Source organism: Lathyrus oleraceus, chromosome 5 (genome assembly GCF_024323335.1).
Source record: "Lathyrus oleraceus cultivar Zhongwan6 chromosome 5, CAAS_Psat_ZW6_1.0, whole genome shotgun sequence".
Classification (NCBI taxonomy): Eukaryota; Viridiplantae; Streptophyta; class Magnoliopsida; order Fabales; family Fabaceae; genus Lathyrus; species Lathyrus oleraceus.
In genome coordinates, this window is record NC_066583.1 from 293871134 (window position 1) to 293943222 (window position 72089).

Consider the following 72089-nt stretch of genomic DNA (forward strand, 5'->3'; position numbering starts at 1 on the left):
TACCATGAAAGTGTTAACCGGTTACATGCTAACAAAATCTGCCCAGAAATTGAATTTTGTTTCGGGTTAACCGGTTACCCCAAAAGTGTTAACCGGTTACCACTATTGAAAAAAAGGAAAAATTGAGAACTTTTAAAAGCTGTAACCATTTTGAAATAAATTCTAAGTGTCCATATCATATTATGCATGCAACAATCAATTGAACACTTTATATATAAACATTAACTAAGATTAAATTCCAATACCTTTGTGATCAATTTCTCGAGCGACTTTGAGCTATGTATGATTGAAACTTTGTGTGAATTTGCTCTATTGAAGTCTTGATCCATTCTTTGATGATTGACCCTGTACGTGCATCGTTGTCTTCATCAAAATACTCAAGAAGCCATGTCTTCACAGTTAATTCTCCATTATTTTCAGCTGAGTTGGTGTTTATTCCCCAACCGAGTTTATATTTATTCTCCAGCGGAATACGAACATTTCATTACAGCGGTTCGCATGGTTCCGGCAGGACTTTGGTTTCCCCGCTAGTCGCAATCAGATTCGCTCCCAGTCAAAGTTTCCTCCTGATTTCTGAGCAGCTATTTGTGTTTATCCCCTACAGGGCTGTCTCCCATTTGATATGGTGTTGACCTAAAATTCCCTGTAGAATTGGTAACATTTTCCTTAGCAGATCTCCTCCTTCCCCAGCTAGGGTTGAGCCTTTGAGATGTTTATCTCTCTTTTCTTCAGCAGTTGTTTCCATCTTTTGTGGATTGGTTGAGAATTATATCGATGATTCAAATCTACGACATCTTTGTATCCTCTGAGATTATTTTGTCAGCATAATCACCATATATACATATACATACACATATATGCATTCATATAACTTCATTTTTTACACTTGTTAATTCATTTTTGTAATTCTTATTCTCTGTTATGGTGGTACTTTATACCCGTACAGATATGGTGTGTCTGTCCTCCTTCAATTGTAGAGTGTCAGCCCCCTAAGTAGAAAGATTTTAACCTTTCTCCTTTCCCCACTGAGTTATTTCCTCATGGATGATTATTATTTCATCTTCCTCCCCAGTTGATTATCTGGATGAAACCACTCCCCTTGAGTTATACCCTCATTGGGCTGAGTCTTGTTTGAATGTTTCTTTCTAGATCTTACCTAGATAGATACTTTTGGTCCCCTAAGAGTTTATTACCCAGTAACTGGTAGTATTCTTCTTAGTTGGCAATTTTTTACTTCTTGCCCAATACCCGGCAAAATCAACTCCTTTTTTCCCCAACAAATTCATTTTCATGTTTCCCCAGGAAGTATATCCTTAATATGTTCATCATAACCGGTGACAAATATTTTCTTCCCCTGCTTTGAGTTTATCCTTGATATGTTCATCCTAACCGGTGACAAATATTTTCATCTTTGGTATTCTACCCAGTAAAAAGGTAGTTGTAATCCCTATTTTGTTTCCCAGAGAGTTAATCCTTGATATGTTCATCCTAACTGATGACGGGTTTTCTCCTTTTTGCGGTCTTCTTCCCAGTAACCGATGGTTGTAAATCCTGCTTTTCACCCCTCAGAGTCTATCCTTGATATGTTCATCCTAACCGGTGACGGATATTCTCTTTGATGGTATTCTATCCAGCATCCGATAGATGTAATTCCTACTTTTGTTGCTCAGGTGGTTTATCTTTGATATGTTCATCTTAACCGGTGACAGATATCTTCCTTAACATCCTCAAGCAAGTCTATCCTTGATATGTTCATCTTAACGGTGACGGATTTTCTTTCCTATGAGTCTATCCTTGATATGTTCACTTTAACCAGTGACGGATATTCTCTCCCTTTGGTCTTCTGCCCAGTAACCGGTAGTTGTAAATCCTATTTTCAGCTTTTCCCCAGCAAGTCTATTCTTACTCGGTAACCAGTAATGAATTCACCTCCTGGTGACCCCCAATGATTCATCCTTGATATGTTTACCCTAACCAGTAACGGATGTCCTCTCTGTCAGATTTTATTATCCCCTTACCCAGTAACAGGTAGTGGATAATAGATTTCTGCTCCTCCTGTGTTGAAGTTTATTCCTTCCCCATTTGAGTTGAGTGCGTATTTCCTTAGTGAAATCGTTTTTCCTGCATGGTTCGAGTATTTCAGTTTTATTCTGATTTACTTGTTCCCCTGCAGGAGTTCCTTTTGTTTCCCGGCTGAGTCTTTCCATTTTCATGGAATTCCACTAGTCCCCCAGCAGTTTTTAAGTCGTATCCTGGCATACGCATAACCCTTTATCCCCTCAGAGTCTTTGTCTCCCCAGTGAGTTTTTCCTTATGGAATGCATTACACTCCTTCGGACTTTCGGTCTCTCTTATTTCTTTTCCTTTGTGGCAATATTTCCCCACAAAGATTTATTTTTACATTCATATCATATGCATCATGAGGTCTCTTAGGGACCAAAGTTTGTTTCTATATGTTGTTATTTAATCCCATTCTGCTGAGTCGATATAAAGATTTTAACCTTCTCCTTCTTAGTTAGAATGTCCTTAAATAGGGGTAGTTGTAAGACCCCAGTTTTGACCCTAAGATCCCTCATGCTATTCACATCATATGCATTAGCATTGGGATCACACCTTGGCATCCTCCTCACCCTTCATTAATTGGGTTTGTTATGGGATAGATCACCAAGCACCATGTGATTGTATCATACTTTGTATTTTATCATTTACTAACCAAAATACCAAAAATATGTCTTTGCATTTAACTAACCTTTTTGTAGGTGACGCACATGATCACCTTTGATATATCAAGTTCACATTTAGGGTTTAAGATCCTCATTGTTAAGAGCTCAACCAAGGAATGATCCATAAAGGCTTTAGGCATCATATATGAGTCCCCATGATCTTTACATGTTATTTTTTATCAAGAATTCTTCAAGAGTTTGGAATTGATTTGCCTTGGAAACCCTAGTTCATCTGGGTATCTTGTGTAACTTCTTCAACAAGCTTCTTCACCAATTGATCAAATATTTCAAGGGGCATCTCAAATTTCATCATATTATGCATATATGATCTCCCAAGAAACCAAAAAGTCAAGGGAATTGCAAGTTAGCAAGGTGGTTGGTGGAGGTTGACCTGAGGATTTCATCTGATTAAAACTGGGTTCCCCTTGACCCTATCTCCTATAATTTTCATCATATGAAAATTATACCAAGAGAAAAGTTACTCTAAATAACATTCTAAACAACTTTCATGTTGAGGTCTAGAGCTAGTTTTGCTTGAAAAGTCATTTTTTTTATGTTGAAAGATTATAGGTCATTTTGTCTAAACCCTAATTTGAAAGTCAACTTCCCAAGGCCATAACTTGCTCATTTTTTATGATATTTAACGATTTCCAAATTTCAAAATCAAATTCAAGATGTCTACTTCAACTTTGATGTTTGGAGGAAGAGCTAATTCAACTTTTATGAGCATGTGATATGAAGATACAATATAGGTCATTTTGGACCAATACCATTGAACAAGTGATTTTCCTCAACTTCAAAAATGCATAACTCATTCATCCCAAATCCAAATGAGGTCACATTTGTGATCATTTTGAAGTTTTTTGAAATAGCTACAACTTTGATGAACACACGTTTCTCATTTGGAGCTCACATGAAAAGTTAGCCAAAGTGGAATAATTGAACATATGGTTTAACACTTAGAAAATTTTTTGACATGTTGAAATTTCCAAACTTCCACCTCAAAATTAATCATGATACAAGCTCCAAATGGAAACGTGTTCAACATAAGAGTTGTTCCTCTTGATCTAACCTTTCCAAAGAATCCAAATTCATTCATTTTGGACAAGGTTTGAGGGGTCTGCGCATGGTCTAAACATGGATGCATCAATTGGCAAGGATCAATCTTCAAACATCAATACACTTTTGCCTTGCATTACAATCCACATTCAGACCCAATTACACTTGCATATGGACTGCATTGAGTAGCTTCATGGGCCTGTACACGCCCATGCAAGCATGCACTTCACTTTGCCAAATTTGGAAATATTTTGAAAGGTGCAAATAACACTTGCTTGAGCTATAAATAAGAGGCCATAGACATCAGAAATTGGACCCTTGCGCGCCAGCTTTGCCTCCCACACTTGAAACCCTCACATTTGAAAGGAAAACCTAAGAAATTTCATTTAAAATTTGAGTTTGAATCTCACTGTTTGGAGATTCAAAAACTCTAGGATCCAAAGCCTTGTACCAATCCTAAGCTACTTATGCAAGCTTCTTGAGCAAGATCAAACACGAATTGAAGCAAGAGAGATCAAGTTTTGCACATCATTAAAGGTATTTTTCCATATTTTTCTTCTCTTCGATTCTCTCTCAATTCTCATCAATTCTCTTGGATCCTTGGTTGTCTGAAGTCCTACCAATGTAGGCAAGAAGATTGAGTTGCTTTAAGGTCAAATCGAAGCGACTCAATTCATACGCCTCAAAATTCAACTTCGTGTATCTCTCAATATACTTGGAGTTAGTTTGAATTGAGGTCATATTCGCGATCAGTGCCATTTTATCTTTAAGATCATGTCCTTCTTTTTCATTTTTGTGATGGTAATGAAAGAACCAGTCCGGCCAAGGTCATCAGAGAAGATGACCGGTGGTTTGCTCTAGCGATGTGCTAGACGTGTTCTGAGCCATATGATCAAGCCTTGGCGTTTTAATCTTGAGCGTTACTTTTGAATACCATTGGTGTGGCGCGTTGACTCGTGTGTTTGGTGGAACGCATGTTTTAGACCACTTGATCTGCCACCTCAACTAATGAGGGAGATCAAGTGATCCACGTTTTTCTGATTAATTGAATTTTCATTTTATTTGTCTTATTTTCATTAATTCCTATTAAATTTAATATTGATCCAAAAAATATGAGAGTTTCACCAAAAAAATTTAAATAAATTCCTTTTTCATTTTCTGAATTAAAATTATTTTTTGGATCATTATTCATATTTTTCATGATTTAATTGATTTTGTGAATATTTTTAATTGTTTAAAAATACTTTTAAGTTTCCAAAAATTTTGAAAAATTTTCTCCAAGGTCCTTTGACCTTGTTTGACCTATGATAAATCTCATGGCCATTTCTTTGGTGTTTTGATGAGGTTTTACGAAATTGACCAACCATAATTTAATTTAATGCATATTTTTATTATTTTTAATTGTTTAAATTCCAAATTAATTGTGTAGAGCCATTTTAATTGGTTTTGTGTGTTTGACTTGTGTTGTTGGGCCTTGGTCAAGGTTGATTTGACTTTGCTAGGTTAAGATCATTGGATTTAGGGGATTGATGGAATTTACATTTCATCTCCCAAAATGAATGAATGATCTTAATTTGGTAAAAGTCCTCCTTTGACCAATTTATGTTTGATCCAATTCCCCTCCCTCTTCATCTCATTCCCTTTCTTTATCCATTCATGTCATGGACCTATGATATCTCTATATCCTAAGGCTAGTCGATTGTAAAACCAACATAAGTATGGATGAGATTAGGTCCCCCACTTTGCATATTCTTTTTGTGTGTGGTATGTTTCATGAGCATAGTCCATTATACTATGTCTCTAACATGCATCAACACCAAAATTCTATTGCCCGACCTCAAATAGTTGTGACTTCTACATAAGTCCAATTACGATTGCTTAACATAGTGCTAAATTTTGACACAAAAGGCATAACATTCTAGTTAGTGAGATTGTAGGTCTCCCCTCTTTCATGTATTGTGTGGAAACTTGGCCTTTTTTCCTTTCTTTGGAAGATGTCTTGGTTCAAGGATCCATGCTTGTGATAAGTGGGTTGAGTGTTCTCCAAAGAATGACTTAAACAAAAGCAAAGAAAAAGCAATACTAACTTCTAATTCACTAACAACTAACAATTAATTTCAAGTCATTTACTTTTAATGCACCTTAATTTTTAAGCCTTATTCATTTGCTATTATTCATACCATTCAAGTTATTTACTTTTATGTCATTTTCACTTTGTCCATTTGGACCATATTTTGTGATATATTGTGTTTGTATATACTTGTTTGATTGTGTGGTCTTTTGACCTTAATGTACATAATAAGAACAAAAAACCCTAAAAAACAATTTGTGTGGACTGTTGGTTTGATCTGAGACTATTGGACTTAGAATTTAGGCAACACTCCCTATGCAACGGACTTGGCTAATGCCAACTTTCATGAAACCAAGTAATTGTGAAGTAAACATTCATCTGATACAATATTGAAGATCCATTTGAGTTCATCTGCAACATGATCATTGTGAAGCTGTTATTTTGAACCTGTGTCTCATGCCCTCTCTGAAGTCATCTAATACATGGGAAAATTTGAAGAAGATCATGGAGTTGCTAAGATAGGATGTGACTATCTTTATTTGATGCCTTTCTCTTCAACTTGCTATTTGTGTATTATTTGTTGCTTGATTCAAAAGTCCAAGGGAAATTTGGGTTTCTATATGACATTCTTGTCTATTGGGTTGTAGCCCATTGGTCAGATCTTTTTAACTCTCAACTTTTAAATTTATGCTTAGGATTAGTCTCTTCATCTCCTCCCCACTTCTTTAATTTCAAAATCTCTCCCCTTTTTTTAGAAAATCTTCTTTGCTTGTGCTAGTTTTTCTAAACTTAGACCATATTGCAAATTAGAAACTTTGGCCTTATGCCATTGCATTTTCAAACCTCTTTTCTTAAATAAACTTGTAAATAAACTTAACTATACTTGACTTAAAATTTTGAAAAGAAGATAAAAAGAACTAACACTAATTCAAACCATTTTTAGGCCCTTGTGCCTTTCTAAGACTTAAATATTTTGTTAAAAGCAATGCACCCACTTTGAAATTGATACCACGAACTACGAGATTTTGATCCCTCATTTTTATGTTGGTACGTAGGCACAAGTCCGAAGGTCTTGTCAAACACAAAAATATAATTAATGAATTCTTTTCTCATCCCCACACTCTTTTTTATTTGCAAACATCATTTGTACAAAAACACATATGCACACAAGAAAGGGCTCCCTAGGAGTACCTAGGACACTTTGGGTGCTAACACCTTCCCTCTGTGTAACCAACCCCCTTACCTGTAATCTATGGCATTTTATTAGTTTTGATTTGAAAACTTCTTATTTTTTGGGTTTTTTCGTACTTTTCCCTTTTCCTTTGGAAAAAATAAAAGCGCAGTGGCGACTCTGGTTTTATTGACGTCTAGCTTATCAATAGCTTGATGATCATGAATTTACCGCTACAACTCCATAGTGAAGTTCTTTCCGTCAACCCTTTGACGATGACAGTTACCTTCCCATCAACCCTTTGATGAGGACATAACTTGTTTTTCTTTTCCATCAACCATTTGATGATGCCACTCCATAGTGAAGTTTCTTCCCGTCAACCCTTTGACGATGATATTACATACATAATTCCTTTTCCACCAACCCGTTGGTGATGCCACTCCATAGTGAAGTTTATTTCCGTCAACCCTTTGACGATGACAGGTCTTTTCCATCAACCATCTAATGATGCCACTCCATAGTGAAGTTTCTTCCTGTCAACCCTTTGACGATGACAAATTTTCCTTCCGTCAACTCTTTGACGATGGCAAATTCTTTTCCACCAACTCTTTGGTGATGACATCCTTTAATTATTTCCGTCAACCCTTTGAGGATTAAAAATTATATTCCATCGACCCTTTGATGACGACATTCATTATCTTCCATCAACCCTTTGATGATGATATTCCCCAACAGTCCCTCAGTGGAAACAAAACAAAGCCCTACAAAATATACAAGTACCCAATTGCATTCCCACACGTATTAATTCATGCATAATTTTCCTGCCTAAACAGGAATTTCATCAAACACAGTCATATCAATCACCAACATCCCCATGCATAGCACTCCCACAAAATGGGAATTTCATCAAAAAATGAACAAAATAATTCGCATTCCTACATGCATATCCAAGAATCCCCAGCAATTTCATACTGCATACATCTCATGCATCATTCCACTCATGTCATACAAAACATCAAACATAAAATATCAGGATCCAGGGTCATTCATATGTATCCCGGACTTTCCTCATTTAATTCAATGGAGTTATTACCCTGCATGTGCTTGTGGAATCATTTCTCAGCAAGTCATTCTTCAACTTTATGGTTGATAGTGATATTCCCCAGCATCTTTTCTATCATTGCTCCCCAAGCAGAGGTTACCCTAAAAAGTCTCTTATGAGTTTCTCCCCTGTAGAGCTTTTCCAGCATATTTCCTCCAAAGGGAGTCTTTTCTAAAATATTTCCCCCAACAGACGAACATTTGAGCTATTGCTTTATTTATCTGAAGAATCTCATTTGTCTGCTTGAGATACTGCTTCATCAATTTGAAGAATCTCATTTATCTGTTTGAGATACTGCTTCATTTATCTGAAGAATCTCATTTATCTGTTTGAGATACTGCTTCATTTATCCGAAGAATCTCATTTATCTGTTTGAGATATTGCTTCATTTATCTGAAGAATCTCATTTATCTGTTTGAGATACTGCTTCATTTATCTGAAGAATCTCATTTATATGTTTGAGATACTACTTCATTTATCTGAAGAATCTCATTTATCTGTTTGAGATACTGCTTCATTTATCTGAAGAATCTCATATATCTGCTTGAGATATTGCTTCATCAATTTGAAGAGACTCATTTGTTTTTGAGATACTGCTCTAGTATCCTCGGAGAATCTTAGATATGAGTGAGGTATCATTCCCTTGTTGGAATATCTCGATTATATCATATGGGATACTGCTTCGTTGATCCTCAGAGAATCTCGTGTGTTCAATTCAAGACATTGTTGTAATAATTTTCTGAAAGTCTAAGGTACAATTGAGGTATCATTCCATTGTTGGAATATCTCGATCATGACATCCAAGATATTGTTCGGACTATTCCCAGAGAGTCTTGACTGTTTCATTTCACCTTCTAATAACTTTTCTTACAGTATTTCTCATTGCATTTTCTTTCTGCATCGCATCCTTGCATCTCAAAGGATAAAATTTGGGTCTTTTCGTATTTAATCATCTTCCACCACGAATGTACGAAGACTGTTGTCATTCTTACCTTCTGTTTCAAGATAATTAAATAGGGGCAGCTATCATACCCCAATTTTGTCTGGACCATTTTAAATTTTCATAAATTCGATTTTAATTTTGATTTGCATCAGTTGTACATCATAACATGCATTTCATCATGAATAATACCTAAAATATCAGTCGGAATAAATTCTTGAAAATACAGACAATTTGGTTAAAACATTCCTCAAGCATGTGCAAAATCAGCGGGTTAAAAGTTTCAAAATCAAACTTGAAAACGCCAGTATTATTAATCTACGGTTCGCGTAGTTTAACCTAGTGTGCTCGTTATATTTTTCGACGACTTTTTCAGTGGTATTTTGACCCGCCTGAGCCTTTTTACCGATCAAAATTTATTTCAAAATTAAAAGAAATGTTGTATTTTTCCAATAAGTATATTTCGTGCTGATCATTTTAGTGCCTCCGATTTAATTTTTCGAGCTAATTTTCGCCCGACATTTATTCATTTCCAGTCATTTTATTTTTATTCTTTCGCCAAAATATTCAGAAAATTTAAATAGGAATTTCCATGGCTTTATTTTATTTTTATCACATTTATTTCCAAGGTTGTGAATTTTATTTGATTTAATTGGTTTAAATTATTTTAAATCAATTAAAACATCTAGAAGGGGTAACTTTGCCATTTGTAATTGTTTGTGCTTCTTTGATTCAATCCAAAGCATCGATTCAAATTAATCAACGGTCAACATTTGCTATCCAAGCTCATTTCCATCATCCAATCAAAATCAAAATAATAATAATATTAATAAAAAAATGAATAGAAACAAACTTCCCAATGATGGAGTAACGCGTGGCCGCTAGAGGAAGAGGGTCTAAAACGTTACCCTTTCTACATTTGGATTTTAGGAGATTTGGCCAAAATACATTTTGTGGATTTTCTTTGGTCACTCCAACTACAATAGGCCACGTGTCCTCATTTAGAAGATAAGATTTCCAGCTACACCACTCCCAAGGGACGGAAAATGAATGCTCTCTCTTCTCTCACGAAAAAAGTTGGCCATCATCAAAACAAGCTCCACTAAAAAGGGGATATTTTCACCTACTCTTCACAAAAAAACTCCCTACTGACTGAAACAAAAAAAGAAAGATTATTCCTCTTCTTCACCCACACAAATTCCAATCAACCTTTTCTTCTTTCGTCTTCTCCCACAACAAGTCCGCCATCCACCTTCCACCGCCGTGTCCACTAACACCCTTCCACATCACTGCGCGCTACTCCCAAAAACACCGCCACACCAAACCCTCCTTCGAAACCCACGCCCCATTGCCGCGCCAACACCGTCACAACCATGACTCACCAGCTTTCACAACTTTCCAACCTCATCACCGTCTTCACCTTCTTCTCCCTACGTCGTGCACTATCAGTACAACTTGCGAAACCGCTGCCTCCACTATTTCACAGAAAAACGATCCAACACCATAAACAACCTTCTTCCAAACCCATCATCGACAACCCTCAACAATCTCCAGTCTCTTCTCACACCGCCGCGAGAGTCCTTCAACCTCCGAAAACCTTACACTACACCAAATAAACCATTTCATCCCCTTCTAATGTTGGCGGCAAATCCTCCAATCCGTCTCTTTATCCTCAAGCTTGTCCTTAGCATGTTTGCAAGCAAAGATGGTCTTGCTATAGGCTTCACTTGAAGTTGGTCTAGGCATTATTTTTGTTTTTAAGTGGCGTAAAAAGATGGTATTCACCAAGCGCGCAAACAAATGATGATGTGCAGTTAGCCAACAATGTTGATGTTGGATTTATTTGTGACCCTTAGCAAGATTCTGAAAGAGTTAAAACCTAGAATGGCTTTTAGGAAGGGACCCACACCATACAAGCTAGAGGTACCAACTTATTAATCAGTTGAAGACCTTGAGTCGCTCACGAGATACACATCCATTCAACTCAGCAACAACAACACACTCAGAACAGCAGCGACAAATTGACTGGTTTGGTAATATTTCGATTGATAAATCATATTTAAGTTTATGTTGTTTACGATGCGTTTACATTCGATTCCGGATAGTGATACACTTTGAATTGTCACTTTTATTTTCTTTACATTTCAAGTTTTCATATTTGGAAGTTAATTGAAATGTTGTGGTTCTTGTCAATCGATTTCCAACTCGGTTTGTTGGCTTGTTATTTTGATATTACAAATAAGTTAGTTTTGTTGACTGAGAATCTGTAGGTGATGAACGATTATGATTTATTTCTTTCCATCTTTTGATTTTAGCATTTGTTTTCTTTCTTCTGTGTATTGTATTAAAAGTGTGTTTTTTTTCTTCCACTTTGAATCTCGTTTAGCCATTATAATGGTATTATATAGTTGTCTGATGTATTGGTTTTATAGATGGTCTTGTGTTGAGTTAAAGGTTACTTCTTATTTGGATTAGTGTGTTGTGAATCAAAATGAAAATGTGTGTGTCAGTTAAACATTTTGTTTCACTATTCTATGTTAATTGGAGCGTTGAGACCTCATTGGACATAGTTTCTTTCTATTCTATTTTGTTTTCTTTAAAGTTATTAATTTACGTTTTTTCATGATTATTATAGGTTAATTATTTGAAATAAATATTGGGATTTAATGGTGTGTGTTAAGCCCATTTTATTCATTCATCATGTGTCCCTATTCTTATTAATGCAACTCCCATATATTAAAGAAATTATAGTCGTTGTAAATAAATATAATAGCAATGATCGTTTGGATTTCATTATGATAAATAGAGATTAAAATCTGCGGATCTGAGAATTTCATGCCATTTTTTCCGCCCAAAATTTCAATTCATCAATACGATATTTCACTGTGTTTGGATCCTTACATACGACACATCGATCCCGTTGTCGTTGTGAACAAACCGGTTTGGAACACATTGTGATTTATTCAATTCAATCTTTTTTAATTAAATTAAATTGACAATTAAAAATTTATTTAGATTAGTTAATTTTGATAATTAATTTTAATTACATTAAGTGTTTGATTTAATCAAATAGTTTTGATAATTAATTTTAATTGTATTAATTAAGTGGTTCATTTAATTTTTAATTAAATTTTTTGATTAATTAAATATTGATAACTATAGAAATTTCAAATCATTTTTATAAACAACTTAATTTCTAAAGAATATTATTTTATAATTTAAAATAGGAGTAAAAAGGAGTATACGAAGGTTTGTTTCACTATCTCTCGAGTATTCAAATGATTGGCGCTCGCCACATTGCTCGAATTCTTGTCGCCCGATTAAAACCTTACCAAATTCAAATTCAAATCATTTATTCTAAATTAATATAATTTCTAAAACTTTTTAATTCTAAAATTCGGATGAAAAAGAATGGGAAGCGTTTGTCTCACCATCTCTCGAATAATTGAATGATTAGCGCTCGCCATATTGCTCAAATTATCGACTTCCGATTAAAACACGCTAAATGAACTTGGATAAAGGAATAGGTGGCGCACGCCTCATTATTCCTTGAATAATCAAGTGGGAGGCGCACGCCTCACTACCGTGCATATTCGGTTTCCGCAAACAACTTTCGATAATAATTTGAACAAAAATGGAAATAGGAGGCGTTCGCCTTGTTATTCCTTGAATAATTGAACGATTGGTGTGCACCATATTGTTTAATATTTTGTCGTTCTTCTTCAAAAATACCAAACATATTAAACCTAATTCCTCGCCCCCGTGCGATCAACAACTCAATTCTTTTCGGAAAGAACATTGCTTAATCCTTTCTAGTGCGTACACAAACTAGCGCTTAAGTCTCCACCGCGAGCATGCAAGCCAATGTTTAACCGCTAGGATGCGATCTACGCACTTGTTCATTAAAACACATCTAACCTATCAAACCTCTTTCATCGCCCCCGTGCGATCGAAACTCTTTTTAAAAAGAACATTGTTTAATTCTTTCTAACGCGTATAACAAACTAGTGCTTAAGCCTCCGCCGAGAATAGACAAGTCAACGTTTAGCCTTTAGAAGGCGATCTAAATAGTCGTTCATTAAAAGACACCAATCAACCGTAGTTCCCCGAACTACGAATGCTCTAATTTCCTTATTGCACTATAAGGATACGTAGGCACGAGATTGCGAGGTCTTGGAGAGCACACTAATAAAAAAACCTCCATTTTCCCCTTCTGAGGTTTCCACCTATTGCTATTTTAATCCTTTATTCACTCGAAGAAAACAAACAACATAAGCTAACATTCAAATCGCAAGTTTAACTAAAAGGTTCCCGATGAGTACAATGCACGGGAGGGGTGCTAATACCTTCCCCTTGTGTAATCGACTCCCGAATCCGAATATGGTTACGACGACCATTATTCTATCTTTCAAAGGTTTTATCGATATTTTCCCATTCCTCCATTGGAATAAATAAAGTTCGGTGGCAACTCTATTCGAACAATTTTTTTCGCGACCATCGCGAGGAATCGTATTTTTCGAGATGCGACACCATTGCATTTTTTAAACTCTTTTCCTAATCAAATTTGTAAATGAACTTAACCATATTGACTTAAAATTTCAAAAGACAAAAAGAACTAACACTCATTCAAACTCTTTAAGGCTCCTTTGTGCCTCTTTTAAACTTAATTTTTTGATTAAAAGCAATCCACTCATTTTAAAATTGATACCATGAACTACGAGGTTTTGATCCCTCATTTTTATGTTGGTACGTAGGCACAAGTCCGAAGGTCTTGTCAAACACAAAAATATAATTAATGAATTCTTTTCCCATCCCCACACTTTATTTATTGCAAACATCTTTTATGCCAAAAACATGTACACACATAAAAAAGGGCTCCCTATGACACTTTGTGTGCTAACACCTTCCCTCTGTGGAATCAACCCCCTTACCTGTAATCTATGGCATTTTATTAGTTTTGATTTGAAAACTTATTATCTTTGGGTTTTGTTCGTACTTTTCCTTTTTCCTTGTGAAACAATAAAAGCGCGGTGGCGACTCTGGTTTTATTAGCGTTAAGTTTATTCATAGCTTAATGGTCATGAATGTACCGCTACAATATTAATCTCAAAGGGATATCTCTTGGTTATTCTACAAATAGTAGATCTTACATGTTATTTAACTCCATAACCAAGGGCATGATGGAATCCATTAATGTTGTGGTTGATGATTCAATTATTGTAAATAGATATGATGTCAATGAACATGTTGGAACATCATCTGAGTAGACTGATGTTGCATAAAATATGGAATACATTGAGTCAAACATTGAGCCAACAAGGAATGAATTAGATGCTTCTGTTGACATCTGAGTTGTTTGTTTTTCTGTTTGATTTTGTATGTTTTTTGTGGGCCTTTGCCCTGAATATTGCACCTCTGTGTGCCATGGTCTGTACCTCTAATTCATATGTTCTGCTACTGCTTTGCTCTATTTTTTTGTTGCCATTGATGAATGTCTGCTTGGTTTGTTATATTTTGGCTAAAAAGGGGAGAGTAGATAGTGTAGAGTTGTGCTAGTTATGCTCTTGATCTTTTTATATTCTCTATCTGAAGGTTGTTTCTTTGAGGGGGAGTATGTTTCCTGTGTGACAGTGGGGATTATTTATATGTTGCTGACAATGGAATTTAGGGGGAGTTTGATTTGTTTGTACCTAGGTTATTGTGTACTTGTTGTGATGTCAGACAGAATGTCTTGACATTTTGTTTCAAAGAATTTTGTTTGTGCTTAGGCTGTTGTGTACTTGCTGTGATGTCAGACAAAATGTCCTGGCATTTAGTTTTAGAGAATTTTGTTTGTGCTTATGTTGTTGGGTGCTTGTTGTGATGTCAGACAGAATATCTTGACATTTTGTTTATAAAGGAGGTTTGGAGTATGAGAGTTTATTTCTCTCTATGTCTTTTCTGTGAAGCTGGGTTTCTACTACTTATTTTTGCCGTGTGTGCCTCTGATATGTCTTGGTGTTATACCAAGTGTTTGGTTGTTTTGTTTTTGTGCTTGTGATTATTGTTGTTGTTTTATCTTTTCTCCAGCTATATGATGCAAAGGTTGTTTTATCCAAACTTTTCCAAAGGGGGAGATTGTTAGTTATGTGTTTTGTGATTGACAACATTTGTTAAAACAAGTGAAATAGCAAGATGTTGGACACGATGTCTTGACATGCTTGTACGACATCGCGGCCTGCTGTTGTTTCAGTTTCTTCGAAGATCTATTTTTCAAAGTGTGTTTAGTGAAGATTCTTTGATGATTTGGTTCATGCATTTTGTGATTCAAATTACATATTTTAGAAGCTCAAAGATAGGTTATAGCTGTGTAATGTTTCCTAAGAATGGTTGTCAAAAAATTTAAGGAAACACTTGATTTGATTCTACAGAAGATTGTGCAGACTAGATGTCGAAACATTTAAGGAAACATTAGATTTGATTCTGCAGAATGAATGTCAAAACATTTAAGGAGACATTAGATTTGATTCTATAGAATGGATGTCAAAACATTTAAGGAGACATCAGATTTGATTCTGCATAATGGATGTCAAAACAATTAAGGAGACATCAGATTTAATTTGATCAAACATTATGCAGAACAGATGTAAAAACATTTAAGGAGACATCAAATTTGATTTGATCAAATATTATGCATAACATATGTCAAAACATTTAAGGAGATATCATATTTGATTTGATTAGATTTGATTTGTTTTGGATCTGCTGATTTTTTAGATTGAAGCCCATGTTATTCTGGGGATATTTAAAGGGTGATTCTAAAACTAAGAAAAGTGAGAAGTTGCGCTGGAAATTGTTATTGTTAGGGTTTAGTTGTCGTTGTTATTTGTGAGTCATTCTAGTATCTCTTTGATACTTGAATTGGACTGAGTTTATTGAGTTGTAATTGTGAATCACTCATGAGATTTTAAGCTAGAGTGTATTATGTTTCATTGGAAGCGTGTCTTTTATTCTTTGATTGTTTTCAATTGTTATCACGGATGTGTGATTGAAGGGAAGTGAAAGGGGTCTCATATCTAGGAGAGTCTTAGATAGAAATTCCAAGGATAGTGATTAGGTGAGAAGTTTGTAAAAGTAGAGGTTGCTTAGAACTTCAAATTAATACTATTATAGTGGATTTCCTTCCTGACTTGGATGCCCCCAGATGCAGGTGACGTTGCACCAAACTGGGTTAACAATTGACCCGTGTTGTTTACTTCCTGATTTTTACACTGTAATTATTTATGGTGTGACATGTCATGAACCTGGTGTCGTGACATTGTATATGACATTTGTTCTCTACGTAATTTTTTATGGTGTGACATGTCATGATCCTGATGTCGTGACATCGTATACAACACTTGTTATCTGCTTACTATTATTGTTATGTGAAGTCCCGATATTAGTATCATGACATCGCATACGACATCTGATATCTGCGTACCAGAATTTTAGTTGTGTTCTTGTGGGGTAGGTTGTGAGAATGAATATTGGTTATAATGGGTGGTGAATGGTATGTGTTGTTGGGTGAGTGATGTTAAGGGGGTAAAATTTGGGTTTTGTTGTTGGGTGTTGTAGGGGTTGGGTTAAATGATTGATATGGTTCATCGTAGTGTTGGCTTGGGGTATAAGGTTGTTGTGTTGAGTTGAAAGGTTGTTTAGTTTTAAATGTTGGTTATTGGGTGTTAAATGTTGGTTGTTGGGTGTAAGTGTTGCTTGATGGTCTGGTGTGTTGGAAGTTTGAAGATGTGGGTTGGTTACGAGGGTCAAATAGGTATAAATTTTTTGATAGATACAAAATAGTCACAGATCTAAACCAATCCACGTGTTCGCTATTGGGTTTACATTCGTTTGGCATGATATCTCCTTGTAAGACAGTGTTGTGACGATTTTGCCATTCTTGACGCTCTTATCTGTAATGGTCTTTCCAATTTGGAAATTTTCATTGGTCTGACGTCTGACTTTTGCGGTACGCCTCCATGCTCCTGGGTGGACCCGGAATGTCTTGTTGAATCCCAAATTGGAGTTTACCCTATCTAAATGATGCATTTCAACATAAGTGAAAGAAATTTAATCCGTTATTGAACTCCACGTGTCACTTTCAGTTGGATCTTCATCTTCAAGTCCAATGTATGGCCTCCATAGAAACTGTAACGTAGTACTAAAAATGATTAGTTAAAAAATATATAAATGAACTTTAAATTTTAGTATTATAAGTCTTGAAGATAATACATCAGCCACCTTAAAATGATCGAAGAACGCCCGATATTCGAAAGCACAATGATTAGGGTTTTTTTTCGTAATTCATCCCATATGCGAACCACCTAAAAAAGAAATAGTTAGTAAAAAATACCTAGAAAAAACATATCTAAAAACATAAAGTAAAAATAACTTTTTCATACGTACTTGATCGCATATGGAAATTGGAATGGATTGGGATTTATTGGTGAGAATCTTGGCATTCTGGACCAACCCCAAGCTTGAAGTAAAACTCCACAACCATCAAAATTATTCACATTTTTTTAGCGCATCTACATAAATTTTTGTATAGATGTGCTAAAGTAGCAGCATCCCAAATATATCTACCTATTTTATTAATGTCTGATAATAATGGTAAAAACTGAAGATGTATAGTGTTACCACTAGTATCAGGAGATAATAAGCATGCAAAAAGCAATAAAATATACATTCTTATTTTCCAAAGTTTAACTTCCTCGGGGGAATTCTCGTCCAATGTCAAAGTATTGTAATGGTCCTTTACCCATGTAATTTTAATGTTTTTCCCTTTTCTATCACTGTCCTCCAAAGGCACCCCCAATAGTTGTAGAGTTGTCTTGTATGCCACATTTGTGCGGCCAACAACTGCTAAACCATTCACTCGCGCATCTAACAACATGTGTACATCCTCCATAGTGATTGTGCATTCACCGATTAGAAGATGAAATGTGTGGGTTTCCAATCTCCATCTTTCGCATAAGGCGAGAATAAATTTTCTATCAACGCCTTATGAAATTATATTGATAACATGACCAAATCCCGTTTGTATCAAATATGGACAGATCATATCGTCGACCTTGGTGTATGAATATGAATGTGGCCTGAAGTTTCGAATATTCTAAAAAGAAAAAGAAAATGGAAGACATATACATTAGAAACAAACAATATAAACAAATACATTAAACAAATACATATATAAAAGCAAATACATTAAACAAAAACTAGAAACAAATACATTATAAAAGCATATAGTATAAACAAATACTTACATATGCAACAATATTTGTTGGTGTCCCTCGATGGTCTTTTCTAGGGGTGTTCGCGGTGCGGTTTGGGCGGTTTTGACGATAAAAATCATTTGAACCGCAAGAGGAAAAATCACGCGGTTCGGTTTGGTTTGGTTTGGTTGGTTGTTAGAAATGAAACTAAACCAAACCAAACAAAATCAATGCGGTTTGGGTTGATTCGGTTGGTTCGGTTTTTTACAAGATTTTTATTAAGTCATACATTCATCTATAGAGAACAAAATATCTTTGTGTTTAGTCATTCATACATTACATAATAACATCAAAATTCATCATATTTAGAATAAATTTTCTCATTCAATATACAAAAATAAAATTAGACAAAAGTCGAATAAAAAACATAAAATAGTAGTATAAAATAATATCAAATACATTATAATAAAATATAAAAAAACCGATGAGATGAGAGATTAAAAAAGAAGAAAAAGACAGAACATAAGATATGCGATATTAGAGAAGAAATATGCGATAAAAACATAATTGGAAGAGAAAACAGTAACATAAAAATGAGAAGATAAAAAAGAAAGAACATAAGAGAGGAGAGATTAGAGTAGAATAGGTGATAATTACATGGCAAAGAAGATGAGAAGAATGTGTGATACTACTAGGAGAGACTTGAGAACGTTGAAACTGAAACCCTAAGTATGAGTAAGAGAAAATCGTTAGTAATTGTAAGGTTAAGGCATAATAGGTTTGAGTTTTGGAATGAATGTGAGATAAGTGAAGTTTGGATTGTAACATAATGCGGTTCGATTTGGTTTGGTTTAGTTCGGTTGGCAAAATACAAACCGCAAACCAAACCGAACAACACAATTTTGTTAAAAAATGACCCAAACACATCCGAACCAACTGCAGTTTTTTGCGGTTTCGATTTGGTTTAGTTTGGTTTGTGGTTTTCTATTGGGTTGATTCGGTTTTAAACACCCCTAGTCTTCTCCATACGTTAACAAAGACATATTTTATAGTAGAATTATTGTAATATGGTAAGTGTTAGAGATAAATTGTGTACTATAAATATTGATAGTATAATTGTGTGGGTTTAGATTGTAGTAGAAAAAGGTACTTAAAGAAGAATGGTAGAGATAAATATTGGTAGAAAATTAGTGCTGGTAGATATGTGATAAATGGTAGAGATATGCATGCTGGTGCGTGGGAATCTCTACATGCATACAGAAGATTCATGTTCGGTCTTTGAATGGGCAGAAGAGTTGAATTTCTTTGACACCCGCCCATTGAGTGGGCGACAGAGTTACTTTTTGGTATGTCACCCGACCATTGAATGGGTGGCATCATTAATGTATTATTTACAAGTTGGCCCTACAATGGGCGGCAACGTATTAATCGATTTTGCTGCATGTAGGTTGGTCGTCCATGCATTGGGCGACAACCTTAATTTTGTCTACCAATCGCTCTTTCAATGGGCGGCACCGCGTAATTGAATATCTTGACCATTTGACCAAGTTTTTAGAATTTGCATATGTGTGAAAAATGACAAAAAAAAACTATCCCTTTATAAATATCATTTGCTCATGAAATTTTACACCAACTCAAAACATTTTCATAACATTTGTGTGCATTAATTTCATCACAAATTGTTATATCATGTCTCACATTCAAAAATATATGATTAATGCCCATCACAAAGGAAATGTTATTGCATTTGATGAAATGGACCTGATCTTTGAAAATACTGAAATTTGTCGTTTCACTATTAGTAGAAGGTCATCATTCCAACATTTGAAAGAAAGGATAAAGATGAAGCTTTGAGAAGGATCTATTTCACAAATTACTTACAGAAATTCTATTCATTTTGGGAACAATCAATTTAAATTTGTTCTGTTGAAAGTTTGCGACAACGAAGATGTTAAAACGATGTTCATGAATCATGAATTTTCTGGGTTTTTGTAAATTGATTTATATATAAGATTTGAATAATGTCAATAAACCCATATGTCACAGATGATCAATGCATCAGAAGAAGATGCACCAACTATAATTCCAATTGAAGATGTTGAAGAATAAGATGTTAAAGAAGAAAATGAGGCACAAACTGATCAATACTTTCCTACTTTATTTGAAGAAGGCGACAATGTTGATCCAAAAGCAGTTGACGAAGGCGACATTGGTGAACAACATATTCCAGTTATGAGTATTTTCTGCCCATCTTCCCACATAACAAACCCGTGCTGAAGTGCAGATCAATCATCATTTGAATGGTCACGCATGCCTCGTCTTCCGATGGAGGGTGACGAAAGATATAATGATGAACTCCCCACATAGTTTTTCAACAAGTATGAATACAACTTCACTCCATCATACAGGAAAAAATGGATTGTAAGGAATAAAGAAATTGAACATGTATACAATAACTGGGATAACTCATACAAAGAACTTCCACATTACTTGTTAGCACTTAAAAAATGTGTTCCTGGTATGTTAGTGGAAATGGAAACACTACCCATATATATAAATGACGACACACTCGTTGAAGGGAAACACATCTTCCACCAGATATTTTGGGCATTCCAACCATGCATTAGAGGCTTTTCATATTGCAAACCTATACTTCAAATTGATGGAACTTGGTTATATGGTAAGTACAAAGGGACGCTACTTATGGCGGTACCACAGGATGGAAACAGTAACATTTTCAAAGTTTCTTTTGCCCCTGTGGAAGGTGAGTCAGTTGAAGGTCGGGGGTTCTTTCTATAAAACTTGAGAAGGCATGTTGCTCCTCAACCTGACCATTGTTTGATTTCAGACAAACATGCATCGATTGAAAGTGCATACAATAACCAAGATAATGGTTGGCGCTGTCAGTGCATTCTTCTGTTTAGATATGTTTTGCATGATGTCAAAACTAGGAAGTAGCATTTATGTACATTGGACGTTATCATTTGAGTCTAGCTGTGCATTTTAGTGTACTTGCATTAAGAAACATGTCAACATTGTTGGAAATGGTCTAGAAAACATTTATGTATCAAAATAGTGTGTTGTGCATGAGAAACTTGTTTTTAAGTGAAATTTTTGCATTATAGGTCGATACATACGACTACAGGTCGACCTATAGATGAATTTTTAAAACTTCAGGTCGACACATAGATGGTATAGGTCAACATATATGCTGCAGTATTAAAGTTTGCAGCTTCTGTCTCATGTGTCGAGTATTCAGGTTGACCTATGGGCAGCACATAACCTTACAAGTCGACACATGCTTCCAACAGGTTGACACATGATTCGTATAGGTCGACCTATTGGTTAATTTTTTTGAAAAATTGCATTTGTTTTCATTCCTTTTGCAATCCTTTTGCTTCTTATGAGTCTCACATATACAAATACATGATACATGCATCTTTCTCTAGTAAGGTTTCCAGAGTGAGTAAAACCTACATGAATCCAGGATTTCAAAGCATCTCATCATTTTCAAGTCAATCTATGCATACGCACAATTAAACTACGCATAATCATTTTTTGATTGGGTGCCATCTAGATAGGATTGATAACTTCCAATTAGGTTTGTTGTACCGAAAATATTGGGTTGCGATCTTTGAGGGATTCAAATAAGAAAGCCGGTTTGGGATTTTCCTTCAAGGTCTTTACAATTTGAAGGTTTTTGTCAATATTGTGTAATTCGGATCCGATCGAGTGAAAGCCTTAAGACTAGGTGTGTCAACAAGGAAGTAGCGTGAAACGGTGGATCGTATTGACAAATCTTGGGTTCAACGAGTGTGCGCTTGGGATTAATTCAGCCAGGTGAAAGCCTTGAGACAAGGATGTCGTGCAAGGAAGTAGCAACAACAGGTGAATTGAAGCGGCATTATTGGTAACTTGATCAATCTTTAAGGTTTTTGGAGGTGCTAGAGTCAAGAACAAACTCAAGGTTTGTGGGATTTGATTTCTCATCTCTTGTATTGATAATTTTGCAAAGTAAGATTTATTATATTAATATCTCAATTCTAATTCGAATTGAGGGCAGACGTACCCATAGTGAGGTAGATTTGGGAATTGCCTAAACAAATCCTTGCGTGCTCTCTCTCTATCTACCTATCTATTTATCTATCTATCTATCTATCTATCTATCTCTCTCTCTCTCTCATTTATTATTTTGTTCAAAAATTATTAATTACTTTGATCTCTTTATCGACATTGTTTGGATAATAACTTTTGAATTATTTGTTAAATTGTGTTGTTATAGTAATCACTTACCATTTGGTAGTGATTGGTTTTTTTAAGAACTACAAACACTATACTAATATCCAAACTTTGTTGATTGCACACAAAGTGTTTGACGAATTATGTCAACTAGTCTTTAGTGTATTATTGTCATTGGAGATAAATCGCTACTATAGTAGAGTATTCAATTTAGTGCTTGAAGTGTTGATAAATCAACTTTTGAATTATTATCATACCATTGGTACTCATACACATATCCGGGATTTTCAATAGAAGGTTCGGTTAGACGATTTAGGATCCGGGAAATATTTCAAACTTGCTTCCGCGCCATAAAATTTTCTAAATCAAAGTTTTGAATAAATTTTTAATTTGGGATCTATTCCCCCCCCCCCCCCTCTCTAGATCTAGGTCTATCGTCTAACAAGTGGTATCATGAGCTTTGATTGTTTCCGGTCTTAAGATTTGCTTATTAGGTAATGGCTATCGAACCTAAAGGGGCGTATAATAGAGCACATATTTTCACCGGCGAAAATTATGGCTATTGGAAAGCTTGTATGTGTATCCATATCAACTTCGTTGATAAGGGTGTATGGGACATCATCGCCAATGGTCCTAATCAAATTACAATGACCAATGGTGAAGGCGTCATCATACCAAAACCGGAAAATCAATGGAATGATAATGATAAAAAGTTGTGGTCTCATGATTGGAAAGAACAAACTATTCTCATATCCGCACTAGGTGTTGATGAGTATTATCGTGTCCTTCATTGTGAAACCACCAAATCTATGTGGGACGCATTATAAATTTCCCATGAGGGAACTAATGAATTCAAACAAGCTAGGACCAACACTTTGAACCAAGAGTTTGAACTCTTTCGTATGAAGCATGGTGAAACCATTGCCAACATACAAAAGAGATTCACACATCTTATTAATAGATTGAATGCTCTAGGTAATCATATATTCAATTCTATTGTTACTAACAAGGTTTTAAGATGTCTTAATAGGGAATGGCAACCCAAGGTCACCGCTATCAAAGAGGAGAATGATCTTAAAGCACTTGATCTTACTGCTTTGTTTGGTAAATTGGAAGAACATGAGGAAGAACTCACTTGCTTGGAAAAACATGAAAAATAATATGAAATGAAGATGAAGAAAGAGAAAGAGAAAGACAGGGTGGAAGAGAAGAAGTCCATTACCCTAAAGACTTCTAGTTTAAAGTCCTCAAATAGTGAGTCTAGTGATTGTGAAACTAAAGATGATGAAGAAGACATGGGGTTGTTCATCAAAAGGTACAATAGATATATGTGGGAGCAAGCAAATAAGTACTCCGAGAAGAAGGATCATGGCAAGTTCATAAGATTGTCAAATTCCTCAAAGGATGATGAGAAGAAGAAAATTAAGGGTATAAGTACATGATACCATTGTGGCAAAGAAGGTCACATTAGGTCCGAGTGTCCTCAAATCATGAAAGAAAATGAAAAAGGCCATCACAAAATATTAAATAAGCCTAGAAGGGCTTATGTTGCTTGGGAAAGTGAAAGTGGTTCTTCAAGTGGAGAAAGTTCTAGCTCAAGCGACGAATCGGCAAAGATGTGTTACATGGCCAACAAAGGAAAGAAAAATAATGCAAGTCACTTTAAGCCTAAATCTACTTATGGCTTATCTTATTTTAAATTGCAAGAGTCTTTTGAAAATCTACAAAGACAGGTCATAGAAGCTTTTGAAAAGCTTGCTTCAAATAAAAGAATTTTTTCTCATTTTCAAGCTAAAATGTTAGAAAATGAAAAGAATATGGAAGCTCTAAGGAAATCTATGATATAGATTTTAAAAGATAATTGTGATGATAATATAATCTCTTGGTTTAGGTGTGAGACTTGTAATATTTGTCAAAAAGAGTCAAAAGATCTTAAAGCCAAGTTGAACAAGGCTTTGCAACCCAAAGTGACTTTTCCTATTGACACTTTAAAATATGATATGCCTTATCATAATCCTTATAGAAGGTATAATTATGTTGAAAAGAGTTAAAATAGCAAAAGAGCATCGTCTCACAATGTTTATTGTCATTATTGTTGCATTAAGGGTCATACCATTGTAAAGTGTAACTTTAGGAGACTCTTGGTCCATAAAGGAATTCATCAATGGTTTCCTAAGTGAAACCAAGGTTTAACTAATCATCAAGTACCCAATGAATATTGGGTACCTAGCACTAGTTGTTAATCTTGTAGGATAAATGTCTTGACACAATGAAGAGAGTATGGGATCTTTTTCGTGGAAGCTCAAGACATAATATTTGTAACACTTCTCTATATCTTGACTTTGTGACAAGAAAGATAGAATGTGTTACTAAAGATGTTAATGTTTAGTATTCTTTTAATTGGTAAAAGTATGTTGATTATTACTAATATTTTCTATCCGAGAAGTGTCAAAAAAGGTATTGTTCTTAATGATGTAGGTTATCTTTGACAAGACATACTCAAGTTCATCAAATTAGGGATTAATCAACCTAAGATGAGAAAACGTGAGGAGGATCAAGATGAATATCATAATTGAACAAGATTGAAAGTCCAAGTATTAGGATGATCATCAAGTCAATGAGACTCTTGGGTACATTATTAATAACACTCTCAAATACTTGTACAAAGAGAAAAGTGGTAAGAGCGGTTTGGTTCTATTTGTGTTGTGGCACTTGTGGCATTCATTTCAACTTTCTTTCGAAAGTTTCTCATGGAATGCTTGTGCATCCTTTGTCTTCCGAACAATGAGGTTATATCATTTCAATACTTTTTCTTATTTCGGAAGTGAGTATTTCTTTTACTTGGTTATTTTCAAAGGTATATGATGTAGTATCTGTATGATATGTGTTATACTTGTTCACTTCCCAAAATCTCAATGCAACCATTATGTGTTCCATTTCATATGTTTATAGTGACTTCATACTGAATGTCATCATATGCGATCTATATTTGTTTTTCAACTCATGTTTACTCTTATGTTTGCACGTTAATTGCTTTCAAACCATGCATAGCCCGTTATTCATTAGTCATGCATAAGTCATCATGAGTCATCAAAAATCATTTTATAAGTCATAAATGTGAGTTTTGTCAAGCTTTGTCCATCATGCATTGACACATGGTCGCATAGGTCAACGCATAAATTTATTTTATTTGTATTTGTCAAATATGCTTCAGGATGTGTCAACACATCCGTGGATAGATCGACATGTGGAATTAATTTTTCTATTCTTGATTAAACGTTTCAGTATGTGTCGACACATAACCTTAACAGGTCGGCACATTAACTCATAGGTCGACTCATATTCCATTTTTGGTCCAAAAAAATTCATTTCACATTCATGCACTAAAATCTCTCAAGTCTCCAAGCTTCATCTCATCTCATAAAAGCCATTCATTTTCATCAAATCTTGTTTGTCTCTCTCAACCCATTTCATCTTCCTTCAAACTTTCATCAAATCTCCTACATTCTTCTTATTTTTCCTCTTACTCTTTCAAAACCCCTCTTTTCACCCTAAGTCACAAAAACTTCCAGATTTTCAGTTGTTTTGGGATTATTTTCTCATTATTGTGTGTTGCTGTGATTGTGTGTCCTGCTTGAGTGTGTGTGTATTCAAAAATATTTCATACTCATTCATTGTTCATTCAAACTTTTCATCAAACACCTGGTGTGCATACCTTTGCTTCATTTTTCTTTATGGCTTCGAAGATTTTTAAGTCCGATAGTGATGCTAAGGGTAAAAGCAAGGCTACTACCTCTACTACTGCAGCTGAAAATTCATTCACTTTAGTTTCCAATAAGTATGTCAAGGATTTTGAGTTAAAGCATCAAAGTCATCTTGTAGTGAAACAATTTATGTGGAAGCAGGTTCTTGTTGGCTATTGGGATATACCTGATGTTATTAAGCCCGTTGAGCAACAACAGATTGATTATTTCCTAAAACTTGCTCAGGATTACAATGAGGATCTTATTCTTGTATTCTACTCAGGTTTACATGAAGAACAAGGTTCTTGCTTCAAGTTTTCTATTGCTAACAAAGTTTATCAGTTTACTAATGATTTGTGGAAGACTTTGTTTGAAATTACTATGGGTGATGCTGATGTGGCTGGCAAGGTTGATATGTTGGTAACGGATCTTTACAATCACGTAGATTTTAATTGGAATGTTCATTTGAATGAGATACTCAAGGCTCCTCGTGCCAAGGACTGTTATGATCGCATTACCACCGGTCATTTGAAGGGTGGTGTCTCATATCTTGCGACCAAAGAATGAAGGATTTTCTAGAATTGGCTATGTTGAGATTCATTTCGTATACATTTTGTTGCACAAGGTCAAAATTAACCAGCCTCACTACTTTGTATCTTGTATGTTCTCTATTAGAAAATGTAACAATGTCACTTCTTTCTGCTATCCCTCTATGTTTGCTAAGATTCTAAACTACTTTGACATTGGTTTGCCGAATCTCGCCTACAAATCTCTTGGTTCTTCTCAAGAATTTTCTCACCACACACTAGTTAACATGAACTACTTTTGGGATGTAAATCATCGTGTGTACTATCTACGCTTAAGTAAGCATGGAAGAAAGGTGTAAAACTTTGATGATCCAATTGAGTATGATGATAACGCATTTGAAGCTCCCATGAATGATAAGCAGCCTATGGGGGTTCATCATAATGTTACGAAAGGAGATGTTATAATGCATGATCCTCATAGTGGTGATGATCATGGTGCAGGTTTTGGTACTAACTATCCTAATATTGCCTCTATTATGACTATGCTTCAGGATATGCAGTTGAAATAAGACGATAGATATGATGAGGAGTGCAAGTGGTGAGAGCCCTTTGAAGGTGAACAAATGGAGCAGTTATGTCTGATGCAGCAGCACACGTCTACTCAAGATTCCAACTTTGAGGCTTTTGCTTCATACGTGACTGAGGCATTGGTGTCCTTACGCACTGATATGAATGTAAATCATGAAGTCATTTTGGCTAAGATCAATCACATTATTTCTGCACATGAAGATGACTCTCATCGGTATGAGTGTTTCTACAAGGAGATATGTGAGCTTATAGATTCCTAATACCGTAATGAAGAACAGGGCTGGCAAAGGGGTGCACCAAGATGATGTGGCAGAAGATAGATTGGTGTTTTAATGATGGGTTATGAGATTGGTCTGGTGGTGTTCGTTTATGTTTGGTGTCTTTGTGATGTTATGCATTTTGTTAATCCATGTTTGGTTTCTTTATGCATGTGCCTTTTATATTATGGTTTGTTTGACTTTTGGTTTATGTATTAATAATGGCTCTTTAACTATTTGGATTTAGACAATGCTTGTTATATTAAGTACTTATGGTTGTTGTTATTGTTGTGTTGTTTATTTAGTTTGTGTGCTATCATATATGTTGTATACATGTGAGCATATTTCTTATCTTTGCAAATTGCCTATGTATTCTCTACTATGTATATGTGATTATTCTCATTATGTGCTTGGTCTCATTTTGATGTTGTCAAAGGGGGAGAAGTATGATCCGCACATTCAGGGGGAGCTTTCCATGAACAAGACCGCATTGTCTCAAGTTTTTCAATCATCAAAAAGGGGGAGTATGTGAGTGCATTCTTCCGTTTAGATATGTTTTGTATGATGTCAAAACTAGGAAGTAGAATTTATGTACATTGGATAGTATCATCCGAGTCTAGTGTGCATTTTAGCGTTCTTTCATTAGGAAACATGTCAACATTGTTGGAAATGGTCTAGAAAACATTTGTACATCAAAATAGTGTGTTGTGCATGAGAAACTTATTTTTAAATGAAAAATCCTCATTATAGGTCGACACATACGACAACAGGTCGACCTATAGATGAATTTTTAAAACTTCAGGTTAACACATAGATGGTATAGGTCGACACGTACATTGCAGTATTAAAGAATGCAGCTTTTGTCTCATGTGTCGAGTCTTCGGGTCGACCTATGGCCAGCACATAACCTTACAGGTCAACACATGCTTCCAACATGTTGACACATAACTTGAATATGTCGACACATGATTCGTATAGGTCGACCTATTGGTTAAATTTTTAAAAAAATTATATTTATTTTCATTCCTTTTGTTTCTTATGAGTCTCACATATATTAATACATGATACATACATCCTTCTCTAGAAAAGTTTCTAGAGTGAGTAAAACCTACATGAATCCAGGATTTTAAAGCATCTCATCATCTTCAATTCAATTTATGCATACACACAACCAAACTACACATAATCAATTTTGATTGGGTGACATCTAGTTTAGGATTGATAATGTTCAATTAGGTTTTTTGTACCGAGAACATTGGATTGTGATCTTTGAGGGATTCAAATAAGAAAACTGGTTTGGGATTTTCCTTCAAGATCTTTAGGATTTTAAGGTTTTTGTCAATATTATGCAATTCGGATCCGATTGAGTGAAAGCCTTGAGACTAGGTGTGTCGGCAAGGAAGTAGCGTGAAGCAGTGGATCTTATTGACAAATCTTGGGTTCAAAAAGTGTGTGATTGGGATTAATTCAGTCGGGTGAAAGCCTTGAGACAAGGAGGTCGTACAAGGAAGTAACAACAACAGGTGAATTGAAGCGGCATTATTGGTGACTTGATCAAGCTTTGATCAAGGTTTTCGGAGGTACTAGAGTCAAGAGTAAACCTAGGGTTTGTGGGATTTGATTTCTCATCTCTTGTATTGATACTTTTGAAAAGTAAGATTTATTATATTAATATCTCAATTCGAATTCGAATTGAGGGCAGACGTACCCATAGCAAGGTCGATTGGGGAACTACCTATAGCAAGGTCTAGAGGGACCCATAGCAAGGTCGATTGGGGAACTACGACCCATAGCAAGGTCTAACAGGCATAATCCGCCATTTGGGCATGTCTACTGTATGAGACATATTGTCCAAAATTTTATGAGAGAGATCAAGGATAGAAACCTCCGAAAAAATTTATTAGCATGGGTAAGTTTCTATCTATTTGCTAACATTATATCGTAGTCAATTATATATTATAACATTAACCCATTTTTGTAACATATATGGTATTTCTTTAAACCAGCCAACATTTAACTATTATCAGAATGAAATTGGCATGACTAATGGTGATGCTTTAAGGTGGATAAACAATATTCCAGTAGACAAATGGACAAAGGCATTTGACGGGGGTCGGCGTTGGGGTCACATGACAATGAACCTCATCGAGTCAATGAATTCAATCTTTAAAGGCATACGTAATTTGCCCATTATAGCATTGGTAAGTTCAAATACTATAGACTGGACTCACTATTTGCTGAAAGGGATGCAAAGTGGAGTGCAATTTTGAATTCTGGGCAAATATTTACTGACAATTGCATTAAGGTGGTGAAAGAAGAAACAACAAATTCCAACACGCACCAGGTAAGAATTTTTTACTACAATCAAAATACTTTCAGTGTGAAGGAGACAGTGGACCACGGTGAGGGGAAGCCTATGGGACATTACAAGGTCAATCTAATAAATTGTTGGTGTGACTGCAGAAAGTTTTAGGCATACTGTGTCCCTTGTTCACATAATATCGATGCATGTTCTACAGTGCGCCACGACGCCTACGCTCTTTTGTCCAACGTTTACAAGGTTGCAAACCTATTTGGGGTTTACAACACAAGCTTTCCAATGCTACCATACGATGAATATTGACCCATTTATGAAGGAGATCAAATTTGCCATAATCCAAGAATGCGGAGGAACAAGAAATATCGCCCAGTGAGCACACGTATTAGAACGGAAATGGACACGGCTGATAAGTTAGAGAGAAAGTGTTACATGTGTCGTCTTCCTGGTCACAACCAAACTCGGTGTCCCAATGTTAGAACTAGTAAAAAAAAATTGTTATCAAGTATCATTTTTAGATTGCCATCAAGCTTCTCAATTTTTTGAAACATTACTCATTAAGTACCAAATATAAATAACAAGAAATCGGATATCACAAAACGAACAACAACAGGTCTAAATACTTAACCACAACATTTGAACACACTATTTCTAACTGATTACAACAATCAAACTGATATCATTTGGTTCAAACATCATTTCCCTTGCATCCTTATCATTTTTAACTCGCATCCACTCACGCAGGGCATCATATCTCTTAATACTTCTAATTTTTTCGCTTTCAGTTATGTCTTCGACTAACTAACGAATCAACTCCATCTGTAGTTGCTCGAAACTAAAGATGTTCCAGAAGAGCATCCCCTTGAAGCAACGATACATGCTAGCACTATTATAAGAAAATGAGAGAATATGTAAAAAAAAATAGATCACAACACACCTCTATTTATTTCAAATCTGCCACATAGAATTGTACTTAAATAATAAAATAATCAAAGCATTCGTTCATTGCAGTGAATGAATTGTACTTAAATAATAAAATAATCAAAGCAATTGTTCATTGTAGTGACAGGACTGTATTTAAATGATAAAATAATCAAAGCATTTATCCATTGCATTTGACGGAGTTGTACTTAAATTATAAAATAATCAAAGCATTTGTCCTTTGTAGTGACAGAGTTGTACTTTTTTAATAAAATAATTATGTACATATAATTTAAATTATTTAAAATTAATTTGTAATACCTAAAATCTAATTAACAAATTTTATTAATAATTAAAATCTAATAAATAATTTAATTAAAATAATTATGTACATAAAAAAAATTTAAATGATTTTATGAATTTAATTGAAATACACTGACAGTGTAAAAGGATTTTAAACCGTCAGTTAATAATAGACGTTGGATATTGAAACAAGTTTGACTTTTATTTTAAAAATCTATAAAGTAACGCAAACGGGGATGGTGATGAATTGATAGTGTAAAAAAATTTATACTGACAGTGCATTATAATTAATCTCATACCGACTATAATGGACAATTGCACTTTTATTTTGAGTGGTACCATCTATTTATTGGATGGCATTTTTATTTGTTTTTAATAGTGTCTCAATGCTGTAAAAAATTCTTAATTTCACCTTGCACTTCCTCTCCATCGGCAACTGGGCTAGCTTGCTACATTTTGGTCCAGTAATCCTATTTGTTGGAAATTTTTACCTTGTACCCCTACAATTATACTCATACCCCTACAATATAGTTTTTTGGACCAAAATGCCCTCGTATAAATAGGGTATATTTTCCAAAAATTGAATTTTTTTTCATTTTCGCTTCAAGACTTCCGGATCAGTATTTTTGCCAGTGTAAACCGGAACACTAAGAGTAAGTCTTCTGATTCACAAAACATATATCAGAACACTTTCCAGAAGACTTCCCGTTTGCTGCAATTTTTTGGCGTTGAACTGGAACTATTTAAGAAAGACTTCCGGTTATGAAGAGTGTTTATCGGAACTCTTTGTAAAAGACTTCCGATTTTCATTCATTTAACCGGAAGTCTTATGGAAAGTGTTCCAGAAGTCAAATTGTGTTTTCATCACACCAGAACTCTTTTTAGAAGTGTTCCGGTGCATTTTTTTATTTTTTTTTATAATATTTTTTTATAGTGGTTCGAAGACGAGGTGTCGACGGTAGGATTCCAGACCGTAGTTTAGGACGGGGCGCATCTACATCTGCAGCAGATCCGGCTGACTATCCAGGAGGGTCGTACGATACGTCTCTTTTGGTAAAGTACGAGCATCATGTTGCTCGCAATTTATGGCTTGGTGAGGTAAATAAACGACGTATATTTGAAATTGAATAATATTTGAATATTTTATATTGTGTTTTATAATATGTGTTTTAATTGTTTTCAAGAAAGAGGTCCGAAGAAAGAGTTAAAGGTTGTTGGACACGGACTTAAGCTGACATCGAGGGTTCCACTAGCTCTTCCACAACAGGTGGAGAGTTGGGTTTCTAGGTCTGGATTATCTTCACTTCAAAGAACTAGTTTGAACAAGATAGACACAAATCTAGTATCCGCATTTGTGGAAAGATGACATCTAGAGACATTTTCATTTCACATGTTGTTTGGTGAGATGAGCATTACTTTGGATGACGTCTCATGTCTGCTTCACTTGCCCATCAGGGGTGTGTTCTGGAGTTCTCAAGATGTCACTAAAGAGGTTACTGTTGAACTTGTTGTTGACTACTTAGGAGTGTCACATAGTGAGGCATAATCACATGTTCATAGCTACAGGGGTTCTTATTATAAATTAGAGTGGTTATACGATTTATTCATACAGCATAAAGTTGCTTCTAGCTGGGCATATGCGACTAGAGCATATTTATTGATGTTGGTGGGTTCCATAATTTTTGCCGACAAGACCTTTACACTTGTCGAGGCATGATATCTCTTACTGTTTACGAACTTAGATAGATGTTCGGGATATAGTTGGGGAGCGGCTGCATTGGTTACCCTATACAGATACCTTGGAGATGCGTCCATGTTTAGTTGCAAGCAGCTCGGTGGATATCCTACTCTCCTACATGTATATAATTTAATTTTGTTTATTAAGTGTTGGATTCATTTTATAAAGTATGTTAATTTAATTTATTTTGTTTATTATGTTTTTATATTGTAACAGTGTTGGATTCGCGAGTACTTTCCACTTGTTGGAAAAAGAGGAGAGAATTGGAAACCAGCTGATAATTATGGTCTTCCTCGAGCGATGAGATGGTCTTATAGGCAAGGAGTCCTGAAGGTGGATGATCTGCGACCTATTTTGAACGAACTGACATCTGCCGACGTCATATGGTGTCCATTTGAGGATCATAGAGTATGGCGTCCATTTGAGGATCATAGAGGATGGCGTCAGTTTGATGAGTTATGTTTGTACAGGGGGTGTTTGAAGTGGGGTGACACATTTGTCCCATACTTGCTTGACAGATGTTTACGTCAGTTCGGGTACAAACAGTATGTTCCATCCCCACCTCTTGATAGTATGATGGCTAATGATATTGATGTTGATTGGATTGGTTACCATTAGAGCGTTCTTGCTGTGATCCGTCCAACAACCTTGGCCACCATTCCATCTGATATAGAAGATGGATATCTGGAGTGGTATTATTGTGTCTCACATCCACGTTTGGTCCTTCCCCATCGTGACGAACCAAGAGAGGTGACAGTTCATATTTACGATGCAGGACCATCTGATCCTAATCGGGCTCGTGTATCTACATTGATTCATCGTTATCTGAGACAGGTTAATGCCGAAGAGGAAGATCCGCAGTTTGCTGATTTATTTGAAGCTTTGCATATTTCTCGTTCACATTGATATATGTATTAACTTTTAGAACTGAATGTAATAAAATAGACATAATATAATATTCATTTTTTGATTACATATTCATGCTAAAATAGGCGTAAGTAATTGTCAATGTTGTAGACGTCCTGTAAATCCTAACATGCAAGACGTTGCTGTTTGACAACGAAACTTCTTCCAATCTAATGTGACCGGTGGCAACGGAAACCCCTCTTTCATGTTAACCTGATAACAATAATTAAAACATATATTTAATAAAGTGAAATAATTAAAACAGTAAGTCATATAAAATAAAATACGTACCTGAACCCAATGATTTTGGTTAACAAAACCAATGCAATAAATGGAGACATTTGGTGAATGTGAACTTGTCATAGGAAAGAAAGTCATGCACGGATTTCCTAAACAGACAAGTACAACATTATAGCGATTCGCTATCAAGTAACCTATATCTGGTAGAGTCAACCATTTTTCTGATGGTTGTGAACCAAAGGATTTTATCATCAAAGATTCTCTCACTTCTGCCAACCGATTACAAAATAACTTGTCATACAACGTTGACCTATCCTTGTCTATTATTTCCAACTCCAAGTCTCGGCGAACCATTGACCAACCATCCTCGCCATATCCATGCAATGATGCAATGACTCTAAATCCACAATTACCATCTGATATAACATTGACTACATCTTCAATGTATGTCCTAATATGATTAGGAAATTGAAGAGTGAAATGTTTCTTTGATTGTGGTTGCTTCTTTGACAATTTTAACTTCTTCGAAAATGGACTTATGTGCGCGTGCTCAACTTCGTAAAAACTTTTTTGAAAAAAAGCTATAATGTTGCCCAGTTGTAACCTCAAGTTGTTATTCATAGCTTTCCAACATTTGACCATGTCACCTATATTGTTTCCTAACATTTGTTTTAACTTCTAATGAGCAGATTCAATCCTAAAAATAACATATTGAAAATATTAAAAATATCACATATAAAAAAAATACATAGTAAAAATTATAACACGTACCGATTAGTCGTCGTGTTACCCAAATGTAGCACTCGATTAATTCATGCTCCAACAAATCTCTGTCTATGTGGAGTCAACCATGTATCTTTCACATAATTAATAAATCCACTATAATCAACACATGCCTGCTCAAGTTGATGCAACCGTTGGCCATACTCAATCTCATCACTAGCCCAAACAACTTCCATCCATAATGTGTCTATCGTCTTTTGCATGTCATTCACCACATATTGTTTGCATTTTGCACCAACATTTTTGTTAATGTGAAATCTACATAGCAAATTAATCGAACTGGGAAGCACAATTTCAATTGCTTTCATCAAAGAAAGATCTCTATCTGTCAAAATCACTTGTGGACACAAACATTTCTTCACAAACAATTCTTTAAGTTTCTCCAATACCCAGCAAAAATTCTCTGTCTGCTCAGACTCCATATACACAAATGCGACAGCAAAAGTCAACTCGGTTGATGTCATGCCAACAATTTCAAACAAAGGTTGTCTATATTTATTTGTCTTGTAGGTGTTATCCATAACTAACACAATAGGTGTTATCCACTATCAGTATCCTTGTGTTTCCCACCTTTATCACAACCAAATATTAATTTGTTACTTCTCTCTCTTTCTTGTTTCAGTATCTGAATGAGTGATAATAACGGTTACTTTATTATCGATTCCAACCTCTTTAATCCATATGATCACCTCTTTTCGTGTACCAAATATTTGAGTGGTTAAAAACGCATCAGAAGTATCTACACATATTTGGGAAAGATTTTTCATTCCTGCACAATAAAAAAAAATTAAAAATGCAAACCGAAAGTCTTCAACGAAGAGTTCCGGATTACAGAAATATAATACCGGAAGTCTTCAAGGAAGAGTTCTGGTATATGTCACTTTGTTAATCGGAACATATATGATAAGTGTTCCAAAAAAAATTTTTTCAAAAAGAACCGGAACTCTTTAGATAACTCTTCTAGTATACTGTTTGCAGTGTTCCGAATGTCTTTCACAAAGTCTTCTGGTTTGAAAAAAATACATATCAGATATCTTTTTCAAGGAATTCTGGTACGAGGCTGAAAAGTGTAATTTTTGAAACTCTCAATTGAATGGTTAAAAATGAAATGATAAACTGGTTCAAAACAATTAAGGATAAAATTGATATTTTTAAAAAATTGTAGGAATATTAATATAAGTGTAGGGATATGAAGTAAAATTTCCTATTCGTTGGAAACCGGCATCATCTTTTAAGTTTCATCATTATACGGCCTATTTGTTGGGAACTGCGTAAGTTTTGCCCATCCCATTCATTGTAACTTTTTAACTTTTTCTTTTTATGGAATGGAATAACTTAAAACAAACCCCACATTCAGTGTATAATTTCCTTTGTTAATTGTTTATTAAGGAACAGAGCCGTAGCTTGTTTGAGTACTTTACTTAACATAAAACTTAAAAGCTTCACGAATCAAAACTTGTAGCAAAAGTACAACAGCGTGATGGCGTGAAATAACCGCTATCTGTCCCAATCAGTTTTTTAACATTATAAACTGAAAAGCTAATGACATGCCTTGTTGGCTTCTCCCTAAAAGTACTTAATTACTTGAAGCACTTGCACATTACTATTTCCGTTTCATCAACCAACCATGTCATCTTCCAAAAGTCTGAAAATTGGCATTGTTGGGTTCGGTACATTTGGTCAATTTCTGGCAAATACAATGATCAAACAAGGCCATACTCTAACTGCAACTTCAAGAACAGATTACTCTCAACTTTGTCTCCAGATGGGTATCCATTTCTTCAGGTAAAAAAATCAACCTTGTATTGAAAACATAAAACCTATTTCATGATGCATGTGTCAAAAACTCTGCAGGGATGTGACAGCATTACTTGAGGCTGACATGGATGTCATACTGTTATGCACATCTATTTCGTCGCTGTCGGAGGTGGTCGGGTCAATGCCACTCACTTGTCTGAAACGTCCGACGCTATTTGTTGATGTTCTTTCGGTTAAAGAGCACCCAAGGAACCTTCTTTTGAGAGTAAGAAGTTACATCCATTTACGACAGTCATAGCAGTTTTGATTACTTGTATTCTTCGAATGATTGATCTAGTTTTTGTTTTGTGTGTTTAAGGTTCTGCCAGAGGAGTTAGACATACTCTGCACACACCCAATGTTTGGACCAGTGAGTGGGAAAAATGGATGGCAAAATCTTACTTTCATGTATGACAGAGTTCGAATAAACGATGAAGCTACCTGCTCTAAATTTCTCCAAATTTTTTCAAGTGAGGTAAGTTAATAGATTTTACATGTATATGAATTGTAATAAAGGTAGATCTATTTTGCAATATTGTGTGTTATTCAGGGTTGCAAGATGGTAGAAATGTCATGTGAGGAACATGATAGAGCAGCTGCAAAGAGCCAATTTATCACACACACAATCGGCAGGTATCAAGCTTCCTACATATCTTTCTAACCAACCAGAGACATTTATAGACTCACTCACTGTAATTTTTTGGTGTCTTCTTTACAAGGACATTGGCAGAAATGGATATTGAACCTACACCTATTGACACCAAGGGCTTTCAGGCACTTGTTCAGTTGGTAAACACTTTTTAACATAATCTTCTAAAGCTCCCTCCTTTCTGTTTTAACCTCAAAAAGATAAATTATATAGCATATGCTGCCGTGTATCGTAATTGCAGAAAGAACCTGTCATGGGATGCAGTTTTGATTTGTATAGTGGATTATTTGTGCACAACAGATTCGCCAGACAAGAGGTAAGAACTGTCAGCAAAAATGCTTATTTTCAAAAATATATTAGTGAAACAAAAATAAAAATCTTGAAGCCTTAAACCAAGTGACTCAAGACAGACTCATGAATTACAAAATATATGCAGCTGGAAAACCTTGAGCATGCCCTACATAAAGTCAAAGAGATGCTGGTCCAAAGGATGGATGAAGGACAAAACTCAAAAAGAACTGAAAGTTGATGCATTCTATGTTTTATGATGAAAACATGTGGACAAACTATTTATTTCAAATTTCTTCTTGTAATCCCTGCCATATAAATTACTTTCTCAGTTTTCTTGTCTTGTTTCCATATCTAAGTTTGGCCACAAAACAGAAAGGAATGGTATATCTTCAATTACATGTAATAATGATGTTCTGCATTCTCTTTCATTGAATATATAGTAACTTCAAGACTTCAAGTCAAATCTCAACTACTTCCGCCATAACCAATAATTTGACCAGTCCTTAAGATCTTTTGATGAAAAAATTGTAAATTTTTAAAGATTGTCTTTGCGTGACTTGACATAGAGATACAAGATTGAGCTTGATCCTCCTTAATGGAATTGGTTACAACTTAACATACAACTCTATTAAAAACCAAACCAAAATTTAGTAAATCGCAGAAAGCAAGTCAATTTAATGCTCCAACATGTCATCCTTCATTCTTTTAACATATTATCTTTTAACATATTATCTGACCCTCTTCTCGTATCATAATATTACCATATCACCTCTTAAGAGTCTCACATCGGATAATATATGGCATGAACATGTCTTTATAAGTGGGGACAATCTTCATCCTATAAGTCGGTTTTGTGGGGTTGAGTTAGGCTTAATCACATTTTTTAACAGGGTTGAGTCTGGTTTAAGATCCGGTGGGCCACCTACTATTAGGTTTCCGTTATCGGACCACCCACCATTTATGAACATGTGTTTATAAGTGGGGGCAATCCTCACTCTACCAACCGGTTTTGTAGGGTTGAGTTAGACCCAACCACATTTCTTAAGATCCGGTGGACCACCTACTATAGTTTCTGCTATCGGGCCACCTACTATAGTTTCTGCTATCGGGTCATCCACCATTTATTTCCACGTTCCAGTTGTCTAGTCTTGAGTATGTCTGATTTAAGATCTGGTGGACCACCTACTATGGTTTCCGTTATCAGGTCACCCAACATTTATTTCCATGAACATGTTTTTATCCTTTGAAAATGTTTTATTAAACCTTTTGTATGGTTGTCCATGCATCATCTTTGTGTAACTTGGTCCAGGGCACCATTGGTATCTTCACAGCTTGACAATTCTCCATCCCAAACTTCTCCAATATCTCTTTTGCATATTTCTTTTGACACATGAAGTTGCCATGAGCTGTTTGAGTAACTTCTATGCCAAGGAAGTACCTCATCAGCCCCAAATCAGACATTTAAAAAGCCAAGGAAGTACCTCATCATCCCCAAATCAAACATTTAAAAAGCCAAGGAAGTACCTCATCAGCCCCAAATCAGACATTTAAAAAGTGTTCATCATGGACATCTTGAAGTCTTCAAGCATCACTGTATTGTCACTTGTGTAGATTAAATCATTAAGATACACACTCACAATAAGTAGATTACTTGCATTACTCCACTTAGTGAAGAGTCCACTCACTTTGACACTTTTCAAAACCTTCCTGCACAAAATACTTCTCTATCCTGCTAAACCAAGTTCTAGGAGCTTGTTTTAGCCCGTACAGTGCCTTGTGCAGCTTGAGTACTGTTAAGAGTCCCACATCGGACAATATATGGCCTGAACATGAGTGTATAAGTGGGGGCAGTCCTCACCTTACCAACCGGTTTTGTAGGGTTGAGTTAGGTCAAACCACACATTCTTAACATGGTATCAGAGCCTGGTTTAAGATCCGGTGGGCCACCTACTATGGTTTCCACTATCGGACCACCCGCCATTTATTTCCACGCTCCAGATGTCCAGTCCTGGGCGTGAGGGGGTGTGTTAAGAGTCCCACATCGGACAATATATGGCCTGAACATGAGTGTATAAGTGGGGGCAGTCCTCGCCTTACCAACCGGTTTTGTAGGGTTCAGTTAGGTCAAACCACACATTCTTAACAAGTACTTTCTTCTCCGAGCCTTTTTCTTGAAATCTCTATGATTGTTCCACGTATACATCTTCTAGTTCACCATGAAGAAAGGCCGACTTGACATCTAGCTGATGAGTCTTTCATTGTCGTTGAGCGGTGAAGCTAGCGGAAATATATCCGAACGTATTGCACGCTCGAACATACAACAGAGTCGCCATCGAACTTTATTTATCCCCAAAGGGAAGGGAAAACATCGATAAAACCCGGGGAAAAAGAGATATGCTGGGTAAGGAAGTCGGTTATGCAAGGGGAAGGTATTAGCACCCCAAACATCCATGGTACTCCATGGGAACCGTTTTGATTGTTCTCGCTTGAATAGGTGTTATCTAGAGATTACTCGCAAAAGAATGAGGGGAAAGGAAGGGAAATAGATAAAGTGCTCGGTGAGGATTGGGGCCCTCATGCCTACATATCCTCATAGTGCAATAAGGAATTCAGAGCTCCGTAGTTCAGAGAACTAATGGTGGGAGATGAAAAGAGTGTGATAAGATTATGGTCTGAACCAAAGGATAAGATGATTGAACTCCAAAAAAGGGGTGAAAATGTGAACCCAAGAGTAAAACTGGTATGAACCAACACGTGAGGGCCTACAACATCGTGTTGGAATAACCGAAAAGGAAGGGTTGCCTGTATGCGGCTGCAAAGTAATTAAGGAGATGTTTGTCTAAGCTACAAGGTCTGACAAGACAAACAAATCTGCTCTTGGTTCACAAAAAGGAGCATAAGATGGAGTACAAAGGTATAGTGTATTTGGCTCAAAGAATAGGTGTATCACATGAAGTGAATGAAGGTAGTATACGAGTGTATCATGGGATGAACGGAAGGAAGTGACTGAAGTCACAGAATAGAGTATCGTGTGATGAGTGACTGAAGAAGTATTGTTTGAAATCGAAAGGTGAAAGTGTATTGGAATCCATAAGAAAAATGGAATTTGTACCATCGAGGGAAAGGTGGCATGAACCACAAAGACATGGTATCACTATGTGGTTGGCCAAAAAAGAAGGAATTAAGTGTTTGATTACATAGTACAAACAACTCTAGGTACAAAAGTGGACTATTCATTAGGCGTCCTAAAAGGGTATATATGTAATTCCAAAGAAAGTGTATTTCGATGTCAAAGGAATAATGTGTCACTGGGTGAACGATTTATGATCGACGGTGAGTAATGAATTGTGAAAGATATGGATGGTGCCCTAAGGCGAAGGAGGAATAAGTAGAAGTATGTTCGCCAAGGATTCGCATCCTCGTGCCTACGTATTCTCATTCTGTAATGAGAAAATCAGAGCAATCGTAGTTCGGAGAATTACAAACAGAAAGAAAGGGAGATATACAGTGATGAAGATTATAACTTGCACCAACAGAATGGTATCGAGGGAGCTCACGAAGATAAATGGCTTCGAACTCAAGAGTAAAACTGGTATGAACCAACACGTAAGGGTCTACAACATCGTGTTGGAATAACCGGAAAAAAGAATGAATTAAGTGTTCGATTGCATAGCACGAACAACTCTTGGTTCACAAGGCGGACTATTCATTAGGCGTCCTAAAAGGATGAGAGTGAGACCCACAAGAAAGTATTGTTGGGTGCAAGGGAGAATGTATCACTTGCTGGGGAACAAACAATTTGAGATCAAAGATAAGAATTATCTTGAATCCATGAAGGAATAAACTCTGAACCGAAGAGTAAAGGTAAACCAACAAGTGAGGGAGCCCAAGGCATGGTATCACTGTAGTGGAATAACCGAAAAGAAAGGAATTTAGTGTTCGATTGCATAGCACGAATAACTCTTAGTTCACAAGGCGGACTATTCATTAAGCGTCCTAAAAGGATGTGAATGGAATCCAAGGAACAATGATATTTGATCTCAAAAAGCTGGTATTGATTGAATGAATGAAGAATGATTGATTAATAAATAAGGTAGCTCGCGAAGAAACCGGGTTCTCCTGCCTACGTACCCTCATCATATAATGAGGAAATCAGAGCTTTCGTAGTTCAGCCCACTAGGGCTGAAAAGAAATTGATTGGAGGCAAGAGGGAATGGATGATTGAGACTGAATTAATTTGAATGGAATGATTGAGAATTGAATAAAATGAAGAATGGATAGACTTGATAGTTATTGGATAAGAATCACACTAAAGTCTATGGGTAAAGGTGGATACAATAAGCAACAAGTCAAACGTCTCGCACCCAAAGATATCCAAAATGAGTGTAGGAAAGCTCCAGTCTCATTCCTTCTTTACCACTTAAGGCTCGAAGCATATGATTCTCGTCTTAACTTCAAGTAGAGAGAGAAGAATCTTTGTAACTTTCTTGTATGGAAGATGAAGACCTTATCAATGGTTCGATTCACATTGCACTAAAGTCTATGAATGGAGGTGAATACGATGAGCGTTGGGTCATACGTCCCATACCCAAAGATACTCAAAATGGGGGTAGGAATACTCCAGTCTCACTCCTTCTCCATTACTTAAGGCTCGTATCGTACAACTTGATTCATGATTGATAAGTTGTTGACGTAGTCCTTACTTTTGTTGTTTTTGCTTTGTGAAGATAGACTTGTCAATTGTATGATTAGAATTGTGCTAAAGTCTATGAATAGAGGTGAATACGATGAGCGTTGGATCATACGTCCCATACCCAAAGATACTCAGAATGGGGGTAGGAATACTCCAGTCCCACTCCTTCTCTATTGCTTAAGGCTCGTGTCACACTCTTCTAACTTTGATTTAACAAGTGTTGAAGATGCCATCTTTGATGTGCTTGAATAATCCGCTGCTTGGTATAACTGAGGATGCCTTGATTGAATATCTTGTCTTGAGGCCTTGAGCTCCACAGCGTGAAAGAAAAGTCCTACTAAGTGACCAAGGGTCTTTTGGTCACTCAATTAGACTGGGGGATTATACAAGTTCAAAGGATTTAACTAATCAAAATTGCTTTTGATCAATTTAATCGGGGTTTGGTTTTAGTTTTGAAGGGAACTAATTTTGGATCTAATTGAAGTTGTACTTGTTAGAACTATCCTAAGGGAGCATGCATTAGAAAGTTGATTGGATATTCTAAGTTAGATTAGAAATCCTAAGGGAGCATGTCAAAATATTGATTAAAATCATGATTAAAATTCTATGTTAAGTCCTAGGAATATTAGGAAATGATCGAATTCTAATCCTAAGGGGAACATGTAATTTTCAACACAAAATATCAAAATAGGCCCATAAAGGGCAAAATGGTCAATAGTAAAATATGTCCAAATTCTATGGTCTAAAAGGGATTCTATCCTAAAGTTGAATTCTAATCCTAATGTTGCGAAATGTAATTCTAAATTTAATCAGGATCTAATTGTTTCTAATTAGAAAAATCTATATAAAGCCCTAATTAAATTTCTATTTAAAAGTCCTAATTAATTCTAATGATGTGAATTAAATTTAATTGAAATTCTAATTAAAATTCTAAGATCTAAATTAATCCTAATTGTCAATTAACCTAATTAAGCTAATATTCTAATCAATCAACTTGCAAAAAAACAATAAAGAAAAATAAAGAAAACAAAAAAATGACCAAGGGGTGCAATGGCTAAGTGGGGGTTGGAAAGAAATTAAGGCTACTGGGTTGTTAATTGAGCCCACTGAATCTTTTCTTGGTCAAACAACAAACTCCAGACGGGGGTGTAGTAGTAAAATGCAGAAACGGGCCTCTGAGCCCAAAGAGCCCCAATATCCATTCCAGATGGGGGTGCGGAAGTGAAACCGCGTGGAAAACTAGTAAAAGTGTTAATGGGCCTCCTGAAGCCCAAGTTCATTTCATTCACTAATCAGGGGGTGTAGTAGTAACAAATGGTGTATGAAAATCAAAATCCATGGGCCTTATCCACTTAAGCCCACTCAACTCACCTCTGTTGACTTAGACAAGTCAACAGAGTCAAAATGTTTCCATGCGCGCGCTCTCTCACCGTCCATTCACCTTGGCTCGCCGCACCGGTGTCCGTCGCCGACGCCGGTGTTGGCTTCTATCTAACCACCACCACCAATTTATGCATAATGATACGCTGGATACGCCTATGACAAGGGATTTGGGCGACGATCAATGAATTGGTTGAATCGAACCTAAACAAAGGAAGAACCCTAGCCTTTCTAAGTCAAATTAAATGGCGCTCAAAGAAGATCAACTCCTAACACCATTGGGGTTTCGTTCATTAGCATAAATACTACGCCTTGGTGCAGTCAGAGCAAAAAAACGACAATGAATTGTAAATGACATACCGGAGAAGATGATCGGAGAATTCGCCGGTAAGTTTTCTGATCTTGATTCTTCCTTCTTCCTCTTCTTTTCGTCTCCTTCTTCTTCTTTTGGAACTTCGGAATGGATAGCAGAGTGAGAGTGAAGTGGTTTAGCTCAAGCTAAATTGAAGCTTCAATGTGAAGCTTCAATGGCTTTTCTGTGAGAGAATGAGAGAGCTTTGGTAAGGGTGATGAGAGAGGTTGCAGAGAGATTGTGCACAAATTCGCAAGGTTCAAAAAGTGATGAAAATGAGAGAGGTGAATTGTTTAAATAGAGTTTAGGTTTGGAAGTGTTTAGGCCTGAAGTTAGGATTGGAGTCTGTTATGTTCAGGTTAGGAGTTAGTTGCATTTAACTCACTGAGTTCATGGTGAAACTCGGTTGGTTAGAATCAACTCAGTTAGTTAAGTTGGTTTTTTAATTGATCAATGAATGAAAAGAATTGTAACTGGCTGTTGCAGGTGGCTTTTAAGTGAAGCAAGTTAAGCGGTGACCTGTTGTCCAAGTTGCAAGTGTATTTAAGTGACTTAGCTTGGCTTGGATGTTAGTGATTCATGAGCAAAGTTATATTATGTGTATCAATGCCTTGCAAGCTTGAACATGTGTATCTACTTTTCTTTTGTCTTTCATATGATCTCCACTGGTTTCATTGCAAATGGTTCATGTTTTTTACTGCAGACTTTGAGCATGCTCGTTGAACCAAACTCATGGTACCATTTTGGTCATGGTCTATGATAGGCCTGCTTGGGATGTTCATTGGCTAGCACTTGTGCATATTGGGTTGGTATGTCAACTTGTTAAATCATACCCTGTTATATTGCAATGGTTTGGGTGTTCCTATTTTATCTGCTTCTGTTCATGTTGATGCAGGTTTATGGCTAGGGTTGATGTTTGCTGCAGTGTGTGGATTTGGTTTGATGCAAGAGTATTTACCATGTTAACTCCCTGTTAAGCTTTTGTATGTGTATGTCAATTGAATTAGGTAATGTTGTGGTTTTCCAAATGTTGCAGGTTTTGCTCATCTGTCAAGCAGTTATGGTATCATTGATGTAGGAAGTGCCAAGTGGATGCTCACAACTGATCATTGCAGGTTAGGCTTATGAGTTGATGTTGTGGATGGTTGTGTTAGACTAGTTCAGGTTAGCAACAGACTTCTAAAAGCTATTTGGTTAGATGCTTGGTCCATTGGCTGTTAGATCAATCAATGGTGCTGGTTTGATGTATGGATTGAAGTTTGCTTCATGTTGCAGTCTGCTTTGTTTGGTTTTAACTTGAAATAGTTTGGTATGCTAACATGATGCAACCCAATTGTGGATTCTGCATTGCAGGACACTTTGTTGCTGATCCTAGGTGCATTTCAAGTTTTTATCTTGACAGGCTTGGGAATGAGGATACTTCCTGCTAGTTATGACATTGATTTGATGCACAATGTTGGCCAGACTTTGAGTGTGTTGCAGGATTGTCCATTGCTAGCAGGATTTGGTTCAGTCTCACAAAATGGACATGATACATTGATGCTTCAACTGTAGCAAGCAATGTGGTTTGGCATGTGGATTGTTTTTGTGATTCTTGGCATGTCATAACATTATTTGGTCCTGTTGGATTATTTCGGCATGAGTTTCCATGTAGCTCCCATGAGCCATTATCAGTATAAACTGCAAGTGTGAGCAACTGGTTATCAACCGAATGTGTGGTTATGGCATGTGTGATGTTTAAGTGTTGTGACATGATTTTGGTTAATTATTTGGCTTGACCCTTCAACTGTATGCTTTTTTCACTGAACTGTTTTTGGATTGTTGGGCAGGACGCTGGTGTGCTTGGAGCAGGTTTGTTGCAGGTCAGGGCTTGATGTTAGGCTTGGTGCAGCAGGGTGATTGAGGTCTGTAGTTGGCCTTGGGCTGGTATGAAGTTTACTGAGGTTGGTTATACTGGACCATTTATGCAGGAAGGTTTCCATGTAGCTTCCATAAGCCATTATCACCATCACAGGATTAAGGTCAAGTGTAGGTTCAGTGCTGCTGGAAGGTATTGGGCAAGGCAAAGCAAGTTGTAACATGAACTGCTTGCAGCAGCATGGCTGGCATATGGTTTCCCTTGGCTAGGTCAAGTGTTTTCAAGGTTTGATGTGTTGTATTCTTGGCAAGAGCTATGAGTGATAAGCAAAGGATTATGTTGTGTTGTTAGAGAACTCTTTAGACCTGGTGTGGGATAGACCAAGGCTAATGGCTATTGATTCCAAGATGTTCAAATAGCATGGTGTGCACAAAGTCACTTACTTGCAAATGAAGTAATCAAGGGAAAGCACCACCAAGCATGAAGATTGGATGAAGAACCAAGGCAAATTAGGTTAGGTTAGATTTTTGGTGGTCAACAAAAGGGAGATTGACTTTGGTCAAAGTTGACCAAAAAGTCAATTGTTGATCAAAGTCAACAATTGGTCAAAACTTCAATTTTTTGGCATTTTCTCTGTACATGAATAATGGATTGATGATCATGGTGGAATTTAGGGTACTAGGGTTTTGGGTTGACTTTGGTCAAAGTTGACCAAAAAGTCAATTGTTGACCAAAGTCAACAATTGGTCAACATGTAATTTTTGTTCTTTTCTTTTTGATGTAATGAGCATTGCAATGGACTATAGATGGTTATTTCAATGGAAATTGGTGTTTATGAACGAAATGGATTAAATTTGGCATTTGAATTGTCATGAACCTTGAATGTATTGCCTTGTAAATGGATGGTAATGGATTGAAATTGGTTTTAACTTGATCTTGAATGGACATGATTGAAATGAACCAAGAATATGACTTTAGGTGAACATGAATGACTTGAATAAACCAATAACATGAATCAACTTGACTTGCATAGACAATGATGAACATGGAACAAAGATCCATGAATCAACCACTAAGCATTGAAAATGTCATGACATGGACTTGGATGACCTCCACCAGATGAAACCAAACAAATCAAAGGCTAGACACTTGAAATGAACAAATGAAGTGCCATGGCATATAAGCAGAGGATGGAGATTCATAGAATTAAAGACTCGGGCTAGGACCAATGGCCTTAAGCACAAATGGATAGAACCAAACCAAAATCAACATGAATGAACCCAATATAAGGGTTTATGAGGGGCAATGACCGAGCAAGAGTGTCACACATACAATGGGTGATGAATTGGGTGGAATTAGGGTTTGAAGACCATCTAGATGAAAAGTCAGGTTACAAGATACTTTTAGACCAAATTCTCCTTGATAGGGATTACCTGAGGCATGCCAAGGTCTTTGAATCAATCAGGATGCTTCACAAACAAATCCAAAGCTTCATGACCATATCCTCAAGCATTAGGGTTAGAAAGCCTTGAGGACTGCCTGAAAATTCCCCTGTTGAACCCATACCTCCATCATCAAGAAATTAGGGTTTTGAAGGTCCCTGAGCTTTGGTGTAGATAAAAGGCATACACACAAGCAAACCCTGGCTCCACAAGCCAAGAATTTGGAATCTATAGTGATCATTTGATGGAATGAATGATGCTTATGCATGAGTTATTTAATGTATGCAATTAATCCCTAAGTCAAGTGGTTGGATTCATAGGTGAGAAAGGGGAGGGCAAATTTAGGGGTACAACAAGCGGCAAGGGCATCAATGGTTCTTACCGTCTCCATTCGTGCAACTGGGGCGTACACCTCTCCTTAGTCGATTTCATGCTTCTGTGAGTAGCCTTTAGCAACTAATTATGTTTTGTGTTTCTCCAATGCTCCTTCTGCATTCAGTTTCATCTTGAAGATCCATTTGACTTCAACTACCTTTGCCTTGTTTGGCAAAGTAACAAGGGACCATGTCTTATTCTTCTATATGAATTCAATCTCTTTCTTCATTGCTTCAATCCAGTGAGGTTCCTTAATATCCTCTTCAAAGGTTGTCGGGTCATTGTTCACAACTGATAACACCAGGTCCTCAATTGGTATTGCCTAATGCAGTAATTTTATTAAATTACCACTGCGACTTAACCCACAACCAAACCATTTAAGAGAGAATAAATATTATAACGATTTACATTAGCATGAATGAAAATTTTAACACACCTTCAGTGGAGTACCACAAGCAACAAGACGAATTCCATTTTCACGACAGTAACTAAGAATAGGTTCATACTCCTGCCACCATTCAGGTGGCCAATGCATCATATAAGTTTTTAAGGTTTCTCCATCTATCTTGCCATGCCGGTCAAATTCTTTTATAAGTAACAGAGTTGTGAGAAGCAATATCAATGAGAAAGAGACAGGATCCAACAGATAAGTAGCAACCAAGGTAAAAGAAACAGAAATTGATAATTTTTATTTGGCAACAAGTCTCTCTGCAAAATAAAATAAAGCATAACAAAAATCAGCAATTTAGTTATTTATTCAAGGCATGGGTAAGATATTGTATTGGTTTATGAACAATTAATTTTAGTTTATCTATTGTCATAAATACTTGAAATGCATGTGTTTGAAAGATCTTATGAAAACAGTTACGACATGCCCATAAGATCTTTCCCAAGTATTTCAATTAGTTGTTCAAGATAGCTTATGAAAATAGCTTAAGACTTATATGAAAACAAGTTAAAATGTTTATTTGATAAGTGATTAACTAAGCTGTTTGTTCAAAAACAACTTTAGTTCCAAGACTAGTTATTCATTTTCATGTCGGAGTTACATAACTAGAAGATATGGCAACAACAACAGCAAATCACCTCCAGCGAACATGTTCATAAATCATAATAAACACAAAGACATGGTTCCAACTAAAAACTCAATTGACACTCTAGGACTAACTAAGATTCCAACTAAAAACTCATAAAAAGAAAAAACAGAAAATTAAAATTAAAATTAAAATGCATACTTTTTATCCATATGCTGATTGAGTGGTTCCTGAAGATAGAGGGAAACACTTCAATACAATAGCCAAAGATAAATGCTTATCAATCTCAACACAGCGCTTACGCAAATTCTTCACAATCTCAAGCTCCAATTCCTTATCATCTCGAACCGCCTGTTCAGCTTCTCCCCCAAATAAACAACTCTAGCATTCATCAACTTCTCCCACACTTTCCCTTTCTCTTTCCCTATCCCAACGGTTCACGAATAGCTGTTGCATCATAAGTCCTTGAAGTTATCAATTCCTCATCTATCTTCTTCGCCTCCTCCGTGATAATTAACAATTCAACAAACAGAAATATCAATTAAATAAAGGGACAAATGATGACAAAACACCATAGTTATATTGAATACAGAAAAGTAATTCATAAAATGCCTTGATACAAGATAGTAACATGTAACATATCTCAATTTTGCATCATCAAAATGGGCAATGAGAGAAAATAAAGGGTTAAAATTTGGAAGAGGAAATCAGCAGAGCAAGTAAAAGCGCATTGCTCCTTTTTATCAACTAAGTGAGCAAATAGTACCTAGACGGATTATGGTTGCTTTAAATCCTAATCTAAATGTATTACATCTAGAAGAATTATGGTTGACATATTACAAAGGAAGTTTGGAGCTAGGAAAAAGTGCATTGCTCCTCTTTATCAACTAAAAGTAAATGCTAGAAATCTTAGAATTTTTGGAAAACTAGATTTTGACTAAGATATAATGCCTAAAACCTATTGACTATCACATTCAACTCCAATGTCATCATCAATGTCCTCATCAGAACTACAAGTGTTGTCCATGATATTGACTTGCGATTGTTGAAACTTGTTGATAGCATCTCTAGCTTCAGAAACCAATGCATCTTTTGCTGCTTTAACAACATTCTTTTTCTGAATGTGGTTTCCTTCTCCAACTATGGAATTTTTCATCCGTGTAGATGCTGCTCTTCTCTTAAGTTCCCTAAATCTTAATTGATTGACGTATTTTTCATGCTGCACCTTGTTCTTTACTTGCTTTAGCACAGGTGGACTGGCAAGATCTTGAACACCTGATGAGCCACTAAATCTAGAAAGAGACTTCTTGTGACTTGAAAATGATGATGATCGTCCAGTAAAATTTTGTAGAAACCCATGATTTTCCTTTTGCTGCTCTGGAGTACAGAGCGCTTGACTAGGCTGAAAATCATTAGTAGAAAAATCAATGTTGGGTTCAAGAACAGAAAATATGTCTCCTTTATGGACTTGATCCGCTTTAAGATGGCGTTGTAACATATTTTCAATAGACTTCTGGGTAACAATGCTTTTTGGTTTGAGAATATTTGATTTAGCAACCTTCTTTTCAGTAGGTTTGAGAAGTTTACTTGCAGATATTGAGAATTGATGAAGAGGCGAAGAGTTAATTGTCTTTGACCTTGATCTAGGCTGACATGGAGGTGGTGTTTGGAAGTCACAGTGAACCCTATCGAAACAATCTTGTTTAGACTTCCCAGGTACCTGCAACAGATTTCGTACAGCAATTTCAATTACCAAAATAATTAAGCACATGTAGATTTTTCTGGCAATCCATTATCCATGAACAAATTATAATTTTACACTTTTCTTTGTAATGGTTACAAATAACAATCACGAACCAGTTATCTCAAAGGCATAAGTAAAAGCTTAAATTAAGATGCTAAAGATTTAGCAAAGATACAACAAAAGACAACTTTTTTACAACAACACCATACTAAAATACAGTTTACATCCCAATCATATGGCAGCTAATACTTGAACTAAAAGTGCTATATTTACATACCAGTTTGGATACTTTTTTCCAGAAATCTGGACTAGGTTTTGCAGTAAAGTAAGCTGTTCGCAGTGCCAATTCTTGTTCTTTAGTCCACCCTTCAGCAGCTTCAGGTCCACCTTGCTTTCTTTTCCCTCTCACTCCAGATTCAACTTGTTCCTTCGGACTCTCTTCCACTATTTCATCGCCACCGTGCTTTCTCTTCCCTTTTCCACCAACTTCATCCCCAATTCCCTCCTTGCCACTACTTTCCTTCGTTTTTCCTTGCTTCACTCTTGTCGAATCACCGGAACAAAATTCGCTAAGTTGAACGTCGAATCTCTCCTCATTCAGGCGAGCTTTATGATTGGAGAATCTAGCAGATCGTCTGACAGAGGGAACTTCATCCTTCGACCTGGGTGTTTTCCTTACCCTAGCGGCGGGGGTTCTTGATTGGATGGGAGATTTTTTTGTGGATTTAGGTTTGGGGGTGGTGGGATTGTTGTTCTCGTGGAGGAGAATGAGCCTTTGTGATCTTCGCGGTGAGGATGGGGAGTACACGACGGTGGGGTTTCTGTTTGGCATTTTCTCAAACACTTGGGGTTGATTCTACAGGTAGAAACAAAATAGCTTGGTTGTTTTTGAGGGGAAGATGGTGAATTCAAACTTGTGATGGTGATGAATGATTCAAATTTGTATTAACACAAAACAAATGAATTGTGTTTGGCTGAGTTCAGGTATGCTCTATTTAGAGGGACATGTGGCAAACAAACATTCAACGGTTGAGATTTAAAATTACAAATGAACTATCTATTTAGAATTTGACGAAAGTATTTGCATTCACATTTATTTCATACTATCTTAGGGAGTGTCGGAAATGTCAACGAGTTAAACGTTTAAAATTTAAGAGATATTGACAACATATATCCACAGATCATTTTCTCAATTTTTAATTGATGTGGGACTCAATCACTCTTGACATTTGAATTCCAACAATCTCTCTTACAAGTATAAATCGCCCACATCACTAGCATGATCCACAATAGGATCTCACTTCCGCTCCCATCGATTCAAACCTAGGCTCTAAAACCACTTGTTAGAATATCAACTAATATAGAAGATTAAATAATAATGAAAGTAAAAGACAAAGAACATGATCAATCTTTGTTAATGTAATTCAATGAATAATGTCTACCTCTGCGACTATAGAACATATATAGCCCATTTATTTATGTCTAATAATTAGGGTTCATTAGGGTTATAGTTGTAGAAACGTGAGCCTTCTATCTCACTCATCACTCGCTCTCTAAACTATTTTCCATTTTCTCTCACTTTAATTTAGACGTAATGGTTCGAGAAAGTCTTTGTGATTGGTGAGAAGTTTGTATTCTAAAAATGGTGTTATTGTAAATTCACCAAGAAGTGTTTCTCTCTTAGTTGAACAATTTATTCTTAAAGGAGTGTTTGTTTGGGTTCAAAAGCTAAACACGTTAAAAACTTTGTTTGGGGAGTTAGGTTCTTAATTCGTTGTTTCAATTTGTAGGTTCATCCCCTTTAAAAGCTTACTTTGGTTCGAGATTAGCTCGATTCAAAGTCTTAGCTTGGTTTGTGGTCAACCTGTTCAAAACCTCAATTCGGTTTGGAGGAAGGCCTTTTAAAAAATCTGGTTTTGTTAGAGATATGTCCATGGAAATCTTGGTTTAGCTTGGAGACTACTGTCGCAGCCCGAAAAATACAGGAGGTGCGAAAAAACAACCGGCGAAAGAAAATGACAGAAGAGTCGCCACCGTGCGTTATTTATCCCAAAGGAGGGAAAGGAAACGCTCGAAGTAAACCTAGAGAAAGGAAAGGAAAAGACAAGGTCTCGCAACCAAATCTTGGGTTCGGGAGTCGGTTATGCGAAGGGAAGGTATTAGCACCCCTACGCATCCGTAGTACTCTACGGGATCCACTCTTGTTGTTCTTGTCTAAAGGGTGTATGTTTATCTAATGTACTATTTACTAAAAAGGGACAAGAGAAAAATGACTCGCACAGATATCGCATCCATTGCATACGTATCTCATCTGAATATGGGAATCAGAGTCTTCGTAGCTCGGCTACCTATGGGTTAAAGAGGAGTGTGCTCGCTAAGACGTCGCGTCTTATGCCTACGTATCTCATCGGGATTGAGAATCAGAGCAAAACGTAGTTCAAACTAACTACGGGAACAAAAGTCTCGATTGCAACTAGGGCAAGAGAAAGGGAAGGTCTCGATCGCAACGAGGGCGAGAGAAAGGATCACAACGAGGGCGAAAGCAAACAAGGATTAGTTGTTAGTCGTTAGTCAAACTCGGCAAGACATCGCATCTTGTGCCTACGTATCTCATCTGAACATGAGAATCAGAGTTGTCGTAGTTCGGCTACACGCACGCCAAACAAACAAACACACAAGCAGGCAAACATGGAGCCTGAGTGCCAATCACTGGACTTACATCAGCATCCGAACCAAAACACACACAAAAAGGCAAACGTGGAGCCCGAACGCCAATCACTGGACTTACATCGGCATCCGAACCAAAACACACGCACACTGGAACCCGAATGCCACTCGATGGACTTACATCAGCTTCTAAGCACACAACAACCAAACAAGTTAATAGGGAGTCGGGAACTCGAGCCTATAACTGTCAAGCACACACACAAAAAGAAAGAAAAGAAGTGCCCGGAGAGATCTCGCACGATCTCCTGCCTACGTACCTCATCTGGTATGAGGATCAGGGCGACGTAGTTCCCCTACGTAGGGGTTGACATCTGAACATGGACTTACAAAGGAGGACACCAGTTGTGTCAAAGGAGAGTGGGCAATGTGTTCACGTCCTAGCAGTAGGTGTCGCAGCTCGCTGAATCGAGTCTTAGGCGGTTACCTCTTTGCAATAGAACGGATTACATGCCGCAATATCGGAGACGCTTGGAAAGGTCTAGAAGTGGGGAAGCTCTGCCCTAGAATTGTCATGCAATGTGTACTTAAGTGTTAGGATTTACAAATGGGAATATCTACCTAATGTTAGCATGCAAAGAATATGGGAATCCTACCTATGTTATCATACAAAAGGATATGGGAATCTTACCTATGTTATCATACAAAAGGATATGGGAATCTTACCTATGTTATCATACAAAGTGTTCTATCTAATGGGTGCTACCTAATCGGAACAAGAGTTGACGAGTGGAGCAAGGAGAAGTGTTAGGGATAAAGGTAGATGGCGATGCATGAAGCAATCGACTTACAAGGTTGATGGCGATGCATAAAGCAATCGGCTTACAAGGTTGATGGCGATGCATAAAGCAATCGACTTACAAAAGGGTGGATGAATACGTGCTGGTTCTGTTAGGTTTTAAAAAAATGATTACTCGACGTTGGATCGAGGTTTTGGTCTTGTTTTGAAATGGTTATCGGGTATTCATTTTATTTCTTGTATTAACAGATGAATAGAGAATGAAAAAATATTATACATTTCATGGGAGAGGGATACATTTGTTATGAATGGGGGTTGACATGGTAATCAAGCAATATAAATATATGCCTCATACACCATACAAGTAGGCAACAGTTAATCAACAATAAGATATTTAAGCAAGTATATAATCGAATCAAATAATCAAAGAATGAAATAATGAAGCATTAAACAATGTATGAGTGTAAGTGTAAGGGAACCGGCTCATTGTAAGAAAGCCCAAGAGTAAGCTATGTGAGGTTGATGGCGATGCTTAAAAAGCAATCGACTTACAAGGGTGTAAAATGGGCTCGATATTAAATCGAGAAAAGTATGATTTTTATAGTTTAAAAAATGGTTTTGAACTAAACTAAAATACAACAACTATGCATTATTAACAAATGAAATCATGAGTATAATAAACATAAAAAAGATATTAATCAACATACTAAAAGAATAAAAAATGCTAAAGGAAGATAAAATCAAATAAAAAGCAAAAAGTACCACACATTAGTATTGAACCCTCTCCACTTAATATTATGAAACTAACCTCTTTCCACTAGGCCACTCAACATCAACTGCTACTGAGATACTACGCTAAGTATATGAACCGGGCTAAAAGATTTAAAATAATAAAAAAAACAAAATAAACATTTTTATGATTTTTTGTATTATCTCTGTTAAAAACAAATTAAGTTAAATAATAAAAAAAAATAATAAAAAAAGAAATTAAGAACATATAAACATTTTCCGATTTTTGTATTAAAAACAAAATAAATTAAATAGTAAAAAGAATTAATTAAAAATTAAAAAAAACAAAAAAAAGAAGAAAAAAAAAAGGAAATGGAAACAGCAGAAGCTCGTCTCCAACGCTATCGTCTTCCTCACTCTCTCTCAAACTCTCTCAGGCGAAAACCTCTCCCTGCTCTCAGAATCACTATCCCTCAAACTTACCCAATCGTCTCTCAAATGCACTCGAACGAACCCCCTCCCCTGCTCTCGAAATCGCTCGCATCTACCTCTCAAACCTCTCTCTCATCACGGCCTCACCGAATCCCTCTCAAACAAACAAGAAAAACAAAGGCTATTACAAAACAGGAAGCTCACCCTCGGACCTTTGATGAAGATGACAACTCAGGTGACAATCGAACCTTTTCCTTCGCCTCTTCAAGTGCTGGTTTGCTCTCCCTTTAGGATTAGGTTTTTTCTTCTTTGAAATCTCTTCGCCTCCAGGTCTCTTTTTTTTTTTACTGATTCATTCTCCCTATTTATATTCTGTGAATTAGGGTTACAAATTGGTGCCCTTGTGTTCAAAAGTAACTCTGCAAAGCACTTTGGATGCTCAGAAATTGGATTGACCTTTTCCATGTTAGATTCAAGAAAAGGTATCCTTCACAAACTTTCTTCTCTGCTTTGACCTCATACCAATTTGGGATGTTTTTGGACTTTGCCCTCTGACTGTTGGTTAATAGTTTTGCACTTTAGGTTTTTGCAATTTGACTGATTAATGTGTCCCTTTTTTACCGCAGTAAAAAAAATGGTGAGCTTGGTTTGACTTGTTGCAGGCCTTGAGGTATGTCTAACTGTTGTGACTTGGTCTAAAGGCCTCATTGCGGGTTAGAAAATCCTTGAGCATTTGTTAGCTTAATCAAATGAATCTTTACACAACAACCTCATAGACTTATGGTGCACTGGTTTTGCAGACTGCTGTCATCACTTTGTAGGAATTTGTTGACAGGATACTGTAGCAGCAGGTATGAGGATCATGGTAATTGTGTCTTTGTGACATGTTTTCTACTGCAGTTTTGATGTCCACTTAATCCACTTCATGGGACAAATTGTTCATGGCCTGTAATGCGCTTGGTTAGGAAATTCAATGGCTAACACTTGTGCACACTGAGTTGGTAGGTCTTGTAAACCATGCCCTGTTACATTGCATTGATTTGCTGTTCATTTGGTATGCTCATATTCTGTTCATGCAGGTTGTGGTTGATGCTCCATAGGTCCCACTTGCCTTCTTTTGCTGTAGCACATGCCTGAGTTGATGGCTTTGGAGGTTTGGCAATTTGCTTCAGCTGACTGTTTTCAACAAGAACTTAAATGCAGCTGCTATGCCTTGGCTTAATGATGAGAAAGATGTTGTTGGCTCAAGTTGTTGCGTGATTTTGCAGTGCAGGTTCTGTTGGAGCTTCCTACCAGGCTAGAAATGGAACTGACATGAGATTATGGTTTTGCTGCAGGATTTGTGTTACATTTGCTAGGTTTGTGGTTGGACTGTGAGCAGGGAGGCTTCCTTGTCGCAGCTTGATGTTGCTTCAGGTTGTAGACTGACGTGGAAGGTTTGTGCATGAATTTATTGACTACATCAAGTCTGCAACTGGTTCCAAGTTATCACTGCTAAATGGTAAGCCATTGCACTGCTGTTGAATTGTTATGGAGGGTTGTTGTCCATTGAACTGTGGCCTGCTGTAACTGTTTGTTGCGTATTTTTATTGCTGCAGCATCCTGATGCTCATTGTGTGCTGCAGGCCCAAGTTTGGCTGTTGCAACATACCCTGATCTTCACTTCTTGTGTTTGGTTGATGGTGATTAACTGCAGTGTGTGGATCAATGTTTCCAAAGGCATAACTTCTCTTTGCCCTCACCTGTTTTCCTCCTATTCTAACTCAAGGTTTGTCCATGGTAAAGTGTGTTGATTCAATGCCATTCCATGTTGAGCTTGTGGCAGCAGCAGTGTGGTAACAGATTTTTTTTTGTTGTAAAATGGTATAGGTTAGGAATGACCATTGAAAATTCATGGTTTTGTAAGTCTTGTGGGATTTTGGCTTTGATTACAGGTCAATTGCAGTAGGCTTATGATGTACTGTTGTCTACAACTTAGAATGAATATGTCTTGCAGGATTGAATGGCTTAAATGAAGCTTGGATTTGATGTCTGTTTTTGTGCCATGGTTGAACCATGGTAGGGCTTCTTGGATGGTTGGACTTTTTGCTCAAAGCTCATGTTGGCTTGATGGTTTTGATTGTGGCTTTTATGAGTTGGGTTGTTAGCATGAAATATGTTTTAAATGTTAATAGAATTTGTCAAGGTGGAGGGATGGTTTCTATAGGTCTGCTGCAACATGATGTAGGTGGAACTCCATTGAGCTAATGCAAGCAAATCCCATCTGATTTTCTGTTGATTTTATTTCAGGTTGCCATGCATTTTGCAGATGAATGCCATTTCAGGCATGCAACATCAACATGAGCATTGCATCTTGTTGTTGTTGATGTGCTGCCAATACTTACCTTGCTGTAGGATTTTATTACGGACATGGATGAACTGCTGTCATGCTGCAGATTATGTTGTTCTGCAGGCCTAAACCAATTGTTATGCATTGCATTTGGAATATCAGAGGGTGTGAATCAATTTCAAGCAATTATGCAGCAGGTTAACTCCATTTGGTTCAGTACTTCATGGCTTGGTTTGTGCATTAGGTTCTCATGTGACCATGCTTAGTGTTGACTTAGGCAAAGTTGATTGCAAGGTTGGTTCTTGTGTTGCAGTACTCATGACTTGTGTTTTGTAGGTTTGTGATAGTGGTCAAGGCATTTGCAAGGGTACTTGTGAGCGAAGCAGCAAGGTGAAAGCACAATCAACATGTCTACTGGATGATTAATCAAGGCAAAGTAACATGGGATTATGTCCAAGTTTGGGAAATTAGGGCTTCAGAATTTTAGGGTTGACTTTGGTCAAAGTTGACCAAAAAGTCAACTGTTGACCAAAGTCAACAAATGGTCCAAACTCATTTTCTTGGCACTTTCTTTGTAAATGGACAATGTATTGATAATCATGGTGAAATTTAGGGTATTAGGATTTAGGGTTGACTTTGGTCAAAGTTGACCAAAAAGTCAACTGTTGACCAAAGTCAACAACTGGTCAAAGTGTCAATTTTTGTGTATTTTTTGTATGGAATCAAATGTAATGAAATAAAATTGAAATGGATTAACAAAAATGGTTTGAAGTTGGTTTCACAATTGGTTTAATCATAACTTGAATGTTTGACTCTTGAAAAGAAAATAACTTGACTGATAATGTGTATGAACAAAACCATGAAATAAGACCATAAGGTTAGGGTTTTGACATAGTATCCATGAACCAATAACATGACTGGCAAGTGGCTAGAAACACAAGAAACTTGGTTGTTTAGATGACCCAGACCATAGAGGTATCCACAATCACAACACCATGACTTTGGATCAAAACCACAATCCTCATACAAAACCAAAGTAAAGCTAGGCCAGGCATGCCAAACAAACATCAAAGATTTAGGACCAAAATCGGGGTATGACAACTAACAACTTCAAGTTAGTGTTTGGAAGAAAGACTAACCACTTCAATTCATTATTTGCAAGAAAGACTAACTACCTCACTCCATCTTTGAGGTGTCCATCTTTTTATGACTACTTTACAAGTTTTACTATCCATAGACTTGAGAAAAGCAATCATGCGAGCTTTTCAATAATCATAGTTTATGTCATCTAGAATAGATGGTCGGTTTACAAATTCCCTTTCTTTATCATTGTCCATTTTGAACATAATATATAGAACCCCTAGAGTTCACCCTACCAGAATAGGATACCTACTCTAGATATCAAGGTTTCAAACACAAAGTTGTAACAATGTGTATGACAAGTGTAATGTGTAATCAGCAAAATAAATGCAGTAAATAAAATAACACGGAAATTGATAACTTAGTTAAGTGCAAATCCACCTACATATAAATGACGTTCACCTAATGAAAGTAAATTCACTCTTAATAGTCAGAAGTACAAATTGGTCTTATTTGAACTCTCCTAATTCAATGTCTCTTTTCCTAATACTATCATGAATTTCTACACATGACTCTCACTGAATATGAGATCCATCTCATTTTCACTTATATACTTTCCCTAGTGTTTGGAAAGTTACAAGTGTTCATGAATGATGAAATGAAATTACAACTCAAAAATTTTATTCCCTTAACATAGGATTAAGACTCAAAAATGGAGTATTACACAAAAAATAACCAAAAGACTCAAAATAAATAAACACGCATAGCTTGATTTTACAAGGTCTGAGTCTTCACAATGGAGATTGCCTCCTTAAAGCAACACGGTCCATCTTAAAGAGCCCATTAGGATTTTGGTCTTTCAATGCAGATGAACTTCCCAAAGGTGCAAGAAACAAATCTTTTATTATGTTGATTGAAAATATTTGATTGATTAAATCTTGATCATATCAGAAATCATCAAATTTAATTTTGCTAAAAATGATCTTGAGAAAAACTTCCTTATTCCAAAAAGTGAATAAAACATTAAAGGTTTAATTGGTCGCGAGGTCCCTTAACTTAATTTTAAATTTCACTTTAGTCGGTCATCTAATAAACGTTACATTTCAGTCCCTTAAAAACCATTATGTTAGTCAAATTAGTCCTTTCTATTAGATGTTTAGAAAAAATGTTAAGTTGTGATGATGTGGTAAGAAAACATGGCAAATTTAAAATAATGAGTCAGCAATTTAGATAAGGGACTAAATTGAAATCTTATAGTTAGTTAAGGTTTCAGACCAGGACACTGACCAAACTGTGATTAAAGTGACCAGATCAGAATTTCATACAATTTTACTAGACCACACTCTATTATTTACAATAGTAGAGTTTTATATCAACATAATTTTTAATTTAATTGTATCAACCCAAAATATTGTTACATTATTTGATTCAAACCAAAGGTATTGAACCATAATGACATTAGATATGTTCCAAATAATATAAGGTGTACACATACACAACTATAAAATATGTAAACAAACACCATTATAAAATGTGTACACAAAAGATAAACATCATTTCTCCGACTTCCGTATTCCTTTTCTTCATAACCGTCCCTCTTGTAGTTATCAGACACAAAATCTTCAATTTTCAAGTGTTGATATTTCAGGCATGAAAATATAAAAGAAAGTTGAATATATAATGAGAGATTTATATTATGATGATTTTATGAGAGGGAACATGAAATGATACATACTTAGATACGTTAATAGAACCTTTACCATAGACAAATTAACAAGCTCATCAATATCCTGAAACCAATACAAAGAATACATCAAAATTGAAATAAACTAAAGGGTCATATACATACAACAAGCAACATGCATTATGTTTAATCCTCTATAACACATAAATCAATTTCTATAATATGCATTAAACAACATGTTTTATGTTTCTAGATAATGTACATTTATTTATCTAATTACTTTAGAGTCCACTTGTTGACCATACAGTTTCTAGATAATGTACATTTATTTATCTAATTACTTTATAATCCAGTTATTGACCATACAAATTCGTTTTCAATTTCATATTTCATTACTACTAAATAACAACACAATTATATTTCAAATTTTCACTTTTGTATATGTTATTATTAATAAGATTGAATACTTATAAAATATGAAGAAAAATAATACACTAATAATATATGATATTCCTATCAATTTGTCCTTCTGTAAAATAATATCACCTCTATATTATGAATTTCTAGACATTGGTCATTAGCGACTCTTCTTAATGGTTGCGACATTTTAATTGATTTTCTATCATTAATGATTTCTGATTGAATTTTTTTTACATAAAATGGTTGCGTAAATCGACGGGGCATGTTTCCCTAAACCACCTTAATAGATGAAGGTGGAGATTGGGTGGGAGAGATAAAGGTGTGCTTGAAATGCTCAAATAAAAGATTCAGAAAGAGAAAAAAGAGGATATAGAAAAGCAAAGCCTGGATTTGTTATTTAGCTTGCTCCAAATGAAATGGAATGAAAGATATTAAGGTTCTTTGTTCAAAATAAACAAAAACAAAAAAAACATATGTCATACTAATAATATCAACTAGATTTGTACGTACGCAAAACTTAATATTTTTTCTCAAAATTTAACGGAAATGACCTACTTGACTAACATTATGGTTTTTAAGAGACTAAATATGAATGTTTATTAATTAAGGGATTAAAGTGAAATTTTAAATTAAGTTAAATGACCAAAAGATGCATTAAACCAATATTAAAACTTGATTAGATAAATAAGGAAATAAATTTTTAAACATTGTGAGAATTACTCAATTAGTATTACACGCGAAGCTAATTTGGACGAGATATGATGTATCATAGAATAAGGGACATTAAATTTAACATGTTACTTTATTACTTGAACATAAAGAGACGGAATATCTCACATCATGTCATAACATTTTGCTTCACATATTGCTTATAAAACGACGTTAATCATATGTAATAACAAGTGTGTACTTAAGTATGAATCGTTCTTTAGGATTTATAGGTAGAATTTAGGGTTTGAGATCCTAGAATCTTCTTCATAACAGTTGTCTCATATGAGATGTATTTAGGGGTGTTCAAAACCAAATCAACTCAATAGAAAACTGCAAACCAAACCGAAACCGCAAAAAACCGCATTTGGTTCGGATTCGTTTGAGTCATTTTTTAACAAAACCGCACGGTTTGGTTTGGTTTGCGGTTTGTATTTTGCAAACCGAACTAAACCAAACTAAACCGCGTTATGTTACAACCCAAATTTTATTTATCCCACATCCAACCAAAACATCAAACCTAGTATGCCTTAACCTTACAATTACAAACGATTTTCTCTTACTCACGCTTAGGGTTTCAATTCCAACCTTCTTAAATCTCTCATAGTAGTATCACACATTCTTCTCGTCTTCTTTTCCATGTAGGTTTCGCCTATTCTACTCTAATAAATCATCTCTTATGTTCTTTCTTTTTCATCTTTTATGTTACTATTTTCTCTTTTAATTATATTTTTATCGCACATTTCTTCTCAATCTCGCATCTCTTATGTTCTTTTTTTCATCTTCTCTAATCTCTCATCTCATATGTTTTTTATGTTTTATTATAATGTCTTTGATATTATTTTATGCTACTATTTATATATGTTTTTTATTCCATTTTTGTCGAATCTAATTTTTTGTATATTGAATGAAATATTTTTGTCTAAATATGATGAGTTTTGATGTTATTTAGTCATGTATGAATGACTAAATACAAAGTTATGTTGTTCTCTATAGGTGTATGTATGGCACAATAAAAATATTATAAAAAACCGAACCAACCGAACCAACCCAAACCGCATTGGTTTGGTTTGGTTTTATTTCTAAAAGCCAACCGAACCAAACCAAACCGCATGCTTTTTTCTCTTGCGGTTCGGATGATTTTTATCGCCAAAACCGCCCAAACCGCACCGCGAACACCCCTAGATGTATTCATTGATCTTATGCTCCTTTTTTGTTTAATGGATCATAGGAGGTCGTTTAGTCCTGATCACACACGCTTATAGGTTGTGTCCATTCTTGGGTCATTTATGTTTTGTTGTCATGTCTAATTATTTTTCATGTCTAATTATCTTTAGTAATTTTATGACTAAGTTATTATGTAAGTATATTTGTTAGTTTTAAGCTATACTTTCATAATAACTTTGTCATAAGTAGAGTCGTCTCAAACTGAATTATGATTTTTTAAGGAGTCTCATTTAATCATAAATTAACAATGAAATATGTGTATGAAAACTCTTTTTACCATAACATAATCATGAAAAGTGTGAGATTTTATATTATAAACCACTTTACACACCCTCAAAGATAACTCTGCCTCTGATAATAAAGTTACTAAAGATAATTAAGAATAAAAAATAATGTACAACCTCCTAAACATACCTTAATTTACTTATACTTTGAATTTTTCTTTAATATAGTCAAAAATCATATTTTTCCTAAATATTTAAAGTCAGCTTAGTGGAAATATGGACGAATACTTGTCATCGAATTACTCCATTAGTACAAAACATATATTTTATATTTTATTTAATATTTATTTATATTTTATATATTATAAATTTTAATAATTTTTAATTAAAAAATATAATATAATATATATTTTATTTTATTATTATTTCATTGTATTATGATGTAAATTTTAATTTGTTTTACTTTTTAAGCGGGGGTTTGGAAATGGCAATTCATACCTACAATCCTCCTCAAGTCCATACCTAGAGATGGGATGAGATTGCAAGTTATATTCCAAACTTTGAAAATCCAACCTACATTCCTTTTCAAGCAGAATAATATAACTTTCTTACCCATATAAATTTCCATAAATGCATCATTCTATCTTAAATTAATTTATTTGTTACCCCTATATTTATTCTTATCATCCTAAGATTCTCTTGCAAAGAAAATTTCAAATCTAAATAATATTGACAAAATTTTCTTTCAAAGAGATTAACTTTTCCTTAACACAAGCTATCAACTTAAATATATTGAAGGTTAGTTTGGAACGTATGTTAGATACGATAAATAATTCAACTTTCTATTTTTGATATAAAGAACAATGGTTTATGGAATATTCACTAATATCTGAAGGACTAATTTGAAGTAAAAACAAAAAAAATGCAGTTTTTTCTTTTAACTATGTATTTAAATTTGACTCGCCAAATTAAAAAGTCAATGGTTGAATCATTAATATTATCGTTATCTAGATATATTACTTAAACTTAATCAAAATTGGCTTCATCTGCAAAAGAGATTTCTTGTCTACCTTTCTCACATTAGTCTCGTCACTCTCAGTACCAATAAAAATGTCAAGAAATGGTAAATGACAACACAGTAAGCGACTTACTAATTATCACTAATTTTAAGAAACATCTCATGGTACACGATTCTTCATGTGTAAGAGACCATCTTATTTGTGAAACAAAACCTTGGTATTTCTTTTTCAATGACGATTGTTGAAATTGTATTGATACGTGAGTCTCACATTTGCTTAGATGTATAAATGTTTTAGGGTAATTTCATCATTTGAACTATCTTTTGGATGAAATTTAAATCTATTTAAGATGGTATCGGTGTTGTTCAGTAATCAGAAATGGATTCCGTTCAGTAATCAAAAATGGATGTAGTTGGAGAATTGAACATTGTGAACTGTTGGTGCTGATCTCTAAACGGCTGCGCGGGATGGACCTGCATGATTAACACTCAAACACCCAAATCAGTTCAAGATTCAAGATGCGTATAGTGAAAAGTGGATATCAGAAAGTGTACATTGCTTTCTCGTGTGAACTGGTTTATACCTTGCGCCACATGGAGTGGATTGGAGATGAATTGAGCATTAATTATTTGGACTTTGACAAGTATATAGTGGTTGCCCCCAAGGCTTTATCGGGCGTTAAGTGAGTTGAGGAAGCCTATAGTGATTTGGTCGGCCTCTAAGACGTCGTTTGAGGTGAACTAAACGTGAAAACGTTTGTAATCAATTGAAATAGTTATGGGGAACAAATGCATTAAATACATTTCCATCATTGAAATATGTTATCGCCTTTTCTCTAACACGTGTGTTAGAACAAGATTTAGTTTTGCATCTATACCTTGAGTTTTGATGATAACAATGTTGTATTTGTGTGAGAATAATTTTGGTACCCTAATGATTTGTTATTGTATAACTTTAACAGTCAATCCTGATTCTGAGTATATGACGTGTAATATCATCAGTTTCTGAATATTATGTTCCAAATTCCGCTTTTGCGCTAATCATGAGAAATTTTAAAAGATATCTAGTTAGTGTTGCAATGTCTTTTTACTTCTGTGCTGATTCACTTCTGAGAAGTTTATGAAGAGACATTGGGTTGCTGCTGCAACATTCTCTCCACTTCTGCTTCTGGACGTGACTCTGATCATCAAGCTTCTGAAGAATGGCAAGCTTCTGAAATTTTGTTACTTAGCTGAAGATTTTGAAGATCTCGAGCCAGACGTTGAGGTTATCAAGGTTCTAATTGTAGATGCTAAAGATTCTGAAGATACTGAAGATCTCAAATCAGATTGTTGACGTTGTCAAGGTTCTGACCGAAGATCCTGAAGTTTCTGAATCCAGATGTATGTTTCTTCATTTCATGCTTCATCAACTTTCATTAGAAGCCAATGAACTTGAAGATAAGATCAAATGGGTACGCGATCAAATAGTACACAGTACAAATCAAATATTCTTTCCACTACCTGATATCATGGGCAAGGACAATACTATACATCATACTTGTCACTGAATTTATGGTCGAAGGACAATACATAGTATCACTCCTTTCACCTATCCAACAGTGGACATTCACTCTATTTGGTATTCTCATTTTTCCCTCCAACGGTCTCTTTTCTTATACTATATAAGTGGGAGTTGGAGACTTGAAGAAAACGCTGAAGCGCTACAACAATTTGACAAGTCTATTTCTTTGTAAAAAACTATCAATTTTGTACACAGTTTTTCTTTAAGTGTTTGTAATTCATTTGTGTAAAATCTGCTTGTGTAGAAGCAACTTGTAACACAAAAAATATTATTCAAATAGTTTGTTTGATTTTCCTTAAGGAGACTAGGGTATAGTCAGATCCTTGAGAAGACAAAGAGAGTTGTTCTTTGTGATTCCTTAAGGAGACTAGGGTATAGTCAGATCCTTGAGAAGACAATTAAGGTTGGTCTTTGTGATTATTATAATAAGTTGATTATACTGGATTAAGTCCTTGTGTATAAGGCAAAATCACATTGGCGGATGGACTGGAGTAGCTTTGAGTTTCAAGCAAACCAGGATAAAAATACTTGTGTTTTATCTCTTTGTTATTAACATTTGAGTGGTGTTCTTGAGTTGAAGAAAAAACTTTTGTTTTTAAAACCCAATTCAAACCCCAATTCCTTGTGTTTTCACACTTTCAATTGACATCAAAGCTCCGGTTCTGATTGTAATAAAAGTTTTATCAACACTTCACCGTGTTCAGTACCGATCCAGTTTGTGTGAGAATCAATGGTCATTGCTAACGCTGCTAACATTGTTAACAACAATGAGAGAGATTACTACAGTCTAAACCACCAATTTTTGATGGTGAGTGAAGCTAGTGGAAATATACCCGAACATATCGCACGCTCGAACATACAACAGAGTCGCCATCAAACTTTATTTATTCCCGGAGGAAAGGGAAAACATCGATAAAACCTGGGGGAAATAGAGTACTGGATAAGGAAGTCGGTTATGCAAGGGGAAGGTCTTAGCACCTCTTACATCTATGGTAATCCATGGGAACCATTTTGATTGTTCTTGCTCGAATGGATATTATATCTAAAATTATTCACGAATGAATAAGGGAAAAATAAGAGAAATAGATAGGGTGCTCGGTGAGGATTAGGGCCCTCATTCCTACGTATCCTTATAGTGCAATAAGGAATTCAGAGCTCCGTAATTCATAGAACTAGTGATGGGAGGTGAAAAGAAATTGTGATAACAAGTATGATCTGAACCAAAGGATAATATGATTTTAACTCCAACAAGGGAAGATATATGAACCCAAGAGTAAGACTGGCGTTGACCAATATGTGGGCTAGTCGGAAGCGTCTGCTATTATATGGTATAGCCGAAAACAAGGAGAATTAAGTGTTTATGTATGAGAGATATAACTCTTGGTTCACAAGGAGACACAAAATGGAGCTCAAAGAGATAGTGTATTTGGCTCAAAGAATAGGGTATATCACATGGAGTGAACGAAGATAGAATATGAATGCATCATGTAGATGAGTGGAAAATTCCCTAAGGCATGAGGGATAATTAATATTGTACTTGCCAAAGATTCGCATCCTCGTACCTACGTATTCTCACTATGCAATGAGAAAGTCAGAGCATTCGTAGTTCGTGGAACCATGAAAACAAAGAGAGATTGGAAGTGATGAAAAGTATAACTTGCATCAACAAAATGGTAACAAAAGGTATTTGTCTAAGCAACAGGGGCTCACAAGACAAACACCACTTCAAGGATTAATTGCATTGCTGTTTAATACAAGAATAGTGTATAACTTGCTGGGGAAGTATCAATTTGAAATCAAAGAAGAACAGTATCTTGGATCCATGAAGGAAATAGACTCTGAACCGAAGAGTAAACATGCGTCTTAGCCAAAAAAGAAGGAATTAAATGTTTGGGTACGAGCCAAACAACTCTTGGTTCACAAGGTGGACTGCCGTTATATCGTCCTAAAATGATGTACATGGAGTCCAAGGAAAAGTTTTATTTGATCTCAAAAAGATGGTATTGATTGATGAATGAAGAATGATAGATCAATAAATAGGGTAGAAATAAATAAGGTAGCTCGCAAAGAATCTGAATTCTTCTGCCTACGTATTCTCACCGTGGAATGAGAAAGTCAGAGCTTTTATAGTTCAGCCTGCTAAGGCTGGCAGAAGATGATTGAGGCAAAAGAAGTGATTGATTGAATATGGAGTCATGAAGAGTGCTTGACAATTGTTTGATAAGAATCACACTAAAGTCTATGAATGAGGGAAAATTCTTTAAATATCTATGGTCTATGCCCCGTACGCAAAGTCAATATAGACAAGGGTATGAGAAACTCCTTCTCATCATTCCTCATTACTTAAGGCTCATGGCGCGTGTTTTTTTATCCCATCTGACAAGTTGTTGGAAAAGAATCCTCATTGTTGCTCCTAAGTTTATGTTTCTTTAGTAAAGAAGGCTTGGCACTTTATTAAATTCGCATTGCACTAAAGTCTATGAATGAGGGTGAATGCTTTGAATAGCTAGGTCTTACGCCCCCTACTCAAAGTCACTCTAGACAAGGGTAGGAGAAACTCCGTCTCATAATTCCCCATTACTTAAGGCTCGTGACATACAATTTGAATTTTAGTTACCAAGTGTTGACCTTTGATGTATCTTGCATAATCTGCTGCTTGATTTGACCGAGATGCCTTGCATGAAAGTCTGGACTTAGAGCTTGGAGATCCACAATGTTAGAAGTAGTCCTATCAAGTTATCAAGAGACTTTTTATCACTCGAATGGACTGTGGGTTTATACATGATCAAAGAATTTAATTGATCAAAATTGCTTTTGATCAACTTGAATCAGAGGGCTTGAATTGACTTGAAAATTGATTAGCCTAATCTAAGGGTTAGGATTATGCACAAGCTATTCCTAAGGGAGCATGTCATGTTAATCAAATATTTCATGCAAAACTTGATTAAACTATCTAATATTCTAAGTCAAAGATTAGTCCTAGATGAGTGTGCATTTATATGGCTAAAACAACAAAATAAACCCTTAAAGGCAAAATGGTCATTTCACATGCAATATCAATTAGGAAGAAAAATTAAATTATACTTAAAATTCTAACTAGAATCTAAAACTTGATTAAGTCATAAAATTGATTTTAACCTAATTGTTAGAAACTAAACTAAATTCTAAAAAATCAATTAGAAACTAATTAATCCTAATTTTCTCTAATTAAACTAAACTAATTATCTAAATTCTATATAACTCCTAAAAGTCTAATTTTAAAATTCTAAGAATCTAATAAAATCTTAAGAATTTAAATAACCTAATTAAACATGATCTACAAACACTAATCTCAATTAAGCTAAAATTAGAATTAAAATGGAATTAACTAAAGAACAAATGGGGGTGCAATTCTAGAATGGCAAGTGTATTCAACGAATGGGCCTTAGGCCCAAAACTTTTCTGCAAACAAACAAAAAAGTCCAAAGTCTTGTAGAAACTGGGGGTGTATGGATTCGCTGGGGTGATGTTGAAAGAAAATGTTGGTAGGGCCCAAATTATAAGAACTAAGATTCTTCGAGTTCTTGAGGAAATTCTCCCTGCTCAAATCAAATCAATTGCTCTGATACAGAGAGACATGAACGGTGAGGTGTTTAGCAACTGAATCCACGATTGATTCATGTTAAAAATACAAGTTCATGAAGTTGCAAAATCAAATATCTGGAGGTCGAAAATGAAGACCTTCGCGTGCTCCCGTGCCAAATTCAAACTTCTCATCCAATCAAGAAGCGCCACATGGCCTAGCCATTATATTCAAATGTTTTTAATTTCTTTTAATTCCTTTTTTCTTCCAAAGTTAATTTTAAATAGCTCCTTTATTATTTTTTAGTCCATATTTTTTCTATAATTTTATAAAAATATTATCTACCACGTATAATTTTTCCATTTAAAAAAAATCATTTTTGCATTTAATTCATATTTTCTCTTATTTTTCATTTAAATTTATTTTAACATTTTTATTTTGATCATTTTAAAATATTTTTTATTCCAACTTTTAAGGTCAAGTCTCTTATAATTTTGTTGTCTTTCTCCATTTTTTGTGGACTTTTATTTTGTATTTTGAACCCTCTTTGACATTTTCTCTTTTATTTTCTTTATTTAATCATTATTAATTCATTTTTAATCATTTTTATTTTCTTTTTAACATTCACTTGATGTTTTGAATTGAGTTGATTGCTTGGTTAATGATTTCTTCCATATCTTAAATAATTGATAAATGGACTTGAGGTTGATTCAACCTTCTTTGATCCAAAATTGTTGATAGATGATCATGAATCATCTTCAATACTTTGCATCAATGATAGGTTAACCCTCGATGCGCCATATTTTGAGTCCTTTGATTTGTGGATAGAAGGATCCTATGTGATTTCCTTAACTCTCCTTTTCACTCTTTATATCTCTCATCTCATCTCTTATTTGCTTTAATCATTGTGTGACATGTTGCTTCAGATTAACTTCGTGTTAATTCTCTAACTTGTATGACACATACATTGTTATTAATCGATCTCATATAGGTATGGCTTCTAAATTGGCCTACTTACGATTGCTTAGCATAGCGCTAAATTGTCCTAACACAATTAATTGACCATTAACTCTTAATGTTACTTCTTGCTCTTTACATTATTGCCATTTAATTGAAATCATTTAGTTTATATCATTTACTTTTATGTCATTTACTTAATTAACTTTAACTTCATGTCCCATTAATCATCATAGCACTTCATACTCTATTCATCTTACTTTATTTATATATTACTTCTTATCTTGTTTGATTGATATGTTTGTTAATCTTAATGAATCAAAACATGATAAAACAACTTGGACTTAATATTAACTTTATACTTGACTTGGAGTTTTTAAGACCTATTTGGACTTTGGACTTTGACTTAGGTTTAAACCCTTTGCTTGACTTGGAGTGAACTTGGACCCATGGACCTTGTGGACTTTTTGACTTACTTTGCTCCTGTTGAAATTTTGAGCTTGTGGTCTTACTCATTTGTTTTATTCATATGCTTTGTGCCTCTTGCATTCATATGATTAGGTTTAGCATACTTTTTACACACACGTGGCTTTCTCTTGGGCTACCTAACAATCAGACATAGGATATTACACTTTGAACCCACATGACTTTCTCTTGGGCTACCTAACAATGATACCTTAGGCTAGTTTTTTATGATCATGCATATTTTTTGTGTGCATAATTCCCTTTCCTTTTACTTGGCTTGATCAAATTCCCATTTGATCAACTAGATCCTTTCATTTGTTACATTTTCCTTTGTCTTTGTCAAGTGACCATAAGTCCCTTGGTCACTTGATGGGAGTTGTATTTATTACTTTGGAGCATCATCCTCTCAACAAGTTCAAGACCCTTAGTGGATTACAACTTTCCTCAGCAGTCAGTCATCTGACTCATCCCCACAAGCATCTTTTGGAATCTGCTTCAACAACTTATCAGACATTGATTAAGCTTGCATGCCATGAGCCTTAAGCAATAGAGAATGATGAGAGAGGATCTTCCATACACTTGTCTAGAATATCTCTGAGTACGGGGCAAATGATCCAGTTGCTCAGAGTATTTGTCTTTGTTCATACTTTAGTGCAATTCCAGTCAATTCACTGTCAAGTCTGCAACTAGCATCTGGGGCTCCTCATTTCAGATCCTTTTGGTTTAAACACCATTGCAATTTCCTTTCCTTCAGGGGCACGCCTTTATGGTTAACCCCTAACTTTTCAGGGACACACCTTTATGGTAAACCCCCTATATCTTTAAGGACACATCTTCATAGTTAACCCCCTATATTTTCAGGGACGCACCTTTATGGTTAACCCATATCTTTTAAGGGACAAACCTTTATGGTTAACCCCATATCTTTTAAGGGACACACCTTCATGGTTAACCCCCTATATTTTAAGGGACACACCTTTATGGTTAACCCCCTATCTTTTCAGGGACACACCTTCATGGTTAACCCTCTATCTTTTCAAGGACACGCCTTCATGGTGAACCCCTACCTTTTCAGAAATGCACCTTCATGGTTAACCCCCTATCCTTTTCAGGGACACAACTTCATGGTTAACCCCTACCTTTTTTTGGACACACCTTTATGGTTAACCCCCTATCCTTTTCTTTGGGACACACCTTTATAGTTAACCCCCATTTCTTGGTTATGACACCACAATTCAGGGACACACCTTTGTGGTTAACCCATACCATTTTCTTTTGATTCAAACACCATCCCCGATCATATCTCTTTCTCAGTCTTTGCTCTCTGAACTATGGAGCTTTGACTTCCTTATTGCACTATGAGGATACGTAAGCATGAGTAACATTTAAATCTACAAATTGTATTGGTACCTCAATGCTTTATGAATTTTTTAGCTTTTGAGTTCAGAATCTATCTCCCTTCATTGTTGTCACTTTCCTGTGATTTTTGTTGTCTGCAAGTCGTTGTGACATCAAGGCTTGCTTGTTATCACTATGAGGTAAAGTTTGCTTGCTACCGGGTGATGCAAATGTTCGCCTGTGAATTTAAAGTTTGCATCTTAGTAGTTGTGAAGGGTCATCTAGTTAAGGTGTTATAACTGTGATTTCTCTCATTTAAGATGGGAAGAGGCGTCTCGTTGTGTCGAGGTATTTGATGTGCTTTTCGCACTTTCTTGATAATGATGTTTTGTGCCTTGCGGCTGAGCGTATGA

General features: G+C 35.7%; 3 protein-coding genes across 3 annotated transcripts; 1 reads left to right on the forward strand and 2 right to left on the reverse strand.

Annotated features, from left to right (window-relative positions):
- Positions 1-33642: 33642 nt before the first annotated feature.
- LOC127084029 (uncharacterized) lies at positions 33643-36270 on the reverse strand. The gene is made up of 2 exons (XM_051024396.1): positions 34130-36270; positions 33643-34051 (listed from the first exon to the last, which is right to left on the reverse strand). The coding sequence occupies exons 1-2, from the start codon at positions 34742-34744 to the stop codon at positions 33938-33940; spliced, it is 729 nt and encodes a 242-aa protein (XP_050880353.1). The 5' UTR covers positions 34745-36270; the 3' UTR covers positions 33643-33937.
- An 87-nt stretch (positions 36271-36357) lies between these two features.
- Positions 36358-38055, forward strand: LOC127084028 (arogenate dehydrogenase 1, chloroplastic). Its single transcript, XM_051024395.1, has 7 exons — positions 36358-36646; positions 36716-36884; positions 36978-37133; positions 37209-37291; positions 37378-37447; positions 37549-37623; positions 37744-38055. The coding sequence occupies exons 1-7, from the start codon at positions 36489-36491 to the stop codon at positions 37834-37836; spliced, it is 804 nt and encodes a 267-aa protein (XP_050880352.1). The 5' UTR covers positions 36358-36488; the 3' UTR covers positions 37837-38055.
- An 11238-nt stretch (positions 38056-49293) lies between these two features.
- Positions 49294-51502, reverse strand: LOC127084030 (uncharacterized). Its single transcript, XM_051024397.1, has 2 exons — positions 50754-51502; positions 49294-50452 (listed from the first exon to the last, which is right to left on the reverse strand). The coding sequence occupies exons 1-2, from the start codon at positions 51306-51308 to the stop codon at positions 49691-49693; spliced, it is 1317 nt and encodes a 438-aa protein (XP_050880354.1). The 5' UTR covers positions 51309-51502; the 3' UTR covers positions 49294-49690.
- Between the last annotated feature and the right edge of the window lie 20587 nt (positions 51503-72089).

Excerpts from the sequence above, each read along its gene's own strand:
- LOC127084029 (XM_051024396.1), bottom strand. The coding sequence starts at position 34,744 with ATGTTAGGAAACAATATAGGTGACATGGTCAAATGTTGGAAAGCTATG. Across the intron at positions 34,052-34,129 it reads ACCAAAATCATTGGGTTCAG|GTTAACATGAAAGAGGGGTT; the intron begins GTACGTATTTTA and ends TATTGTTATCAG.
- LOC127084028 (XM_051024395.1), top strand. The coding sequence starts at position 36,489 with ATGTCATCTTCCAAAAGTCTGAAAATTGGCATTGTTGGGTTCGGTACA. Across the intron at positions 36,885-36,977 it reads CAAGGAACCTTCTTTTGAGA|GTTCTGCCAGAGGAGTTAGA; the intron begins GTAAGAAGTTAC and ends TGTGTGTTTAAG. Across the intron at positions 37,134-37,208 it reads TCCAAATTTTTTCAAGTGAG|GGTTGCAAGATGGTAGAAAT; the intron begins GTAAGTTAATAG and ends TGTGTTATTCAG.
- LOC127084030 (XM_051024397.1), bottom strand. The coding sequence starts at position 51,308 with ATGCCAAACAGAAACCCCACCGTCGTGTACTCCCCATCCTCACCGCGA. Across the intron at positions 50,453-50,753 it reads GGAAAAAAGTATCCAAACTG|GTACCTGGGAAGTCTAAACA; the intron begins GTATGTAAATAT and ends AATCTGTTGCAG.